The sequence below is a fragment of the Cucumis melo genome, chromosome 7 (assembly GCF_025177605.1).
Source record: "Cucumis melo cultivar AY chromosome 7, USDA_Cmelo_AY_1.0, whole genome shotgun sequence".
NCBI classification, from domain to species: Eukaryota; Viridiplantae; Streptophyta; class Magnoliopsida; order Cucurbitales; family Cucurbitaceae; genus Cucumis; species Cucumis melo.
The window spans coordinates 15,989,768-16,061,856 of record NC_066863.1 but is presented as its reverse complement, the minus strand read 5'-3'; the positions used below and the strand labels follow the sequence as shown (position 1 = coordinate 16,061,856).

Here is a 72,089-nt window from a genome sequence, read left to right as displayed (position 1 = left end):
ACTTCAGAATAGTTTACATTGATGATGTTTTGATATGTTCGGAAACTATTGATCAACATTTTAAACATTTAAATATGTTTATCAATATCATTAAAACAAATGGTCTTGTAGTATCTTTACCTAAGGTTAAATTATTTCAAACAAAGGTAAGGTTTCTTGGTTTTGACATTAATCAAGGAATTATTAAACCTATCCAAAGATCATTAGACTTTGTGGATAAGTTTCCTGATGAAATCCAAGATAAGACCCAACTACAAAGATTTCTTGGGTGTGTCAATTATATCGGAGACTTCATTAAAGACCTTCGAACAATTTGTCTGCCACTTTATGACAAGACTAAAAAAGAACCCAAAACCGTGAACGACTGAGCATTCTCAAGCAGTCCAGTCAATCAAATCCCTGACCAAAGGTATTCCATGTTTATCGCTTGTGGATGAAAAAGCCAAAATGATCGTCAAAACCAATGCATCTGAGAAAGGTTACGACAACATTCTCAAACAGGAAACTAACGGAAAGGAATCATTAGTTTGTTTCTATTCTGGTGTTTGTAATAGTGCACAACAAAACTATTCTACCGTAAAAAAGGAAATCCTAGCAATAGTACTCTCTGTTCAAAAATTCAAAGGAGATCTTATCAATAAAGATTTTCTTGTCAGAACAGATTCAAAAGCAAGTAAATTCATCATTGAAAAAGATGTAAAAAAATCTTGTTTCAAAACAAATCTTTACAAGGTGGCAAGCAATATTATCTTGCTTTGATTTCACAATTAAGCCTATAAAAGGCACCAATAACTCCCTTGCAGATTATCTCTCAAGAGAGCATCTCTCAAAACATAAGCTCTCAAAGTCCTCAAGTGTCTAAAAAAATGCTCCCGACCTCCGGCCGTCTTCGACTGTAGGAGAGGCCTCCGCCTCTTCTCCACCCAATCAGCCTAATCTGGCTGATCCTGAACCAGCTGGCTCCTCTAGAGCAAGCCCTTCCAAGGGCAAATGCCCTATATCTCAAGCATCTGCACTCACTCCAATGTGTGCAGACAATCACGCCATGGATCCGAGCTTTCAAACAGTATCCCGACGTTGTCAAGGTTCCTCGCAAAGGAATTTAACAATTGAATAACTCCAGATCCCTCAATAACTTTGTTGCGACAACTAGCATCGCAACATCAAACAGGCCAGCCTCTAAGCCTCAATCCTACGCTCGGACGGTCAAAGCAGCGGTGTTTATGCCTAGGCCACTGGTCACAGGATATCAAACAAAAACAATTATGGAAGATGTAGTCATCAAACCAGAATTCGACGGACCTCCCGTTCCAAAACTTTGTTCCCAAGTTTACCCTCATGGGTTCAATTTCTTCCTGGAAGATATCAAGAAAACAAAACAATTCTACGAGTTCATTTTGGTAGACACTATCTCTATCGAGATCACTCACATTCCGGACCGAAATAATCCGGAAAAAAATTGTCTATTCCAAATTAAAAGTTTTAGGGTGCTAACACCATCCCACTGGCCTCAAGGGGTGTTTGTTTCCAGAAAATTTTCAAAGCCGTTTAATCCACGATCGTACACATACCGAGATTACATGGAAGCTTGGTACAAAGTACTTTGGCATGAGTCCTACAATCATTCTTGGTTTATTACGTTTTGTAAGAAATCTTACAAAACTATTTTTCCAAATTGGTTTAAGAAATGGTGGAGCTATTTCGGCCTAACTCCAGAGATCTTCCCCATTGAGGTCCAAAGAGCCTACCACCACTTCTCAACAAGCATTTATTCGCATGCACTTTCACCGACGTATAGATTCACTCTTTATTTTCAAGTGCCCTGGATTTTTTTGTTGGAGTCACCAGCTTTCATCTAAAGCTAAGTTCAAAATCTTAGGTAAGATTTTGCGTGTCAAATGGTGGGATAAGTATGACTATTCCCATCTGAACGAAGAATAAATAGCGAAATTGTTTAAAATCAACGCTTATCTCTCTCGAGAAGAAGAAGATCAGTTCCTTCTCACAAAGAACTCAATTATGACCTCCATTGCTGGAGCAAAATCTAAAGTAGACCTCCAGACGATCATAGAAACAGTCGTCAACAATACTTCAGACGACAGCAAACAAGATAACCTTGAAGATATCACAAATCTCTCAGATTCATTCATCAATGATATTGATTTTGAAAAAGATCCCTATTACAATTTCGATATTTTTGATCCCTATTTGGATTCCCAACCGGGATGAAGAATATGTTGTTACTTTTGTATAAAGAGAAAAGTACATAAATAAATTGTCTTTTTCGGTTTGTATTTTAGTCATTATTAAGCATCTTTTTAGATTACGAAGAGATAAGGATAAGTGGAGTCTTATCCCACCCAAATCTTATCATAATCTTTTTCTTTTCATAAACAAAGATTTTAAATAGATAAGATGCCAGACATAGGTCCTGCCGACCTCTCTTTTGTCTTTCTTCTTTTGTAAATTATGGTTGACACGTGTTGTATCCTGGCGACCTCTCTTTTGTCTTTCTTCTTTTGTAAATTATGGTTGACATGTGTTGTAACCTATATGAATAAATGATATCTCAGTGGGAGATACATTTACCTATATAAGGGTGAAAATGTACCACACTAATTAGACCTTCAATTTTAATTTAATTTAATTTAGTTCACATATTTCTGTAAATATCACCATATCCCCCACATTAATAAAATTCAAAATTGGCACAGAGAATATGAAGTAGCATGTTGATATATGGTTGGGTCTATGTGCAAAATTAATGTTGAATAGTATAAGCTTTTCCAATGTAATGCAAGCTTTAGTAGGATAAGAACTACCCATGTATGTACCAAAGTGTATTGTAGACATTTATATGGCATATTAAAAGATTTGGAGACTGATTGCAACATAGATGACACGGTTGAACCTCATCGTACATGCGTGTTGTGTTAAAATGGTTAGAAAGAACATGTAGTTAGTTCCATGTTTAAAACTACATAAAATTATAGACCATGAATGGTAGGGAATTCATCCTTTGGATGACAAATTCAGGATTCAGGAGACGAAGAAACCTAAGATGGGAAAAGAGAGGAGTATGTGAGAGAGAGAGATGCACTAGACAGTAGAGGCAGAAAAACGAGAGGAAAGAAGGAAACATCACAGAGAAACTTATACAATGTGACAACCAGAACCTCTGTTAATCATTTGATACATTGTGAACATTCCTATTTAAATGTAAAAAAGAGCATAGTTTAACTCACAATGCTTTTATGTTCAACCTCGAAATCACATATTATCAAAAAAGAAAAAGAATAAAACAAAATTCAGTTTTCAATTTCTCTCCTGTATCCAATAATATAAATGTCTTGTGTGCATGGGTTGTCGAAGAAATTGACACAAAAAAGAAGAGAGATAATCTCTCTGAAGAAAGAACACTTTTATTAAGAACCAAGACACTTCGGAGAGAATACTCTTTTACTCTCTCAAGACTTTCACTTTCATTCAAAGTTTTCTCTAACTCTCTTTTTTTGCTTACTTTGTTTGCTTACTTGGTTCACAAATGAAGATACAACCCCTAATCCTTGGTGCTCAAGCAAAAGGGTCTCTCTAGAATTATTACTTTTCTTTTATTCTTATCTAAAAGAATTCTAGAATTCTTGACCGGAATGGAATCTAAGATATTTCTAAATTTTTTCTTTTAGATAATTGTTTACATCCTTTAACATAATTATAGGTAAATCTAATTTACATATTCATGTCATATTGAAGATACTTAAATATCCTTCTAAAATAGTTAGTGTTGTCTTCTACTTCAACACGAGTGTGCTCAAGAGAGATGAGACATAGAGGGCAGATAGAGAGACATGAAACACAATGGAAGTAGAATAGACATATATCATTGACATCAAAGTCTAATGAATCAGTTGAAGGAGCCAGAAACAATGTATCATACACAGTTACAGATTCGTAACCACCGACTTTATTTTCATGTATAAGTAGTCCACAAAACAAATGTCACAAAGAAATACCAATTATCAACTACAATGATGCTAAATCATGGTACATAATTTTTTTCTTAAATAAAAGAAGTACAAAAAAAAACTTTAACTTAGAAATTGAAACATGTAGCATATGAAATCATAAGATTTCCTCCTATCCTACAGCCATTTTAAACTCTCTGTGGCAATTCGAATTATGTAAATCCGCTTGGTGTGACAATCACAAATCAGTAGCATGAAATGATGAATGTGAGGGAAGTTCCACGAAGAAAAAAGGAAGCTTACCTCAGTCAAAAATTCTCTCACCGGTTGAGAAGAGCAAAAATACAATAGAGCTAAGAATGCAGAGCAAGCCTGGTATGGAGAAAACTGCTCTCCAGCTTTCTGGACTTGAGAGATCAGAATTGGTAGCCTTCGCAGCTTCAAGTAGTTTACCAGTTAAGTCGACCCCGATAATACCAGCTAACGTACCAGCAGTGTTGGAGACTCCCATAACGATACCAGCATATCGAGGAGCAATATCCATATGGTTAACAGCAAATCCTGCTCTCCCTAAAGCTAAGAAACCAAGAGCCACAGATGAGCAGAAGATAGCCCCACCAGAGGTTCTGAAGATAGGGATAGCCATCAGTGCCAGCGATGCTACAGCAAAGCCTATTGTATTCAAGAATTTCCGGGTTCTAGTAACAGATAAAATTCTTTTGGTGACCAAGTGATCAGCAGCTATACCACCGATATTCGAGAATAAGAACATGTTAAGGTAAGGCAACATCTTAGAAGAACCCATCTCCTGAAGGCTAAGTTGGAGACCAAGCTCAAAGTAAGTAGGCAGCCAGTTCATCAACACATATAGTGCATAATGGAAGGTAAAATTGTTTACAACGATTGCCCAAACTGGCAAGCTCAACAAGATTTTCTTCCACGGAATGTTTGAGGTTCGTGTTGAAGTTCCTCCATTCTCAACTTTTACCTTCTGGTTTCCTTTGATTGGCAACAAAGATTCACCAAAACCTGCTGCAGCAGCTTTGGGATGTTCAGAACGTGGAGGGTCGCTTGCATACTTGAGCCAAAGTACAGACCATGTGGCACCTAACAATGCCTCTGTAGCAAATACTGACTGAGGCCCTCGATACTTCACCAGGCTCGGAAGGATAAGCATTCCAGCAGCAGCACCTAGGTACATTCCAGAGGTTGTAAGAGAAACAGATCGAGATCTCTCATGAGGAGGAACCCACTGTGCTAAAACAGTGTGAATTGAAGGGAAGATGAAGCCTTGTGCCACACCAACAAGCAACCGAGCGATTACCAAGACCATCACCCGACTTGGATCAAGTGGGACTAATGCACAGGTCAGGGACCATAAAATAAACGAGATCAGAAGAACCCTTTTCCCTCCAATTTTTTGAGCAGCCCATCCTCCAGGAACCTGTGAACAGGCATATCCATAGTAAAAGGTTGAAAGAATAGTGCCTTTGCTTGACTGGTCTACCCCCGCAGCATCAGCTGCAAAGGTATAAGCAATTGAGAAGCCAACACGTTCCACATAACAAACAGAGGTGCAGATGAAGGTTAAAAGAACGATCCAATAACGTTTTGGAATTTTCATCATTGACATACTTCACCAACAAATCTATGCATGCTTTTAAGAACCTTCACTGTTGAAGATGGAGCAAAATCCCCAGTGGCTCACTTTTCAGAACCAAGTGGCTGTGGTGATATTGAAAAACGCTTCATTATCAACAGTATCTAGAATCCTAAAAAGAGCCTGAAGAAAGGAGACGAATATTTTAGGACATGAAACATTAAATAGAAACCATGTTCTCAGTGTGAACAAAATAATTACACTAAATCAACTTACACATTACTTTTGCACATGTGGAAAATTAACCAAGCAGCATGTTTCAAGCGTAAGAGAATCTCTTGAGAGATATAGAGAGATGAAAGGACACAGATATTAGAGCTTCACTGTATTTTTCCTCTAAGAAGAAGTTGTATAAATGATACCACCCAAAAGACGGAAATATAGCTGTTCTTCCTTGTTCTTCCTTTTATTAATATTGTTCATCTCTTACTTGATTCTAACCTAAATATGAATAAGAAAGTAACTCATTTCTTCTCTTCTTAGAAGAAGATAAATGGGCACAATTACAGCCTAATGAAGGACAGAGGAGTTCTTTTCTCATGTTTCATTTAAACATTCCCGATTAGTCGAAATATTCAGATCAACAAATGGATGCATTGGCAGATGCTATGATCTTATTCAACACCAGATCTAAGAATCCCCAAAATCATCACTTAAACCCTGTTTCTGATCAGTAAAGTCATGGAGTGACTACAAACGCATTCACATAAATCTACCAATGCGATCAGGATTTACGAAGAAATGAGAAGTTGAGTGAATTAGACGAAGTGCACATCGAGAATAGAATCGGGGACTGAACATACACTACAATGAAAGACAATTTATGCTCTATCGACCGAGATTGATGAAGCAGACCAGACGATTCCTTAACAAAGTGACACAAGCAGAAAGAAGAGATTTGAAGGCAGGAGAAACAAAAACATGAATTAAAAGAAAACCTCAAGGAGGAGGAACGATTTCAGAGCTTTTACCTCAAAAACAAGAAATGGGTAGGTCGAATTCCTGGAAAATGGCTCCGATTCAGCAGAGGAAGATCAGAATTCAGCAACAGAGACCCTGAAAAAGAAAACTGAAAAGAAAAAGGCCAACAGAAAATGTGCCTTCCAGCCTAGGCAAAACCAGCAAGTCAACTACTCAGGTACGGGGGTGGGTAAGTTTGGCCGTTGAATGCTTGAATTCAAAGCAAAATTGCAGTCGAGTGAAAGGATCAGTCGAATTCACGTGCTTAAATGCGAAGAAAATTGGGATTTTAGCAAAAATTGGACGTTTCTTGTAAAAATCAAACAAAAAAATGAATGATTTTCTCGAACTATTTCCAAAACCCCATGTGAAACCTCGACCCGGAATATCGCGCCACCACTTATACCTGTGAAACAAAACAAATGCTAGCACCACCACCGGCGCAGTGATGGGAGGTTGAGCCGGCGGCGAAGTCCGATAGGGGAGGAAGAGAACCGGCGGCAGTTTTTCGGTTTTTCTTTTTCTTTTTCTTTTTCTTGGTTTTTAGCATAGAGATGTGATTTGAGAAGGAAGGGTGGGGCAGGGCAGGATTTTAGGAATTTAGGCCTCTTCTCTTCTCCGTAATCTGTAATGGCTTCTCCGGTTATGGATTTATTATTTCTTTTTAATCCCAATCCCAACAATAAATCATCATTTATTATTTTTACACTTTCATCTTTCATCACAATTTGATTAATTATTTTAATTGTTCTTTGTTACCTTTTTAAAATTTGAATCAAAGGTGGCCTTTTCTTCCCATCTGTCCTTCCTTAAATTATGTGTGAGCGTCTCAAAATCACTCAATTTCGCTTCAAAATCACTTAATTTTGCTACATGATCTTCTCGATACTAATTGCATGATTTATGATAATAAATTAATATTACTTTAAATTAAGATACTCGGTGTACGATGCATGATACTTGTTCATTGATACTAGTTATAAGATACCTAATGTCCAACTTTGCTTGTTCCTGCATGCTTTGCTTACGTTGTGTAATTACTGCGACAATTCAAAAGTCATAATTAAAGAAAAATTCCTAACAATTGGCATAACTCTGTGTAATTAAAGTAATGAAAAGTCATTTTGTAAGCATGCAACACCAATTGTTTATTATTATCAAACACAAATTCATGGAATTTCCTGCCAAAAACATAAAAACCAATTTTAAGAACAAAGCTAAAACCTTTTCACAATCACTATATAGTAAGGAAATTTGGAGTAGTTGTTGCACTCAATCAAGTAAGTTACTTTGAAACACAATTTCTATTTTTCGGACAACGTATGTGAGACGTTTGAACCAAGTAGTGTACTATTAGGAGAAACCAAGTAGTGTACTAGTAGGAGTAACCAAGTAGTGCGTGAAACGTTTGGTAGAGTATCGTGAAAGGAGTAACCAAGTAGTGTACTATTAGGAGAAGTAGTGTGAAGCAAACAAAGAGAATTGTGTAATGGGTAGCAAATAACATGTATCGAGTATTGAGTAAAGTATAACAAGTATCAAGTATTGTGCATCGAACATTAAGTAGCATGTATTATCAGGTAGAAAATAGAGAGGATTTTTTAGAATTAATAATTTTTTGTATCTTATTTATTGTTATTTATTTATTGAAGGATGGAAAAAAAGCATATATTCATGCAATTGGGTGGTACTTGGGATGAGGAGAAGCAGTGTTATAATGGAGGCCGTTTGAAGGGTATCCAAGTTCCATGCGAATTGACATACATTGCACCTAGAGAACTTGTATATAAAGTCATTAAAGTTAATGCATCCAATGTTGTTTCGTGTGTAATAAGTTGGATTTTAATTCTCTTGTGGCAGTAACAAAATATGACAATGATGAACCAATTTCTTCTTGATGAGTATGCAAACAGTAGACCACAGTTATATGTGTAAGCCTTGAAAAGGTTTGATCAAAAAAGAACATCTAATAACAATGCAAATGTTAATGGTCAAGAGATTTTTCCATCAATAGTCTCTTTAGAAAATGACATAGAATATTCGTGGAAGAGATATCAATCTGATCATGATGACAACACAAGTTGAATGAGGTGTTCACTACAATCCTATAACCAATAAAAAATCCTCATTTAAGAATCGAATAATGGTTTCATTCAAATCAAATGTCATACCACCTTTCCTATTGTATTTTGCCTCCGCAAAACTTAGTGTACCAATGGGCTATTGGATATTATGTCCATGTCTAGAAACCACCCAAATATTATCCTCCTTAATAGAGCAAGATGAATGGGGTGAATTTTCCTTCACAATTTTGTTAGCTGCCCAATGTGAGAGAACAAGCTAATGGCTTAGCTTGAAAATCGATCACTGACCGGAATCAGGAATAACCTAATCATATTGCATAGAAGAACATGGAAAAAATTATGAAAGATTCTATGCTTGATGCACACTACAAGATACTTAATACTTAATGTTTGCTACAAGATACTCAATACTTGATGCACACTACTTTCTCCCCAATAAAGATCCTCACTACTCTTTACATGAGTTACGTGATGCAATCTACTTGATTTTACATGCATACTCTACATTAAGTACGCTACATGATAATTGACACTCAATGTAAATGGTTATGCTCGACAAAAATGAACTGAAAAAGTAAACCCTAATTTCTTTTTCTGAGACGAACAGGAAAATTATACGAAAACAAAAACGTAATGTGTATGATTCAAATGTCGTACGTCAATATGAAGACAATAGACGTATGATTCAAAAGTCATGTGTCGAGCATTGAGACAATATGCGTATGATTCGAATGTCATGTGTTGAACATCGGTATAGTCACATGCAGATGATGAAGCAAAATTTAAACTAATAAGTTTCTTACTTGTTGAAGAGATAATCAAATAGAAAATAAATTCAAACCGAAGAAGATGAAATGAAGATCACGAATCAGAACAAACGAAAAATTCTATCAAATAGAAAAATAGAGGGAGAGCTAGCGTTGTGAGGTAAGACAAAAAAATGAAAGTTGAGTTTTTTAAGTATACAAGTTTTAAAACATAATGACTATTAAGGAACGAGGATGAAGAAATAACTATCGAGGATTAAAGTAATGTGTTAGCGAGTATGTCCATTAAATGATATTAAGTGTTTAATTTAATAAGTTCGACAATTATCGCGCTTCAGAGTATCAAGGAGTGAGGATCACGAAAGCAACAAGTGGCCTTGGGACAAGCGGGATTGAATTTAAGGGAAAATGAGTAAATATTGTATGATGTCAACACAAGCAAAATACCTTTTTTCATTCCTTTTTAAAAAATGGGCCAGATTTCAGATTTCAGATTTAAGTTAAGCTCTTGATTATGGGTCGTCCTTACCAAAAAAAAAAAAAAAAGAAAGAAAGAAAGAAAAAAAGAAAAAACTTTACTCTATTCATGTTTGAATGCGTTGAGTTTAGTTGTAATTCACATGACTTTGTGTTAGGAGGTTCGATCCTTATTTTACTAAAAAATAATAATAACAGTGATGATTTGATTTAATTTTTGGAAAAAAGATGTTTAAATAAATACAATGATTTTGTCCTTTAAAATAATAATAATTTTTTGAAATTGTTTTGTATGAAAGAACTATAGAAAATATTTTCGAATATAGGAAAATTTTATTTTTTATCCGTGATAGACGTAAATAAACATCTAAGTATCTATCACTAAAATGATAGATGTTGATTGCGGTCTATCATAGATAGAAAGTAAAATTTTATCATATTTGTTAATAAGTTAGCTTATTTTGCTATTGTTTTGTCTACTTTAATTTTTTTTCTTAAAAAAATTTTGTTGCATTCAAACAACATAAAGTGAAATGTATATTATAAATATATCAATAAATCGAAAAATAGTCTTAAAAATGAATCTACTTGATAAAAATTTAAGTTAAAATCATGGATAAAATTAAAAAGGTGTCTTCAAATATGGCAAAATGAATAAAATGTTTACAAATATAGTAAATGTCACCTAGTAATCTAAGTAGTAGTTATTATTTTTAGTTGGTAGAAGATTTGATGTGAAAGTTTCAACTCTAAAAAAGAAACTATGTTTCACTAATCATAGAAATTCTGAATAGTTTAGAAACATAAATCTAGTGTAGAATCAACCAAACAAAATATTTAATTATCGATATTGAGAGTTCATTTTTACAACTATAAATAAAATATTGGAATTGAAGGATTTTTTTTGCAAGTCAAAACTTATAAAATATTGTTTGAGCTCTCTATCTAAATTATAAATATTGTCATTAGTATTCATATAAATGTTTTGCTAACATTTACAAAATATATATAGAAGATATCAATGGATATTTAATACTCGTGTTAACTAATATTATTTTTATTTGCAAACAACTTTACTGTCTCATGTGCTACTCTATTCATAGACCGTTAAGTGCAGAAAACGAGTAAAATGCTTAAACCCTTATCTAAAATCTTGAATATCCTCAATGATGGCACAATGAAGACCAAAAAATATCTACCCCATTAAAAGTATGTTGGAGAATTATTATATATATATATATATATATATATATATGAGTTGAATACACTAAGCAAATTCGTTACACCTCAACTAAAAACAATACACCTGATGTATACTATTTAGGCTCAAAGGTAAGCCAAATGAAGTAGCAAGACTTAGATATAGGAATAATCAAAGTTGACTAGAAAGAAACTCAAAACCTTTGCAGATTCAAATCATAGTCAACACACACTTCTGATAAGCGTTGTTCTGAAAACAATTATTCGTTTTACATAGGATGCAAGCAAATCACAATGCTTGTCCAAGCATGATACAATGACTAACTCTAGTAGGATTACAACCTCGAACTACTCGAATCTATTAGAACTCTTGGATACTTGTTCTCAACTTAACTTAAGAACAAAGCAAATAAAGAAAGAAAGAAATGAGAGAACTCTTTAATTTGGAATGAGATACCACAAATGAAGAACCAAGTTACCATTTATAGGGTAGCAACTCAGGGCCCGTTTGGTAACATTTATGTTCCCTGTTTCTTATTTCTTGTTTCTTGTTTCCTGTTTCTTCTTTTTTTAGAACAAGAAATAGGAACTGTTTGATAACTGTTTATGTTTCTTGTTTCTTTAAAAAAGGAAATAGAAACAGAAAGTGTGTTTGGTAAGTGTTTCTTGTTTCCTGTTTTTATTATTTCTTGTTTAATAGTTTGTTTGATTGCTCCTCTTCAAGTTTTATTTTTATTTTATTAATTTTATGTTATTCACATGTAATTCAATGAAACATTAAATTAAAATTTATGTCCTGCATTAAACTTAAAAATGAAAATTATCAAAAGTACTTTATATCATTTAATACAAAGAAGTCCCAATGCATAAATAAAAGGAAGAACATAAACATAAAATTGTATCTATCCTTCAAATGTAGTCCAAATTTGGTTTGCAATATTATCTCTCACTCGAGTCATTTCTCGTAGATGCTGTCGACTCACATCTAATTTTACTATATCACTCTGCAAATTGGTTGAAAAATTATGTGTATCTTCAACGATCATTAATTCATTGCTAAAGTCATTGAAAAGATCATATCTTGACGATCATTCAATCTAATATAATTGGGAACTGTGCAACATGCTATCGATATATATTTTTGTGTCTTGATCAGGTAAGGAGGCAAATGAAATCGAGTCTTCAGCATACCAAAACAACGTTCAATGACATTTCGCAGTGAAGAATGTCGATAATTGAACACTTCTTCTCTACCTCGAGGGCGATGTCTCCTTTCTCTAAAATCTCGTAAATGATATCTTTGACTTCGAAATGGTACTAAAAATTTTGGCATATTTGAATATCCTGAATCGACAAGATAGTATTGATCTGCATATAATAAAACAAATAAAAAATTATCATAAAGTCAAATATGAAATTAAAGTTCTGAAAAACAAATAATTATTTACCTCTATTAGGTATAGGAAATTTATTCTCGGGATTCTTGATACATTCTTGAAGTATGCGAGAATCATTGGCTGATCCTTCCCAACCAGACATGACAAACGTGAATAACATATCAAATGAACAAACACACATTATATTCCATGTTGTGTTAGTTTTTCTTCCACGAAATGGTATTTGTTCATTTTGGAGAATACTTGCAGCAACATGAGTGCCATCAATAGCACCAATACAATCTTAAAGGATAATAAAAATCATAAATATATTTCAAGACATTATATTTCTAAAAATAAATCAAAACATTAACGCATTACCTTAAAGAAAGGGTAATATTTTGAATTTGATACAATCTCCATTGGTACAGTGTCCATATTGGGTGGACGGATAATTTCTCCACCAAGCTTGGAAACTTTCCTTAAAACAAGGTTAAAAGCTAGAGAAATAGTATGACTCGAGTGTTGAAATCTTTCTGCTGCGATACAATTGCTTTCATTATGTAATATGATTAATAAGAATATAGCAACTTTTTCTTCTCTACCTCGAGGGCGATGTCTCCTTTCTCTAAAATCTCGTAAATGATATCTTTGACCTCGAAATGGTAATAAGAATATAGCAACTTTTTCTTGAATGGTAAGATACCTAGATGATTTCAGATTTGTCTTTGATTTTAAATATTCACAAAACCCTATGAATGTAATTCTTTTCATTCTAAAACAATCAAAACATCTACTATCGTTTCCATTTAACAACTCAATCACATAATCATATCCTCTCAATGCAGAGATCCTACATGGTTGTTTTGAAGATTGTATCCTGTGCAAGCTCATGTAGAATAAAGGAAAAAGGATGCAGATACCATCGTCATCGTCGTCAGAATCAAAACCGTCATCATAATGATTATCTTAAGTCAAGTTCATATCAATTCACTAGTATATCTCCAAATCAAACACAAAAAACAGAATCCATGTTCAAGTCAAAGTCATAAAGTCAATTGAAGTCCATATCAATTCAAAGTCAAACATACAGAATTCATGTTCAAGTCTAATATTAAAAAGTAAATGACATAATCCTAAAACATCCCTAAGTGACATCTAAAGACTATTTATGAAATCTCTCTTCCTTAAATCGGCATGCGCAAAAATAGTTTTCTCCAAGCAAGATCTCTGTGCAAGAGTTTCAGTATTTTGGAATAAGTCTCTCCATCAACATCCTCCATTGTATTTAAAATGTCTAAACATTCCATCAACTCTTCATGGAGATCATTTTTTTTGCTTGATGTTTGCTATCATCAACTTGACTAGATGTACAACCAAAATATCTTTTCTCAAGGATGTCATTCTTTCTCTTTGCATTCTCCACATATACATCTAAGAATGATGAGAAGAAGCCGTCAAATTCGTCTTTCTTTCTTCAAACTCGTTTTTTTTTTTTTTTTTTTTTTTTTTGCTTTTTCATTTATCATTCTTTTCAACACCAACGTTTGTGTGGCTTGCAACATCATTTTCATTTTCATCTTCAGAATCTAAAATAAGTCTTGCTGATGGACAAACATTTACACCTATTGTAGTAGTATCTCAAAAAATCCTTACGAGCTTTTCATAATGTGCGCAACCACCTTTTCTAAACTTTTTAGTTCTCTTATTCACCTATCGAAAATGAAAACTTTTTAGCTCTCTTATTCGCCTAAAGATGATTAAAAATGGAAAAAACTGCAACTATTATACCTTAAAAAGCTCATCCCATTGCTCCTTTTCAAGATTGATGGTACCTAATAATGGATGTCAACCATTTCCTGTCATATCACTTAATATCTTTTTGAAGTCTTTGTAAATTTGTCTTAATTTGTTAAACTTATTTTTCAATTGGTCATGAGAATAATTATTTCCTATACTAGCATTTAGTTGGCTTCTCATATAATTCCAACTAGTCTTTGTAAATGTTGTAGTTGGTCAATTGCCTTTTGCAACCTCTTCATCCATTAAGTCTACAAACAAAGCTTCACTCTTATTTGACCATGGTCCCTCACTTTTTAATTCATTAATCTCAACAATGTCATCGACACAAAGTTGTTCAGTTGATTTTTGTGACATCCTTTCTACATAATGGCAAATCCAAAAATTAGTAAAAGACAAAGATCAAAATAGAAGCTTGCTTTTCTTGTTAGTAGGTTCTAATAGTGGGCTAAAAAACAGAATATTCATAGTTTACACATCCTTTCTACATAATAAAAAATCTAGATCAAAATTGAGTATTAACCTTTGTGGCTATGGATTATAACAGAGAGTTGAGTTTAGTAGAATGAAAAAGTAGATCTTCATTAAGGCCAATTTACAACAATATTAAAAGCTTGGCAAAAGTAGAATGCACCAAAAATACCAACAACATCGCAATCAAAATCCTCCAAAAAGAAATAGAAATCATTTTCCAAACCAAAATCAAAAGAACGTTAAATACAAAAATTACTAGTGTATACACGTTCGTGAAAGATTAACTTGCTATTATTGGCCTATATCCGTGGAAACATAAATATTTCTACAATTAGAAGAGCACAACTGTGAGTCTTTGGTGGAGTGTACACATAGTTAACGAATATTGAGTAATGTGGTTGTTGAGTTTAGCCAATTAATCTTATATCGTTGTAACTTTTGACATGTACATTCATTAGGTCTCTTTTCTAGCTCGTAAAAAGTAATGAGGTTAATTTATCTTGGATATAATTTCAATGTTTAAATTTACTTAGGAAAGTAATATAATGTATGATGTTATAATATAAAGTTTCATTTTAATTAAACATTATAATATAAATTTTATTTTGGTTTTGATTCAAAATTAATTTATAAGAGAATAAAATATTTGAATAAGTTCAAATATTAATTGAATGTAAATTAGATTAATATTAAAATTTAATGTGTATATGATACACATTAAAACTATAAGTTAAGAGAGAAATTTATATATGAATATGATGCAAATATGAATTATATTTAATTTAATAATTAATTAATTAGAGAATTAATTAATATTTTAGTTTATTTTTATTTAATTAAATTTGATAAAATTGAATTAATTAAATTAAAACTAGGTGTTTTTTAGACAATTGATAGTTCACATATTAGTACATGATTGTTTAGATCCTATACCAATATCGTTTATATCTTGTACCAAGAAAAAAAAAGAGAAGATGAGAGATGAAAAAGAAGGAAGAAATTTTGGAAGAGAAAATGAAGAAATCACAAACAAGAAGTGAAAATATAAAGAATGAGAAGTAATAATTTGAAGAAATTAATAATATTGAAGGAACACGAGACATGGCAACGAAATTAAGATCCGATTTTTACCCTAGTTGCAATTAAACTAAAATTAGTGATTAGCATGCATTAAAATTATCCTAATTAAACTAAATTAGGGTTTAAGAAAAAACTTACCTTCTAATCCTCCCGATCCTCGCAATCTCCTCCGAAATCGAGGTAGTGTTGACCTGCTGTTCTCCAAACTTAAAATCGAGTTGTGGGACCCAGTCAATGAAGGAAATAAAGAGAGAGTGATAAAAAAATGGAAGTGGAATTTAGAGTTGAGATATTTCGAAGAGAGAAAATTTAGAAATAATTTTGTAAGACAAAATTATCGAAATGGAAAAAGTTTTCAAAATAAAAAAAAAATCCCTTTAAATAGACTAATTACATGTAAAATTGCATGCAATTATTTTATTAAATTTCAACACCTAATAATCTACTAACCATTAGTGGAACTTAGTAGGCCAAGTGTTTACATCATATGTAGCCACTTATACCATTAAGTACAAAATGTTAGATTTTTCAACTAACTAGTCCAAGGGCAATATGGTATTTTGATCAATTTAAGTCAAAGTCAAAATTTAACTTTTTCAAGTCAAAAGTCAACATTTTGACTTTTTACATTTGTGTTCATCTTGACTAATTCAAACCTCCCAAACATGAATCCACATTCATTTTTCTAAAATTCAACATTTTGACTTTTTAAAACTTTAACCATTTCCATAAATTTTGAGTTCTCGAATATGAACCGGGATTCATATTTTTAATTTTTAAATTACATTTAAACATAAAACTCTTTCTTAAAGTTATAACCGACGACTATATCACATATATGTGTCGGTTTCTCTCTCTTTACCTAATTCGAACAATTTAAATTATTCCAACATGTTGTTCTAAGTTAAGCATGTATGAGCTAGCAGGAAAATCTAATAAACTTATAGATCATGGACTCCAATAATTCGAGATTAACTAGCTAAACCCTGTTAGACTGAACTAATCAACATTCGTTAACTAACGGGTCATATCACTAAAGTTTCGTAACTGCACTCTCCTTACTATAGATATATTTCTATCCATCTGATATAACCATGATCAGAAAGTTAATCCTTCACAGGTTATTCATAATCTCGACTGGGTCAAAATGTCATTTTACTCCCAAGATTACATCTTGCTCCTTAAGTCCCACTAATCCACTATTGAACAATTGGTTTTAGGTCAAACCTATAAATGGAATCCCTCTCGGGTCAATGAGAGGGGTGGCGCCCTTTGTTCAAGACTTGGATTCACTCCTTAAGGGAACAACCTATCTACTAACCCTAAAATGGGTAGGAGTGAATTCCATCTTGCACCTTATGTCCCTAGTCATCCCCTAGTCTTACCCCTGAAATGAGAGGTTTGTTGGGCTAGCACCGTTGAGTTGTCCTCACCTATGCAAGTCTAAGGATAATACCGTTTAAATAAAAGTTTATAATTAGTTCAAGATTAAGATTAAGTTACCTAGATCATAAAAAATCGAAATAGTTAGTTTTGTACAGTTAACAGTATTATAACTTAAAAGTGACTATTTCATAGTTCCAGTATTATGTAAGCTCTTTACATAGGATACCCTCACTTTCATGTCTTTACATGAACGATTTAGGATCATCTCGTTTGTACTAACTACAAAGCGGACCACATCCATAGTGTTCCAGAATAAGGCGCACATCCTTATTCATACACTATAGACTGTTTGGGCTAATACTCGAACTTGATCCATGTTTACGTCTCTACATAAAGTTCAAGTCTACACTAGATAGCCCCAGGACCTTAGGTTATTGGATTCAAGATTATAGTATTCTATTTTCACTAATAAGTCATCAATAACTACTTTATTAAATAGAATGCAATTTAAACTACAAACTACGAGTTTTAGGATATAAATTCCAACAAATATAAAGAAGAGAAGAATAAATCACAAAGAAGAATAAGGAAAAGAACTAAAACAGCATCCGCAATAATCAAAATCCAATAAGAGCAAATATGGAATTTATGAAAAAGCAATTGGCTTCATGGGCTTTTCTTAAATCGTTATATAGATCGTAAATATTTAGCACTTTTGTTATATTGTAAATTTACTTTAAAATTATAGGCGATGTGAGATATATTCATTTAAATATAATTTAAATGAAATATTAATTAAGTATTATTTTAATTAATTAAGGGAAATTGCATCAGATAATAAATTGTTTTTAAAAAAACAGCCAATAGCACCATTTTTTTTTTTGCATATTACAAATACGACAAGTAATTAGATATATCAGACAGTTATCAGATGACTATCAAATGACTATCAGAGGGTTATCTACTTTTAAATTTGCTACTTTTGCTATAATCACATGAGCCCTATTATCATAAAATTTTATGTTATTTTTGCAAACGCCTTATTAATTAATTAAATTAAATTAATAATTCCCTTACATGGGAGTTAGTGAGTTATTTAAGGAACTTAGGATGCTCCCACTTTTACGCCTCATCCCAAAAGTCACTTCATGCGATCATAGATCAATCGTCGTTGTCACCCCAAGAATCACTTCATGCGATCATAGTTATTTAAACAATTTGTCGTCTTGATCCCCTATCGTATCATAGATCAATTGCATCATCTTTATAGTGGCCACTGTCAACTTGCATAGCATGTAAAAGCTAGACAAAGATAGTGAAAAATTGTTTTGAGATTTAGGGAGATAAAATAAAACATTTGAAACATTAGACAAAAATGTCGAGCGAGTGAGGTCTTTTACCAACATATCTATTAAGTCAATTTCATCCATAATGCGTTGTAATTCATTTCGCCAACCTATGCAATATAAATAGTTATGCATTTCAATAATAAAACATTGAATTCAAATTAAATCATCATAACACATTAGACAATTTACACAGTCCAAATCTTTATTAAACAAGCATTTATAAATAATATGGAAATCGTTCCTTTTCAAATCATTCATAATAACTCATATTGCGTAAGAATGCGTCTCGTATAGTGCCTCATATAAATCGTATTGTAGAGTCATTCTGCATGTTTTATTACATCTTTGTACCCTTCCTCAGCTCAAGCGTTTACCACACTATTTTGTTGGGTTGCAGCTGTGCACAGTGATCTCAATGCAACGACAATTCACCATCAATTCTATCACGCATAACGTGTCTTCCAATGCCAGATCACATACAAGTAAAGGACATCTCATACCAGATCACACAGTAAGTATGAGGAATCCTATTACATATCACACAGCAAAAATATGGTAAGGCATCCCACACCATAACACACAATAAGTGTAAGACTACTCATAGCATATGGTATTAAAGATCACCTCATCACCACATTTTAGTTCATTTTCGAATTCAACGCATAGCTCCTTTGCGTTGCCTAGCCAGAACGTGACATGGAGGGTAATTTACAAACTTTCCACTTGCCATCTTCTCTCGCATACAGTCTCATCGCATAACCCATCCTTGCCATGTGTAATCTTAATACGTAGTGCAAAATGCAATCAGAGTCTCACGCCCATGTATCCCTAACTCTCTCGCTATTTCCTCTTTTCATCATGCAGAAGGGGAGGATAGTAACTGCATTGAAAAACTACGACAGAGAAAGTTCTAGTACTCTTTGAAAATTTCTCTCTCGCTTTGTTCCCAACCTAATTAAATTTCCCACAAATCTTAACCCTCTTTTATATAGAGAATAAGAAAGACTTCAAGTGATGGTATTTTTCAATTTAATGTTTAGTACAATTTAGAGACGACAGCGAAAGTAAGGTTTCTTTTTCTCTATAGTTCCAATTTTAAATTTTAAAAGCATGATTAGCCATGATTTTTATATAGTAGGTTTTGTCTATATACATATATATTTGTCAATGTATTGATATTTATAATTCTCAAATTAAATTTGAGAAAAGGTTCTATAAAAGTTTCTACTATGTAAGTGCTTAATCCCTTCAAATGGTTGGTTATTCAAAGTTTGTGTAAATGAATTGATACAGGGGAGACTTCGTTGGTTTTTCACCATCCTTGGATCCTAAAAGAAAAAACCTTTAAGCCTATCACTCAAGGGACCTAGTTATTTGCAGTTGCGTGCGTGTGATTTAATGACTAATGATTGGGTGTGAGATGTAGAATTGAAAAGAACACACCCTAATTTCATCTCATTATCATGATATTGTAATCGAAAAATTCTCCCTTGATCTTTGATCGTTTTTGTTGATTCCAAGCTGTAGACCACCACAAGAGTCTTTTCTACTATCCTCTAACTTTAAAACACGATTGCGGGATCAAACTAGGGACCAAATTAGTAAGGGTGTTTTAGAGAAACTAAAAACATGAATGTTTTCCGAAAACTTCAAAATTCTCCACCGAAAGCTCAATCAGATTTGCAACATCATGACACCTAATTGCTTGAAGTTCGGTTGGAAAGGGTGGAAATTGTCATCACCTTGCAGAACAAAGAAATTCAATTTGAAATTGAATTTCAATTTTTTTAACTATTTGATTTCCAAAATTGAATTTTCTAATTATTTTATTATTTAGTATTAATTAATCTAATTCATTAATATTAATAAAATAATAATATTAAGTCAAATCATGATCAATTCAATTGATCTCATTCAAATCTCTATTCAATTTTTTTGATATTTAAATCTTATTTAAATATCACTTGTTTCTAAAAACATTCGTCAATTATATCAAATATTATTATAAAATTAATTCGAACCATTCAAATTTTCGATTACCATGTTTTAAAATTTATTACCACAATGAGCTAGTAGAGAAACCTAGTTGACCTATAGATCATGGACTCCAACGATCCGAGATTAACTAACTAATCTCTTTTAGATTGGCCTAATAAACCTTTGTTAACTAACGAGTCATTCCACTAAAGTCTCTAGTCGCATTCCTCTCACTATAGATATATTTTATGTCTACCTGATATAATCATGATTAGTAAGTTAACCCTTCACAGGTTGTTCGTAATTGCAGCTGAGTTAATTTACTATTTTACCCTTAAGATTTTTTCTTGTTCCTTAAGTACCACCGATTCTCTAATGGACAACTATTTTAAGGTTCAACATGTAAACTGAATTCTTATTAAGCCAATGAGAGGGTAGGGCCCTTATTCAAAACATGGATTCAGTGTACAAGAGAGCAACTTATCTATTGACTCTAAGGTGGTTAGGAGTGAATTTCGTCTTGCATCCTATGTCCTCAATTATCCAGCCGATCTTATGCCTGAAATGAGAGGCTTATTGGGTAAGTGTTGATGAGTTGCCCTCACCTATGTAGATCTAAGGATAATCTCGTGCGAACAGAAGTTTATAGTTAACTCAAGATTAAGATAGTTACCTAGGTCATCAAATTAAAACACGTAGTCAGTTTTAAGACATTAACGATGTTATAACGTAAAAATGACTATTTAATTGTCCGGTTTTATGCAAACTCTTTGCATAGGATGCCCCCACTTTCATGTCTCTACACAAACGATTCATGATCACATCGTTTGTACTAACTATAAAACAAGCCACATCTATAATGTTACTAGAATAAGGCACTCAACCTTATTCATATACTATAGACGATTTAGGCAATGAACTCAAACTTGATCCACATTAATGTCTCTACATAAAGTTCAAGTTTAACGATAGCCTCGAAATTTTAATTTATTGGATTTAAGATTATAGTATTCTTTTTCACTAATTATTCATCAATAACCACATTATTGAATATTCACGAACTACTAGTTTTAGGACATAAATTCTAATGACTAAGATGAGTAATGTGCTATGGAAAGAAGATATTGAACAATTCCTTGTTATTCCTATTTTTCATACTATGATCCCAAGTTCGTGGTATTGACAATACTCAGTTTTTTCCCACCAAAAGTGCCTATAAACTACTAGCTTTAGAAAATTAAAGGTCAATGTTTCGTCATCAGGTCAGGCAAGATCTTGGTGCTGGTAGAAAGTGGTGTGAGGTTCTCTTATACATACAAAGATAAAGTTTTTCCTTTGGCACTTTTTCCACCAAATTCTCCATACGAATTTAAAAATGTCTTGTAGAAAGATCCCAACTGATATTTGGTGCGCGTGTTGTGGAATGAATGTGGAATCCACAAATCATGTGTTATTTTTGTGTGACCGTGTAATCTAAATATGGAAATAGATCTTACTTACGTTTCTCACCTGTTTCAATTGTCATATGCCTCTCATTGATCTCCTTGTGGGTATGGCAGAATCTTTATCTTTAGATAACTTTGTGATTTTCAATGCTACTTGCTGGGCACTATAGGAGGATCGCAATCAGCTGAAAAACCATGGTTGTTGGTCTTTTATTGTGCTCTATAATAATTTTATGGATAATTGGTTTATTATTTAATTATTTAATAAAAGTTATTATTCTCATTATTATTTAGCATGTTATTGTATAATAATATCCATGAAAATGTTATTATATTCTAAATATCCCTAATAGATTATTATTGTGGGAACAATAATAAATTAAGATTAGTATGAGTTATAATTGATAATCATAGGATGATTATATATGTAGAGACATAAATTATAATCGCATTTTCTTATTAGAGAATAAGAACTAGACTAACCTCTTTTGAGATTATTACATGGACATGTGTCATAAATAATCTCAAATAACTGATTGTTTTGATCCTTAGACCTAAGATTATCATAGTGTCAAACATAAGAATTAATCTATTCTGATGAAATCAAACATTATCGTTAACTGGATAGTTATAAAGGTTGTACTTGAATATGTTATGAATTATGTAGTTGACAATGATTAATCAAGATAGAATTTATCCCTCTTGTTATGGAGAGATACCTCTGGGCCCCTTGATTAAGTGTGACTGTGGAAATGTATGGTCGTGCTATAAAATGAATTAATAAGGACATTAATGTCATTTATGATTTCAGTATACTTATTGATTGAGAAAGCAATTGAATTAGATAAGATGACTTTGTCTATGCCTTATATTCAACTATAGATATCACGTGATAAAAGGATTAAAGAAATAATTATATTAGCTTATGTTGGATCATCGCCTTAATTTAATATGGATAGCCATAATGTCTTGCTAGAGACCAATTATGACTTATGGGCCATAAAACGAGTATGGACCCATTCATATTAAACTAACCTAATGGGCCACATACGAAAAGAACTGGTTGAATTTGTCTTTAGGCTGGATAATTAATAAATATAATTGGAAAATTGAAATCCTATTAGGAGACGTAATTTATAAGTCCAATTGGAAAATTGAAACTTATTAAGAGACATAATTAATAAGCCCAATTGGAGAATTGGAAGCTTATTAGGAATCCTAAGCTTATTACGAAACCCCAAAAAGTCTATAATAAGACCTTAGGGGTTTTATTTTATATACAAGCAAAGACATAAAATTCGTTCTACACAAAGAGAGAATAGAGAGAGTCAAAATTCTGACTTTGTGAGGTTCTAGCAGACCCGAATTGAAGGAGTCGAATTCGTTGTTCGTGTGTGGATACTGTCAGAGAACGATTGTGATTTCACAGTATTTTGGTGATACGAATTTGGAGGATCTTAATGTGGACATTGCTTGTCATCTGAATAAGCGTATGGTGGCTCTTGGAGAGGTTATTCATGACGAAAATGGGAGGGTTGTTGTGGCTCAAGATTTGTATCTTTTGAGGAGTTTGGATGTGAAGGTCGATGAGGTGTGTGCCCTTCTCAATGGGTTAAGGCTTTTGAAGTGATTGAAAGGCAGAGAATGGTGAGTTTTTTGTCCCAAAAACTCATAGACAGTAGATATAATTCATTGATTGTTATTAATAAAGTGTGATTATTGTAATTTCAATAAGTGTTATTACTTATTTTATTAGTAATTTGTCTTAATAATCTAAATCCAATGAACTAACATCCTAAACTACCTTATGAATTTTGAATTGTATGTTAAGACATAATAGGATTAATGTTCAAAGTGCAGCTTAAAGAGTCTATACTATAAGGATAAGATCAGGTACCTCATCCTAGTAATACTATTGATACGACCCACTTTGTATTTGATACAAATACAATCATCCAATCTTCGTGTAGGTGACATGTAATGAGGATTTCCTATGTAATGAGTTTTCATAAGATTGGATCACAGACTAGTAACCATTAGATGTAACTTCATTAACTAGTTAGGTTTCTATTTCAATGGAATGACCTAGGAAACTTACTCTTAATCTTAAGTGTATTATGAACTTCTGTTCGTAAGAGATTGTTCCTTAATTTGTACTAGTGAGCATGGTCAGATTACTGACTCAACAAATCTACTATTTTGGAAACAAGATCGAGCGGAGAACTGAAAACATAATCACACAAGATGGGATTCACTACTTCACTACTTTAGGGTAAGTAGATGATTGTTCCCTTAAATGGTGTCTTCAAGACTTGAATAAAAGGTCCTACCCTTTCTATGGCACAGTAAGAGTTTCTATTTATTGGTTGAACCATAAGTAGGTTGTTCATTAAAGAAACATTGGTATTTAAGATCTAAGAAGTAACACAGAAGTAAAACAATAATTTGACCCAATTAGTGTTGTAGATACTTGTAAAAGACTAGCTTGTTGTTATTGGCTTATATCCATGGATACAGAAATATATTTACAGTGAGAAGAGTGCAACTATGAGTCTTTAGTGGAGTATATACATAGTTAACAGATATAAATTAATGTGGTTAATATGTTAAGCCAATCTCATATAGTTGAAGTTTTTTATATGTATGTCTATTAGGTTCCTACCCTAGCTTGTAAAGAGTATTTAGATTATTATATCTTAAATGTAATTTGAATGTTCAAATTTACCAAGAGAACTAATATAATGTATGATAACACATTATAATATAAAGTTTATGGACATTTTAAAAAATAGCAAAATTAATTATTAAATTTTATTTGTTTATTTTAATTTATTAAATTAAATTTGATAAACAAACTCGCACATTTACGTGGGAGTTATCTATAATATTTAAACATTTGTTTTAAACTTGAGAAAAATAGCTATTAATTATTATATAATAGAAAACTTAATTAATTAAAACACAATAAAATTGAAAAATATTTGTTGATGAGATGTACAAAAATATGGTGGCTTCAAACTCAAAGCATGGATGTGGTGGTTGTCTTTGCCTGACCAAAACTCTATCCCTTGTTGCATTGGTCGAGGTTTCAAAACCAAATTATTTTAAGGGATGTTTGGAGGAAGGGTTGGTTTATGAGGGACTATGTATAATGCTTGAGCTATGATAATGCTTGAGTTATGAAAAAGGTTGGGATATGATAAGATGTGTTTCGGGGAAGGGTTATAGGGTGGTTATGTATGCATGGGGTGTTTATGATAAAATGTGTTTGGGGAAAGGGTTATGTAGGTAGGGTTATGATAATTATTTTTTATTTTTTATTTATTCGTATTCTAAATCCAATACACAAATTTCGTATATTTAATTAACCAAATTGTTCTATTTTCATAAAACAATCTCCAGTAATTTCTTTAAATACGATGACCATTTCAAAACTCTTTTACGCAATCGTGTTGTGAGAATAAATTATTAATTTTAGTTTAAAATTTGTATTCTAACTCCAATACACAAATTTTATATATTTAATTTACCAAATCGTCCTAGTTTTCGTAAAACAATTTCTAGTAACTTATTTACATACGACGTCCATTTTCAACCTTTTGTAACACTATCGTTATGTACAAATAAATTATTAATTTTTTATTTTAATTGATATTCTAACTGCAGTACACAAATTTCATATATTTAACCATTGATTTCAACCGATTACTGGCAACAAAATTTCATTCAAATGAAATGATATATTTGAGCAAAATAGTTTCTTGATAGTTTGGCATAAACATATGGAGTCAAATACAGAGAACACAATGTAGAAGCAAAAGAAAAAAAAAAAGTAGTTGAATTGGACAAACAATCATAGGTTATCTTGTAGAATGACTATGTAGTAGTCCATCTACATATCCGCAAAAAGGTCTAAGAATGCTTTCATGATGACCAAGTTGCCTGCTATTATCTTTAGATAGCGCACCCTGTCCAATCTACTGAGCTCAGGGATATCTTGCAATTGTCTAATGACTTCTCGTCGGGTTGCGTCTTCCTCTTGCCTAGCTAACTTTGGCCAGTCTACAATGGCCCTAAGTAGGTCATTCACACATTTCATGGTGCCGCGGATGACGTCCACAGTCTCCACATTCTGCTCTTCAAGCTTCCTCTTCAATCCACTTGAACCCGACCTACAGTCGCTCGATCGATTAGGTTGTGCGCCCATCATGTCCTCAAACGACATGTTCAGTACCTGGCTTCGATTGAAATCCCTCGTACCCACCTGGCACATTGGACTCAACATGAGTGAATGTCTCTTCACGTGCTCCTATTGCATGATCTTTTCCAAACACATGTAGCAATTCATCGTAATACTAAAAAGGCTTGTTTATGAGGTTCTCCGCTACAGGATGCATCTGTGAAAAAAATTAAAAATAGTTGTCAGTTTTTTATTTCATTAGAGTTATGTAAAAAGTTCGCATTCACTTATTCTCGTACCCTGACCCAACTGTCTAGCACGTCATTCTTAGCAATTATTCACTTAGCACGTCGTTCCATCCAAACCCACTACATGCTGGGCCTCACATGTTAGTAATTGCCTGGATTGTTCTCTTCAAAACTTTATTCTACGTTTGATAATAGTGGTCGACTTGACATTGTATTCTGGCATCCTGTCCCACACCATTCTCACTAGCATGGCCAGGTAACTGGGTTTGAAAGTCCCGTTGTCTAACTGCCACCCTCCCGCTTCATCAAGTCGACCAGACATTCAACGAGGGTAGACTCCTCCTTCGTCCATGGATGTTTCAAAGTCCTTGACGAACTAACCATACTGATAAAAGAATAAAAGGAAAAAATTTGTTTTAAGTGAATTGTATGAAGAATAAACATATGGGAAAAATTACGAATTTTTTTCAATGGTTGGTTTTCATTAATTACGTTCATGCATATATACATTCTAAATTTGACAAGAGTTGCCATATTAAAAAAGTTTAAAGAATGTGATACTATTGGAACATAAATAGTACTATTGATTACGCAACTCCATTCACTGAACATCTTTTTAGCGAGGTCATCCCTCCATTAACTCCATTCGTTGGAGGCCCAAATGTAGTTTATGTCGTCAGTTACAGTCGTGGCAAAGTTCGAGTCACCCTCATCGACGTCCTTTAAAATATCAACGTTCGTCATCTCTCGATTAATGAGATTATGGAATAGACAACACACCAAAATTGTGTGACATTGGACTTGAACGGGGTAGTATGACTTTACACGAAGGATTGCCCATCGATCCTTTAATAGATCGAACGCTTCAATAACATTTCGTACGAAAAAATGTTTCATGTTAAAGAACTCTTTTGTTGTTGTTGATGCATTTCCAGCTTCATAACACTCTACAGGTGGTATCTTTGTCCTCTGTATAGAGCTAGAAATCCTTCCGCATTGGGGTACCCCACGTTACAAAGGTAGTAATAACCTAGTATGATCTCAACCTTGTTAAATTTTATAATTGAGGGAATTTCACATAAAATGGAGGAGTAGTTGAGGTAACCCTTTGGAACCTTCAATCCCTTGGGCCGTGAAATAGTTGCGAATCCTTTCCAGCCGACTAAGATGAATAAAAAATCTCCTTTCGTGTCGTATACATCGAGGACGTTCGTGGCAACTTCATCCTTCCATGTTCTATACCTAGGTCGATCAATTGCTGCCACATTCACCTTTACGTATGTCTTGTCAAATGCCCCTAGGCAATTCTGCAGATTTCAAAACTACAGATCATTAGTAGTCGTTTGAGATACATGAAGTATGGAGTGTTATATGATGAAGCAAACCTCAAAGCACCTTCAATGTGGATATGTGCATGAGTTTGTTACGGGATGTGGTTTCGTCAACAACTCGTCGTGGAGCCGTAGCACAGCCAAGAATACGAGGTTGAAATTGCAGAAAATTATCTCATCGGACCGCATGAATTTCCTTTAGATGACTCGATTATTCACGTCGTGTGCTAGAACGTGCAGAAATATGGCCACCATCTCCTCGACATCGATGACTTCCGTCGACACAGTTCCAAAAATAGTCTCAGTAGGTTGCATAGAACAACAAATGTTCTTCTTTCCATTCTAGTACTTTGATGACATACTAGGTCGGACTCATGGATCATGCGGAAGTATGCAAGCTGCCTAATTCTGTGCCTAATTTCGTAAGGTGTATAGGTTAGCCTCTTATTGTCCTTTAGTAGTTCGTCCAATGTCATCAGCAGCTGACGTTGGGACACTGTGAATACAATTAGTATTGTGGCAATGTTTTCCAACGACATTGCAAGGTAACACCTAAAAACTTGCTGAAGTACACGCCTCGCTAGTATGGTTCGAGAACAACAGTGCATTCTGAAAAATGAACCATGGAAGCATGTTTGCAAAAAAAAAAAATTCCTCTCTTATAACCCAGGGTAAAAGATATGGAGACACTTAGGTGAGCTATAATTAACAGTGGTCTAGAGTAGTTTGTATTGAGTTAATGTAGGGACCATGCGGAGTAGTGTATTTCGTTAATAAGAAAACAAACGACCAAATGGAAGTAAAAGTTAAGCGTTGTAAACAAGGTTTTGTAGTTATTAAATTTTCACCTGCACAAAAAACAATACAGTTATTAATTTCTTTAAACCGAGCTTTTAGCTATAAATTTTGCTATCTTATGCAAATGAATAAGAGTTAATTGACATTTTATTTATTTATTATAATGCGTAGTCTTCAAAATTCTTTCATGTATGTTTTATTTCAATAAAGCAAGTTGTAATTTGATAGTTTAATGTATCGTATAATTTACTTTCTTTTGTGAAAATTAATATTATCATATTTTTTGACAAAGCTTAGACTCGAAATAACTTGAAAGAAAAAGGATTGGAGATGAAAATTGTTTATAAGCATTGAATACTATTTTCGATGCAAATGTATAAATTAGTTACCAATTAGTTTGTTGAGTTTAATTTTTTTTTCACAAAGTAAATTGTTTGAAATAAAAGGGAGTAAATGAATACGTGTGATGAAATACGTAATAAATGAATACATTTGATAAAATACGTAAAATTAGAGAGGAAAGATGAGCTAAGGATGAAAATTAATGAGGAAATGGGTAGACTAGTGTACAAGAAAAACATGTGGAGTATAATATGATTTGGAAAACCTCAAAGCAAAGTCCAAATATGAGTTATTACATAATAAATGGTTCAGTGTTTTGTACTTTCCTACGAATTACAATGTACTACCAATACGAAAGTAAAATGAAAGGGGGCAAACATAATTACTACGAAGCACAAAACTCTAGTACCTCTTAGTAAAGTACGAACTCAATGATCCTTCAAAAAAAGTGAACAAGACAAATAGGTATGTTGTTGCTTTCGGTTGATAGAAGAAGAACAAAAAATGAAGACTATATACCATGTGTTTAGGAGAATCTACCCAATTTCGAATGGAAATGAAAAACCGTTGACAATAAGAAAGAGCATGAAAGTTAAAAAAAAAAAAAAAAAAAGTAAGCTTTTTGGTGCCTCAAAGAAAAGAAATCCTTTCAAAAAAATTGAATTGGATTCTATAGAAGTAGAAACATCAATAGACAAATGGGAAAACAGGGAATGCATGACATTATGGAGATCAAAATGAATGACAAGTAATGCAAAATATAACAGTATAACATGAATTAAAAATATACAACATACATTTCAGGCATGGATAGCAACAACATTCCATGGAGAAAGGGGATATTGAAAGTATACATCGCAACACATAACAAGGAATGGATTGCATTCACCCAAACACATAAGTCCAGTAACCTAACTACATAATGACATATCATGAAAGGAAAAAAAAGAAAAAAGCCAATAAACATATCTAATAAGATGGAAATGGAAAGTCTACGATGAGAAACAACAATGAAGCACAAGAAAACAGATGGAGGGACCATGTATATATAGGAGGGGATAAGAAAATTTAATGATGCATTGAAGACCCCAACAAAAAATGTTTTGCACAAGCAATGTGATAATGACATAAGACAACACAGAGCAGAGGGGAGAGGACTTATCAGAGAAACAAAAAAGAAGGTCAAATACATAATCCAGCAGTAGACAACAGAGGACAAAAGGAGACAACACAGAGTAGAGGGAGAACTTTTTGCAAAAGTAGTCTATCAAATTATACAATCTAGTATAAAGAAAGAAAAGCATGACAATTTGCAATACAAAAATCAGATTATACATTACTTGTACAGAGGCTCAAAACATGGGTTTTGTAGATTGTACAAAGAAACGAAAAAAATTATCAAAATGACCGCATTCCACAGAACACAGACAAATAATCGAAACATGCATATATAAATCAGTAGAAAATACCTCATAATCAGCAAAGGAAGAACATTACATAATAGAAACAAAAATAGAATCCAAAAATATATATGTAAATCAGTAGAAAAAGACCTCATCATCGGCAATGGAAGAGAATAAAAAAAATGTTACCTCCATCCCTACCTTGCTCGAAACCACCACTACCACTACAGATGTAGCATTCGACACTTATCAATAAATGGGAAGCTCGAGCGAAAAGGGTAAGTTTGAGCAATAAGGGAAATACAGAGCAACAAGGTGAGGTCCGAGCAGCAAGTCTAGAAGACAAGCCATGTAACAAACCATGAAGTCAATCAACGAAACCCAAAATGATGGAAAGGGAATTAGAGGCCTCAAATGGAGAAAATGAAGCTAGTCAACAAGACCCAAAACAACGGGGGGCGATGAAAACCGAAAGTGAAAATAGTGAAGACGAAAACAGTGAGAGACAAAGATGGTGAAAGACGAAAATGGTGATAGACGAAAATGGTGAGAGTTAAAAATGGAGAGATAACATTGATGAAGACAAAGACGGTGAAAGATGAAATTGATGGAGAAGAAAACGGTGAAGACCAAGCAAAATAACCGAAGTAAGGGAGGGTTGAGGAGGGATTACGTTGGGGGAAGGGAGAAAGGAAGGTACCGTTATAGGGGATTTGAAGAGAGATTGAGAGGAAAGAAATAGGGGGAAGACGGATTGAGAGGAAGAAAGAGAGAGAATGGGAAGGGTTATGATAACCCTTCTCCCAAAATTCCTTCCCCCAAACATGGATTGGGTTTACATAACCCAACTTCACAGTACCTAACTCATGGCCTAAACGACCCATTAGTTCCAAAATTTGATTTTGGGGCTTCTAAATATCATATTACCATATGGATGTTATTGTGTTGCACGTTAAGTGGAATTTTATCGGAAGAAGGGTTTCAAAACTAAGTCATTAAAAAATTTGGGACTTAAAACTTGAAAAAGTACTAAAAGAATTCTGGATCACACGCTTAAAGTTGTAGAAGAGGGCCAAAACAAGGTAATGATTCTACTCAGCTAGTTAAAGTCATTAAATCATGAGATAGCGGTCATAGCAATTAGTAAATGCAAGGTATTTTATATTTGCATTTTGCATTTTTTTTATTCCAAACTTTTCTATGAAGTTACAATAATTTGTGTTCAGGTGTAGATTATTTTAGATTGAGTTGCAATGATATTTTTTTGAGGCGTGAGCTATTTAATTTGAGAATGAAATAGTAAACACCATATTAAATGATTAAAAAATGATAAGTGTAAAATAATAAAAATTTGTTAAATAGTAAGTACAGTAGAAGATTGAGGATTTTGAAATAGTTTTAACTATAGCTAATTGGAAATTTTAAATAGTATTTACGGTAACAAAGAGATGGTCATTATAATTTTATATAACCCTTGCACCAAACATTCCCTAAGTATTTACTTAATCTTTCACTTTTCTTAATACGCTATCTTTCTCCTTCTACCTATACATGTTAGAAATTTGTTTTTTGATATTTTCAAATACAAAGTAATATACTACAATTGTAATTAAACCAACTTATTGATGGTTTAATTTTGAGATGATATGAATTTTGTTGCAAGCTAATAGTTACTAAAAGATTTAAGCTAATTGTTAATGACTGTATTTTTGTTCTTGTATTTTTTTTTTCAAATACAAGCATAAATTTTCTATAAAAAAAAATACTATTATTAAATTCCTAAATTTTAAAAGATAAGGAAAATATCTTATATATTTTGTTGACAAAATCTTCTGACTTTGGTTTTTAAATTTTTATGGATTTTTGTTCTAAATTATTGCAATATGTTTTGTTATAATGATGATTTGTATTTTCGATTTGCAATTTAGTGTATTTTTAAATTTTAAACTTTTACTGATCACACCTAATTTTAGGTATTTGTTATGATAATTTGAACTTTTTAATTTAAAATATAATTTTTTTTATTAGAAAAGGGTAATTTACATACGCAAAAATATTTATATAAATTTCATGAAGCAAGTAACTTTTTGGTTTTTCATAAATTTATGATTTGCGGTTTTGAATCTCCTATGGTCAGTATTGAATTCATGTGCATCTTTTTCATATTATTACTTCTCCTCCCTCGTATTCCCACTTTTTCCTGTTTGCAATTATTCATCTATTCTTCCAGAATTTCTTCCTTCTTCGTTATCTGTCGTGTTTTTTTCTTTTTCTTATTTTTTTTAGTATACCATCTTATACTAGATCCAAATGATTTTGGCTGTACACGATCTTGTACCATCATCTAAGGGGGCGTTTGGGGGGAAGGGTTGAGTTATGGAAGAGTTGGTGTTATGATAAACCTAGTTTTATCATAACCCTTGTTTGAGGGAAGAGTTATGTGGGAAGAGTTATGATAGTGTTATGAATAAGATGTGCTGGGAGGAAGGATTATGTGGGTAGGTTTATGGGGGGTTTTATGATAATATGTGTTTGGGGAAAAGGTTATGTGGGTAAGTTTAAGGAGATTTTATATATGTAGGGTTATGAAAATTTTTCTACTGCTTTTTAATTTTTTTTTCAATTTCACCTGTACATATACCAAAAAAAGTCTTATTTCATATTGTTTTATTACGAATGTGTGGAAAAGTTCTTATTACAGATTGTTTTTTTCCATGTCTAATGTTATTAAATTATGAAATACAATAGACCAGTTTCCAAATTATACGTCCATATTTACGTATTATACTTAATGATGAATTAAAAATCCAAAATACAGTTCACAAATAATACTAATTTTAGTCTAGGGGTCTTTTAAAAAATATAATAAAGCAGTAGAATAGTAAAACTATATAGAACTATTCCAATAACGTTTTTCGTCCTCCATTGTTTCCTTCAAAGGGGAGAGAATTCCTCAAATAGGTGTGAGTTCTTCAAATTTCCTTCAAAGTATTGTGCAATATTAAATTGTAGGGATACGAGGTAAAATTTAAATTCAAATTGACGAGTATAGGAGATGATCCAAAATGTACATTGACATTGAAGAAAGAACAAACTTAATAAAAATTAGAATTGATATGTTACGAAACGAAAGAATAAATAATATACAAAAACTTTAATATAAAATACTAACCATGTCACAAGATGCAAATTGGAGGAAAATAGAAAGAACAAACTTTCTTCATAATAGTTGGAAAAAAACGGCGACGCCGAACTTGATGATCGTGAGAAATTAACTTTTGGTTAGGTATCAAATTGAAAATATTTTGCACGATAATTTAAAATATAATTGCCATATAAGATATAATTTATACCATATTTAAATCATTCTAAATATCATAAATATTATATAAATATTACAATTGTTTTAATAGATATGCTTCTTGATAAGGAAAATATTGTTCAAGATTAATAAAATTTGGGTAGTAAGGTAAATTGACTCATTCTTTTGTGAAAAATGTTAACCCATTTATGAAATTTGGGTAGGACTTTATGAAATACATTAGAAGAAAAATTCTTGTTCAAAGCCCTTATTTTTACTATTTCCACTATTTCCTCTATAACAAAACTGCAAACTTTTTACGGCATGTGTAACAAGTCCATTAACACTATTTTTTTTCCTCATACTTATCATCTTCGATGACATCGTTTCTCTTCTTGTCATCTTATACAATGAAGATCGTTTATTAACTTTGTCAATATTGCTCTATCAATATCGTCTCATTCATTTTGGTTTCGGTGACTATTCTAAATATGTCTTATATTAGAACTCCTTAGTTGATTACAAAACTTCATTCATAATTATATATTTAGTTTGAATCCCTAAGACTATGCCAAATATAATGTTTGAATCGTTTAATTAGTATATACGATCGTTTACATTTTATTACACGATCATTTATAGTTATCAAACGGTCGTTTATTCTTTGTACAATCGTTTATAGTTATCAAACGATCATTTACTTTTAGCTTGTTGCACAATCGTCTATGATTCTTTTTTTTCCATTCTAATTATTATTTTTGCTTATTTTGGGATCGATATTATCTATATTTTCTTTTTGCCATATTACAATGTCTATTCCTATTGTTGTTTTTACGAAGTTCAATAGAATTACGATCGAGCACCTCGTTATATTTCTGTAGATGATCGTTTTTATAATTATGTTTTGAATTCTATAGAAACAAATACAACCATTCAGTCAAAAAGTTAAAACTACACATGGGATTCAACCCACACAAACACGATTTTTATTTACCAAAAGTATCTATTTGCCCAAAATTCTAAAACATACTGTTGTTTAAATAGTTTCATGTTTTTCATATTCAGACAATTCCTATCCACATTGTTACAAGGCATTCAACAAACTTCGCACAAAAAATCTCGCAATCTAATTAATCCTCATATTGCAATGTGCGCTTGGATTTTACAACTGGCCAAGGGTCGTACTTTAAATTTTCTATTTGATCATGTAATCTAATAGCAATTGCCAGTGAGGGGATGCATTTTGCAGGTATGCAAGAGCTGCAAGTTCTTGTTGAACATAGTTTGACATTGAGTCGAACACATAGATCTTGCATTTTTTCATGTCAGCTGCAATAGCCATCCATTATTCTTTTATGTTGATATAGCCAATGACATAATTCAGACATGCCCACCCTACTTTATATGGGATACAACCAAGAGCCGAATTAAAGTAGTAGTCTAAGTCTTGGCCTGACCATATAGCTACGTGGGCATCTGTGTTTGTCTATTGAACCTCTTCTTTCTCAGGTGTTAGTACCCGATCGTCAAAAAGCGGTTCAATAATTGTTGGTTCCTTATTGATGCCAGTCTTGACGAACAAGAAAAAATTTACGCATAAACATAACTATGCATTTTACTTTCTATTAAAAAAAATTGAAGAAGAATAACTAACCATAAATGAGGAATCTAGTACTGTAAAAGCATAGCGGCAGAGATACTTTCTTTCTAGCATCTTCTTCTGCACGTGGTATAATAACAAATCTATGGTCTACTAACAAAAAAAAATGGTTCCTTATGGTATCAAAGAGAATACCGGCGACATCATAGCACATAGCACATACAAGCAAATTGTATCAAAGAGCAAGCCATCGCGTACATTATATAAGTGATTGTTTACAACAATCTATTTAAAACTAAACAATCGTGTATAGCATTCTTTGATCGCTTGGTGAATTAAGCGATCGTGTATTCTATATAAACAATCGTTTACTTAAAATTTAATTTGCCACTAGATCTTGTAGTTGTATATATAAAATGAATTTTGGAAAGAGTACTTACGTCTCCTAAGATCCATGTGTTTTGTTCAAGTGTTGTGAAAAATATCTTTGTTCGGAATGAGAACACTACTGTCCTCTCTTCATTATTTGTTTTCTTAGATCTCTTCCAAGCTAACTATGCCTTCTACATTGTTGGATCCACTGGTCACATGGATCATACCTATCTACGTTTTGCAAGTTCACATCTGGGACAAGTATGACTTCATTACCTTGTATGGGTGGATTAACTTGTAGAACAGACGACAATTCATCTTCTATTTTACTTATCTTCCTTCTCATGATAGTTTTATTATCTTCCTTTGTTTCCTACAGTGCATAATGTTAATTAAGAAGACAAAAACAATTTATGGAAACAACTACAGAGTTTTTATCCATACCAATAGAGATTCTAAGATTTGTTCCATAGTTACTTGTTCAATTTCTTCTTCTATCTCAACCAAAGTAATTGCTTCATCAATTTGATGTATTTTCTACAATGCATAATAATGAAATAAGAAACAAACTGTTAATTCAAAGGACTATACAATTGTTGTGTATACATACCGGTTGACATTTTGAAAATACATCTGAAATTGATGGTGGAACTTCCTGACTCGCCCAAATTTCTTCCAATGGACCCAACGCAAGATCTTCATGAGTACTTGATGGTAGTACATCACATGACGTCTATGGTTGGCTGACATTTGGAAGAGACAACATCCTTTCTGGCAAGTCTTTTTCTTTCTAACATTGAGCATTGATATTATCTGAGATAGTCGTTATATTTAACAGTAGGTCTGCATCTCTTTCGTCTATGCTAATGTCACTGCCTGCATCCTCAACCTATTGTTCATGTGATGTTGTCTTTTGTTCCCTACATAAATATTGGAAAAATCAAGGAATACTAAAGAGAAACAATACAATGCACCTGGTAGATCTCTTCCAACCTAAGTATGTTTGTTGTTCAACGTACGTATATAAAGCAGTATATGATGAATGAAACGTTCACCGAACAATGCACCTGGTAAGCTGAACAATAGTGTGTTGCTCTTTAGTGGCGACCATCTCTTCTGTATTCTGATGGTATCTATTTTGGTCTAGATTGTCCTCATCAAAATCAACATGATGATCATTTTTCATGTGATGAATGTCATCATTCATTTCATTCTGATTCTAATTCTACTAAACAAAAAAAAAACAACAAAAAATTCACTTGCTTAATGATCGTGTATACAAGAGCAAACCATCGTTTACACTATCTAAACGATCGTGTAAATTCTCTAAATGATCATTTAAATGTGGTAAGCGATCGTTCAAATGTGTTAGGTGATTGCTTACTTCAATTACACGATCGTTTTAATGTTGTGAGCGATTGTTGAAATGTGTTAGGCGATCGCTTACTTCAATGACACAATCGTTTATTTAAACAACGATCAAAGGAAATCCTTTCTGAAATCAAAGTTTACCTAAACCAATATCTGGAGCATGTGCTTCATTTCAGACAGCTCCAATGATTGCTTTCTTAGTTAGTCATCCATCCTACACACTATGGAAGTTAGTGTGCATACGTCTTTACGAACTTCCTTGATTTCTTTGTCTAGTCTTTTGTAGGATTTTGAATGACTTCGTTCGCCTTTGTCACTGGATCTGTAACGTTTCTTCGTTGGTTTTAGGTTGGTTTCTGGTTTGGCAACCACTAGTTGTCTTTCTTCTCTTTGTTGTGATGGTTGCACAGTAGAAGTAACCCCACCAACATTTTCAGTGGACTGAAGCAGTGGAGATGAGGTTGATCTCAAGTTATTGAAGTCATCGTTAGAAGCATCACGATCGTGCACAACATCAGCAAGTGTCCCTATGACTGCTTTTAATAACTGGCATGGGTTCCTTGTCCTCAATATCCATGTTATCATCCCCTCAAATTCGACTCTCCTTGAAAGCTTTCTCTTGGGGTGATAGCTTCAACATAGGTTGAACAAATAGTTTGCAATGTTGTATTCAAATAATTGTTAATACGTTGAACATCAATGTAAGCTAGGTTAAATGACTGGTATACGATCGTTGAGAGTGATATGATACACGAAATGGTACCCAATGTAAACGATCTTACATTGTGCTACACATCGTCTACCAAAACAACTCCTTAAACTGAATCCCTTTTAAATCTAGACGACTGCTGACAAATTGTACTTACATTATTGTTCTCGAATATGTTTTTCTGCAGCATTTTGTACGATGGAGCTTGTGTACAACTCCATCTTAAAACTCTAGGGATTGATCCCTTGCTTATTTTTGTGGCTAGGTAATCACTAGCAGTTGATAGTTTTCATAAGCCCACACCTAAAACAGTCGAACAAATAGGTTAATCTTCGAGATTTAGGGTGTATTTAAAATAAATAAAACTCACCTGAAAAGCAAGCACGTAGCCTTTTATGTTGTAGTATGTCACTGCTTTGGTTGTTCTTGCCCTCTTTAACTTGTATGCTTCTTTTTTCCCTTGTAGGACCATTTTCAGACTGTTGAGCAAACGAGTGTAGAAGAAAGTTGACCAATCAAAGTTCTTAAAAACTTCTTCATCATCTACTCTTCCCAGAATGTCCACATCGAACTGCATTTTTTTATCCTTCCTTAACATCACAGTTTCGATGAAGAGGGCTAAGACAACCTTCACAGAATCATCATCTTCTATAAACGAAAAATTCTTGAAAACCTCTTCAACATCCAAGCACGTTGTTATCTTCTTGGGTTGGGAATCGAATAGCAGGCTTTGTAGGTGCTTATTGTCTAAAGCTTTATCCAATGTTACATTGGTTGGCCACAAACCTGTTATTATGTTGAATTTGTTTCAGGTGAAACAAACATTTTTTTCCCAAAACAGAGAAGTAGATACCACTCGTGTTTGGTTCTTCAGGAATTTTCCTTAGCAAGAAATGATCTATCAACTGGTCATTGAAAACCATGTTAACATTCAACAAAGGACCAAACATTGTTTTATGGAACATCTTCAGCTGTTCCTCGGTTAGTTTCTCTTTAATGAGATTGTCAATCTTATGGACTTGGCATGAGACAGTGGCAGGGAAGTATTTGTAACGACCCAACTTTTCCGGACTAAGCTGAGGTCACTACTAAATACCAAAACTCGACAATTCAACATAAAATTTAAAACGGACCAGATACGATTCATTAAAACAGTATAAACCTTACAAAAGACAGTTTCGGGCCCTATTTTAAATAATTCAAAAAGTCACAAAATAAAATGTCAAGTCACCAGTCCAAAAATCACAATCAAAATATTCTGACAAAATACATAGCGGAAGCGAAAGAAAAACAGACGCGTCCATATGGCCTTCACGCATCCTTCCTGCCTCTCGTCGGTCTGCTCCTCGCTGTACCCCTACCTGAAAAGTTAAAGAAGAGAAAGGGTGAGTATAAACATACCCACTAAGGGACCCACTACTGGGCCCGTTAGGGAACAACAGTTAACTTCCTATTCGGGGGTACCCTACATAACAGTCTAGTGGTTCCGTAGAACGCACATATCAGTCTAGTGCTCCCGAAGGATGCACATATCAGTCTAGTGCTCCCGAAGGATGCACATATCAGTCTAGTGCTCCCGAAGGATGCACATATCAGTCTAGTGCTCCCGAAGGATACACATATCAGTCTAGTGCTCCCGAAGGATACACATATCAGTCTAGTGCTCCCGAAGGATGCACATATCAGTCTAGTGCTCCCGAAGGATGCACATATCAGTCTAGTGCTCCCGAAGGATGCACCTATCAGTCTAGTGCTCCCGAAGGATGCACGTATCCGTAAGGCACACTACCCCATAGATGAAGCTAACCGTTACCCCTCAGCCCTTACCAAACTGTCTACATCAGTCACATCTCAACGGCATTCATATTACAGTCCCGCCATAGGCTTTGTCAGTCAGATAGTATAGGATTAACATCCACACCCTCAGTTACTTTACGCATTACCGATTCGCACACCAATAGGGAATCCCTAGGTCCAATCGACTAACCAACCAAAACCGGACTCACTGTCCTTCCCCGTCCAAACTCCATGAACCACATCCAGACCAGTGTTTAATACATACTAAACCGTAACTTTAAGGTCCATCAACATATAATTTCAATCCACAAACAGCAGTCACAGAATATTTTCATCAGACAGAATATAATATCAGTACTTAACAGTCAACACGCATACAGATATTCAGTACAGTCACTAACGTGTAATCCCCTGTGGATTACTACGGTTTTAGCCTGGACTCGGAGTCTAGTAGTAGGAAAACCCTTACCTGAAACTCGGTTATGCCCCTAGATCGAAACCACGCTCAACAGATCCACCTAACGAAACACGAGGTTCTAGTTGATGACTTTAGTAGCAGTTGTTTTAAAAAGGTCAGAAGCGCTAACCGTTGACTTACCCAAGGAAAGGAAGCTATCTCCAACCAGGCCTACCGCGAGACCCGAGAACCCAAGTGTCAAATCTGAACTACCTTCAAGGGAGACAAGTAGGGCCATAACTTATTCCAATATTCAAGCTCTAATCAGATGTAGCAACATTAGAGAATTCATCGAAAACAATCCTTACCGAAGACTCACCGTGACCCGGAGCGGAGGAAGGAAGGCTTAGGTGGCTTGGTGAAACAAGGAGCTCGGCTCGGCTTGAAGGCGCTCGGCTCGGCTCGGCTCGGCTCCACCTCGGCTCGGCTCGGCTTGGTCTCGGCTCGGCTCGGCTTGTGGCTCGGCTCGGCTTGGCCTCGGCTCGGCTCAACTCGGCTCGCGGCTCGGCTCACTCGGCTCGCGGCTCGGCTCACTCGGCTCGCGGCTCGGTTCGCGGCTCGGCTCGCGGCTCGGCTCGCGGCTCGCTCGGCTTAGGGCTCGGCTCGGACAAGGATGGCGGCTCGGCTCGAACAAGTATCGCGGCTCGGCTTGGACAGGGATTGCGGCTCGGCTTGGCAGCGATCTCGGCTCGGCTTGGCAGCGATCTCGGCTCGGCTTGGACAGCCGGCTTGGAGCCGATTTAATCTTCACACTCCCGGCGGCGGAACGCGGCGGCGGTTTGCGGACGACACACGAGCGGATGGCGGAGACGGCGCTCCCCTCTGTTTCTGCCGGCGTCTGAATCAAGAGATGAGAACGGAGAGGCCGCGGCGGAATCCACTTCGACGCTCGTGGACGGAGGCGGAGAGGAAGAGATGGTGGCGGTGCGTCGGAAGGAGAAGAGATGAAAGAAGAAGGAGACACGGGTGGCGGCGCCGAAACGGACACGAAGATGGAGGGAGAGAGATGGCTGCGGCGCCGGCAGACGAAACGAAGAAGAGACGGAAGGAGCTCGGGCGGTGGCGCGGCGTCGGGGAGAGGAAACGGAAGGGAGAAGGAAAAATCGAGGGGGGGGGGGGGGGTAGCGGCGCGGGCTTAGGGTTTTTCTTTTTAAAAAAGTTTAATATATATATATATATATATATATATATATAATTCTAAATAAATTTATAATATTAATTAAATTAAATTAAATAATAATAAAAATATATTAAATAATAATAATAATAATAATAATAAAGTAATAAATATAATATATTAATAATATTAATATTAAATAAATAATAATTTATTTTATTGTTTTATAAATAACAATATTTCTATAATATTAATTTATAATAATATTTATAATATTAATATTATAACAATTAAAATAAATATTAATAATAATAATAAAATCAATATTATATCATTAATATATCAATTTGCACTTTAAATAAAACGAGAAAAATTTTACCTTAAAAAAATTTTGGAGCGTTACATATTTGTCGTCAGGTACAGCCATCCTATAAGAATGATCAAAGTATATTTTCATTATGTACACGATCCCTTAAAAAAATAAACAATATACACGATGACTTAATCGACTTAACAAATTGTTTAATTCAAACAGATGACTTAATCGACAAATAATGATAAATGGAAACATTTTTAACGCTTAACAATAGAACGCATAATGAAATCATAACCAAACATGAGTGTAACAATAGAACGATTGGAAGTGGACACGATTGAAATGATAAAGTATATGACTTATAGCATAGTTCAAAAACAACAAATGGAACTTACTAAAACAAACATGTTGACGATGAAGAAGGAAACTATTTGAGAAGAAAGGAGTAAGGGAATCAGAAATGGAGTATCAGGACGATCATGAGAATAAATGCTTGAGAGGAGAGAGAACACTGTGTTTGAAATGAAGTACATCAATCGACGGGCAGTACGTATATGGTGGGGTTTTTGCCAAAGGGGTAAGAATGTAAATTCGCTTAAGTTTAAAAATGTTGAACCGCCTTCGTTGACATAAACGCCGCATTTTTGAACGATCGTTTAGATATCACTGAAATTATTTATTCATGAATCATTTGGTATACGATCGGTTAGATTGGGCTTAGACGATTTGGTACACGATTTGTTTACGCGATCCTTTCGTACAAGATTGTTTAAAATATGCTACATGATTTTGTTAATTTGTTTGATACACGATCGTCTAGATTTGTCTACACAATTGATTATTATTTTTAACGATGGGTTAATTTTGTACACGATCATTTATAGTTTATACATGATTATTTACATTTGTTTACGCGATCGTTTACTTTGGAAGACTCTTTAGTACAATTTTGTTTAGATTAGGCTACACGACTTTGTGTAATTATTTTGGTACACTGATCGTTGAGATAGATTTGTCATTTTGATTGGTTAAATTTTTTTACTAATGGGTTAGTTTTTTTAGACGATCGTTTACAGTTCGTTTAATTTTTTCACGATCGTTTATTAAAATGAAGAGTTTTAGAAGGGACAAGTACGAAACATATCATAATTTATGTACATACGAAAACATAAGGGATCTATACTTTGAAATACGAAGACCAGGCAACAACATAAGAGAAAAAGAAGCAAGCCAGCGAAGAGGCGTAAACTATCTGGAGATGTCTTGTAAGAGGACACTGCAAAAGGTTTTCCTCTCATGGTCAGTCATCTCTACAAAACCCCGCATGTCGTCCATACGAGACAGCATATGCCTCTGGCACAACGCCCTTTCAATCCCACTTAAGTCGAGCATCTCACAAAATAGGCGTAAGAATTCTTGTCGAACGTGGGTGTCATTGACAAGGGCATGTGCAGGCCACTCGGTAATCGTTCTAAGTTGGTCGTTTGTAGTCTCGAGGGCCATATGTATGATGTCGAGTTCACCCTCTCGCTGGCTTCCCTTCTTTCTCTTCGATTTGTTGGATCCGCCCTACCGTTTGACGAACGAGTAGGTCGTGATGTGCGTACATTATCCTAGAACATGTCAAACTCTGGCTATACATGGATGGGAAGTCATCGTTCCCAAACGGCATGTTAAACCTCTCATACCCGATAGGCTCGTTAGACCCAACGTCGGCAAACCAGCGACCTGTCGCCCTATCGTATCTGAACACATATGCAAGTTCGTTGTAATAAGAAAAGGGTTTGTTAAGGAGTCTCTTCACTGCAGGATACGACTAGGAAAAAGAAAACAGGACTACTTAAAACTACTGATATGATAATTGTGAACTAAATGTACAATGCGCAAGTAGTGTGATGTTTAGATCATTTTCCTTACCCTAACCCAGGAATCGAACACTTCCTTTTCTGCAATGATGCATTTTTGTTCATCGTTCTAGCCGAAGCCACTGCACGTTGGCCCCCGCATTTCTTCGATGGCCTGAAAGGTCCGCTTAAAAGTATTCATTCTGCAATTGATTACATTAGTTGTACGGACACGACATCTAGGCAATTTATTGGCCATCATGCGTACCAATCAGGCCAGGTAACCTGGCCGGAACGTACCATTGTCGGACTTCTATCCCCCGTTGGGCACCAGCTCCATTAAACACTCTACGAGAGTGTCTTCCTCCTCAGGCGTCATACATGTTTTGGGGCACGGGACGAGATTGCGATACTGAGAAGCACAAATAACAACATATATTATGACCTATAATTATTGTTGTAAATCATGCACCATACATTAGATATGAAAAATGACAAAGTACATGTCATTTAAACCGACATACAATCGCAGGGGTTCTAATTTAAGCATTACACAATTACCATTCGGTGAACACCGCTTCAGCCAATTCGTCGTACCACTGAGCCACTTGATGTATTAAATGTATTCTCTAGTGTTGGTCATGGTGTACGCAGAATCCCCCTCGTTAAAGTCGTCAATGTCATCGCAATTGGGCATTTCCTTGTTTATCAAATTGTCCAGCAGGCAACATGCTAGGATGGTGCGACATTGCACTTGAAGGGGATAGTATGACTTCGTATGAAGTATTGTCCAACGACCCTTTAGAAGATCGAACACGCGCTCAATCACATTCCTCGTAGAATAGTGCTTCATGTTGAAGTATTCCTTTGCATTGGTTGGGGCATTTCCAGCACCACACCACTCTTGCAAGTGGTACCTTTGGCCTCTGTACGAGGTAAGAAATCTCTCAGTGTTTGGATAACCCGCATCGCACAGATAATAATATCCTAAACACAAAAACACGTGGATTATGCGCGTTGGATATGCACTTTCAAAATGGCTCATTCGTAAAATCAAAATCGTAAATACCCTTTGGCACTTGCAGTCCATTGGGTCGTGCAAAGGCATCCCGCGAAATCCGCGACTCTGGTGCAGATCCTTCCCAACTGGCGAGGACATATATGAAATCCCCTTTAATGTCGCAAATGTCGAGTACATTAGTCACAATTTCCTCCTTATGTGTTCTAAACATAGGGCGATCTGCTGCATGGATGTTAACCTTGATGTACGTCTTGTCCAACGCCTCAAGACAATCTACAAGTTTAAAGGAATGCATCTACATTAGTTTTATGTATTGATGCGTGAAATACAATATACTTCTACTACACGCACTTCGAAACACTTTCAATGTTGATCAATGCAGTTGTTTGTTATTGACACATGTTTCTTTATCAACTCGTCGTGGAGATGTAGCATAACCAACAAGACGAGGTTGAAATGTCGGGATACTGTCTCACCTAACCGTACAAACTCTCGTTGAATTACGTGGTTCTTCACATCATGGGCAAGAATGTGCAAGAACATCGCAACCATTTCCTCAACATCAATAACCTCTATCAAAGAAAGACCAGTTACAATTCTAAGCATATGGCATAGAATAGCGAATGTTCGCCTGTCCATGCGCGTGCTTTGTCAACACACAAGATTAGACTCTTGTATCATCCGAAATTACGCAAGCTGCCTAATTCTATGCCTAGTATCAGACGGGGGTATGTAGGATACGCTTATTGTTGTTCATTAGTGCATCCAACATTTGGAGCATCTGACATTGAGCCAGTGTGAATGCATATAGAACTTCAATAAGGGTTTGCTGATCCATATGAAAGTACCGAAAATTTTCTAAAAAATATACATTGTCAAAAGATCCACATTTAAGAAAAATTTCCAATTTGCACATAAACGAAAATTTTAAAATCAAACATCTGAAAATTTTTTGATTGAGGGATAGTCATTAGTTTTCATTTTAACAGCATAAGTTATTTGAAACCTTGTTTTAAAAGGGTGTAGCGATTAAACTGTTTAAAAATGCAACTGTATAATGACTACTTCACCATGTTTTTAACAACCGAAGTTTGATTTTCGTCATAACTTAGTTAAATGGGTATTATAATGTGAGGAAAATGTGTAGTAAACTACGTCTTAAATGTACTATATTTAATTACTTGGAAAACGTAGTGGCATATTTTAAAAACAACAATTTCAAAAATTGTTATGCGAAAAATATGTATAATCCTCATTTCTATTACGTTTCAATGAACGAAATTCACATTTTATAGCTATGATTGGTATGATAAGGTAGTAGAAAAGAAAAAAAAAACTTACTGAACAATTTGACATTGGGGTTGTAAGATTCGAAAGAAACTGCATTCCACGTCCATATAAAAAACGAACACAAATTTCTAACTTGGTAAGCGTAGAAAAAAATACAAAAGAATATGCCTTTTATTAAATAGATGAAATGTCCATACCAAAATTAGTTACAAAACCGTTAGTTTGTAAGCTACAAATAGTGTGAAATTGCATACTTTACAATATGAAATTTAAATCTACAACAGAGGCGAATCCTTAATACCTCTTACAAGGGTGGGTTGACCGCAAACGTTTTGCATACAAAACGTAAATAAGTTACGATACGACAAACGCCGAAAACATGTCAAGTAATTTAAATGCAGAATATGTGAAGAGAAATAAATCTAAAATGGAAGGATTACATACCTTGTACGTAGAAGCAAGGTCACGAAATGAAGATTCAATGATGATTGTTAAAAAAACAGTTTTTATGTGTAAAAATCATTTTTCAGAATATGTTAAGCAGCCTTAGAGTTAATAAATCGGTTCGATAAGTTGAACCAGATTCCATAGTTGTGGAAACATCAACGAGGAGGTAGGAAAAACATAGAACAAAGCATATGAGTAGGCAAATGAAATGACAAAGAATGCACGCAAGACATGAAATAAAGTGAATATCAATAACTTACGTGAGTATGGAAAGAACTTATGTGAGAATATACCAAAACATACATGAATACCAAATAAGGAAATATGGAATGTAGGTGAGAAACCAACACACAAACATATGTGAAAAAAGAAGGCAGAAACATACATACAAACAAAAGATTTGTAAAAGGAATTCCATAAGACAGAACAAGACAGAAGAAAGGTAACACGAATTAACAATGATGCCAATATGGAAAAAAAATTACATACTGAACAGAAAGTAGCAAAAGACAGAACAAGACAATAATAGAAATCACAAAAATGCGTGGTAAAATAAAAGAGGAAAGGTGAATATATAGGGGTGTCTAAGGGAAGTTAATATGCCATGAATGACCATACAAAAAAAAGTATGGGAATCTCTGTAAAGGACAGTGTAAAAGCATACAAAAGTGACAACTTTGGTCAAACCCTAACTATTGGCAGTACCCTATTTTCCACAGAATGGGTAGATTGTCATATAAATTGAAGGGATAAAAAAATTTGCAAAGGGTAGGTTTGGGCAGCCAATATTTCTCTACATAACAAGAGTCAGTCAAGACATGAACAAAACAAAGAAGAAAGTACATAATGGCAGTAAATGGAAATAACAATCAGAGGCAGAATAGACCAAAAGGTATGATCTTCACAGAGCCGAAACAAACAAGAATTGAAGGAAATTCTTTTACAAACAACCATTGCAAACAATTTTTTTTACAAGAATTAAAGCAAAAGTTTTTACAAGCAAAATACATGAGAACAAACATATAGGAATTTTTTTTAATTCAACCGAAAGGATGAAATATCACAACCAAACTTGTAAGAAATGAAATAAATAATGCAAATTCATTAAGTATTATTAAACAAATTCAGTTCGCAACAACAGTACTCATCATCGGTTGTCCAAAAAATAAATAAATAAAGAAAATACAACACTAGTGTTACCTCTCTATCATGCTCCACCCGCACCGATTGCCACAAAATGGTGTGGCGTGTAGCATCGGTCTGAAATCAGTAAAGGGAAATACGAATCAGCAAGGCTAACACAGCGGCAAATCGGCAAGTGGAGCGACAAGGGGACTTCGAATCGACTAAACCTGAACATGCATGTCCAAGGAGAAGTCGGATCCAAGACGTCCAATCCAAGTGAGCATTTCCAAGGCAACAAATGGTCCCCACCGATAAACGAAACCCATAAATTGAAACGTTTTGGAGGCAAGACCTTTCGACCAAGCCTTCAACGATTGGTTCGATATTTGGACAGTGAGGGAGATGATGAGGAGAGAGTGAGAGATGGAAACGACATGGTCGAAAGGAGGTTTTCTGGATGGAAGGGGGTTGATTTTATTATCCAACATAGGGACTTATGTATCCGGCTATTACAGAAGTCACTTCAAGTTGGACTTGAAGGAAATAAGGATAACAAGAAGAACCAAGGCGATGTATGAAGAAGGAACAAGAAATCGGTGATGGAAGAGAAAAGATGAATGGACATGCAAGACGGATTGAAGAGATACGTGAAGACAGATTGAATAGATACGTGAAGACGAATTGAAGAGATTCGTGAAGAGGGGTTGAAGAAGAAATGTGAGGGAGACAAATCGGTAGAGCACCAAAAGAGAGAGTGGAAGATCAGACAGATCAAAATATCGAAACAGGGAAAGAAAAAGAAGAAAGAAAGAAGGAAGAAGAAGAAACGAGGGATCTGTGATGTATATGACACAGGCCCATAGTGAAAAATTAAAAAATTTCTCCGTCAACCACGCCGTCAACAACGTGCACGAAATATATTTGGTACACGATCGATTAGATTTTGCTATCCGAAGGTACATGATCGTTTAGATTTGGATGAAATTTGGTTACATGATCGTCCAGCTTGATTACAATTAAATTTGGTTACACGATCGAATAAGATTTGAGACGATTGTTTTTTCAAAAGATGGCACACGATTGTTTATATTTTAGATAAAATGGTACAAGATCGTGTACATTTGTTTAAACGATCTTTTTTTACCATCATGTACATTTGGTAGGTGATCGTAAAAACAAAATTCACACCATCGTGTACATTGGTATACGCGATCATTTATTTTTCAAGATTTTATAGTACACAATCGTTGACATTTGGCTACACGATTTAATTAAAAAAATTTCATACACGATCGTTGACAAGGATAATCGTTGACAAGGATAAACAATATTTTTTAATCACAATCGTGTATAACGATATTTGTAATCACGATTATTGACAAGGATAATTCTTTTGATACACGATCATTTAGATTTGCAACCAATATGGTCTATTTTCTAGAACGATCGTCTACAGTTGCCTACTCCAATCTTTATACACAATCGTTTAAAGGTTTTTTTTTCAAGATTCTTTATACACGATTGTTTAAATTTGGGACAATATTTTCTTCTTCCAATTTGGCACATGGTCGTTTAGAGGAAAAAAAACGAGAGATCTGTGATGGAAAGATGTCGCAGCAAAAAAAAATGTCATAAGGGAAATCGAAGATAAACAAAGAGAAGAAGAAAAAAAGAAGAAGAAACGAGGAAGTTGTGATGGAAGGAAAATCGAAGATCCAACATGTGTTGAAGGGATGAGTGAAGACGTGTTGAATGGAGAAGTGAACACAGGAGAAAGAGATTGAAGGGTACAACCGAGTTTATGGAAACCCTAAAACTAAGGTTTCCATAATTCTTCCCTCAAAATGGGGTTAGGTTTAACTTAACCTAACCCCATAGTGACAACCCTTCCCCCAAACGCCCCCTAAATGATCTGGTGATTGTGTACCAATATCTAAACGATCTTTTAAACCATACTATATAATCGATCGATTAATTGCGGGGTATTTTTGTTATTTTACGTTGTAAGCTTGTGTGCTTTTTTGGTATAAGTATTTAAACGTTTTGTTCTATTTTTAAAAAATTTGTTGGTTGCTATGTTGAAAAATTAACATTTTTAATTTACTATTTATCTTGTTAGCTCATGTTTCTATAGTCAATAGTGTTCAATACTTAGTGGGCTAAATACACGGGGTATTCTCTCTTCCAACTCTAACTCCTAGTCTAAATACACTAAGATTCGCAATTGATGATTCAAAAGTGAGGAGTTTAAAGTCAAATTTGATGATGGTGAAAAGTATAGTTTAGTGAATAAGATATGGATGTATTAATTATTAATTAAAAAGAAAAACAAATTGAATGGGCGGATTGAATTAAAAGAGAAAAAGAAAAAGAAAAGGCTGGGGCAAATCTGAGAGTTTGAAAAAGTAGAAGGTCAAATTTGAAAAGAGAAAAGAGAGGATTAATCGAAAAGCATGATTTCACTTATGTATTTGTCTGCACGATTGACCCATTGGCTTCATCGCCCCCCTGAAAGCAGGGGGCTCAGATCAACAGCCTCAGCCTCTGCCTCTGAAGAACAACCAAAAAGCCGTCATGGACTTCCACCGGAATCCTTCCATCAACAATCGCCATTCCTCTTCCCCTTCCTCCTCCTCCGCCTCCTCCACCACCGCCCTTCATAATCCCACTGCCACCGCTTCCGCCTCCGCCTCCGCCGACACCGACCCTATGCACTCCTGGTGGGAGTCCGTTTCCAAAGCCCGTTCTCGCATCCACGCTCTTTCCTCTATCCTTCCCCCTCATTCCGACTCTTTTTTCCTCTCCTCCGTCGCCGATTCCGACCGCCCTGCTCTCTCTCTTTTGTCTTCTCATGATGCTTACTCCGTCATCTCCTCTGCTCTCTCCTCCTCCCACTCTGGATCTGGTTCTGACCCTCTTTGCCACTGGCTTTACGATACTTTTCTCTCTTCCGATCCCCATCTCCGCCTTGTTGTTCTTTCTTTCCTTCCTCTTCTTTCCTCCTTGTATCTTTCTCGTGTCCATTCTACTTCCTCCGATTCCCCTTCTCTCCCTTCTCTCGCCGGCTTTGAGGCTGTGCTTCTTGCGCTCTATTCCTCTGAGGTTAAGTCTCGGGCAGGAAAGCCTGTTGTTGTCTCCATTCCTGATCTTTCGCAGCCTTCTCTCTACCATTCTCCTCTGAATAAGCCCAATTCTGGTGCTCAAGCTCAAGCCAGGCCGTCTGTTGGGGTTCTTTCCCCTTCGCTTGAACCACAGAACGCGGTGAAGTCGACAAAAAGAGCTTGCATTGTTGGTGTTGCTCTTGATTGCTATTACAAACAGATCTCGCAGATGCCGAGCTGGTCAAAGCTTGCATTCTGCAGATCTGCTGCGTCGTGGGCTGGGCAAGATTGTTGCTGCACGAGAGAGTTCGATAAAGAGGATGGTTTGGATGTTGGTGGGTTTTCGGAGAAAAGGGCATTAGAGTATACGGATGAGATAGAAGATGCTTCGGAAGAAATGGGTAGACTACAAATTGAGAAATGTGGGAACAATTCCAATGATTCAGAACCTAAGGGGTCAAGAATTCCTCTACCGTGGGAGCTTTTGCAGCCAATTCTTAGAATTTTAGGACATTGTTTATTGGCTCCTTTGAATTCGCAAGATGTTAAGGATGAAGCTTCCGTTGCTGTCAGGTGTTTATATGCGAGGGCATCTCATGATTTGGTACCGCAAGTAATATTGGCAACTCGTAGTCTTATTCAACTTGACAACAGAACTCGTGCAGCTGCAAAGGCTGCAGCAGCAAATTCTTCTTCTAATGCTAATACACCCAGCAAAGATAAGAAACCAGAAATCCTATTGGTCTCAAAATGAACGATTTCAATGTCATTCGGTTTGCAGGTAACAGATGTTGTATAGTGAATCTGAAGCGGTTGAACATTACTTTTGTTTAGGATAATACTGAATGGATGTCTGTATTCTTATATGATGGTTAAATCTCTTACCAAGTCACAAGCCTTTTGAGTTGTACTTTTATAGGATTTTATAGTACTTGTGTTTTGTGGCTGAGTAGACCACTTTGGTTAGAATTTCATGTGCTTGCTTATACATGGAGGGTAATTTTTTTTTTTTCTTTTTCTACTTTTGATTTTCTGTTACAGTTGGTGTGTATCGTCAAAGTTTTAAATAACTCGAGTTTTATACTTGTCGTGTGCTTCATTTTGATAGTGATTTTTCGGATTTATGTCATATACAATTCTTTTGTGTTTTGTCTATTTAATCCATGCCAATGTTTAGTAAGTTTGGTAGCATGAGCTGAATTTCGTTTATTGACTTTAGTTTGGAAATTTTAATTGTATATTAAACAGAAAATCTCCTTTATTGGCAATGTTTGAACATGTTTATGGCCCTACTGATTATTTTGTTGTGTTCCTTCAATATTATCCTTTGATTTGGTGGTCAATTTTGCATTCAATGTTCAATTGGTGGCTTGATGCCCTTGCTACGAAGAGAGATGGCATGCTAAGCAGTACAGTTGTCAGGTCTTATGTTTTCCAGGGATCTTTTTTCTTACCATTTATTGTCTGGTGACTTGCCTTTTACGTGATGTTTCTAATAGTTGCAACGTTGCCTTCTCAGAGGGATAATTATCATTCGTAGTTGAGTTCCCATTGTAAATCTTTCGGTTATCTCCTCTCCATTCCCTTTCCCTATTTTTGTTTCTCTTAAACCATCTTCTCCTCTCAAACTGGAATCTACTCTAGACCCACTGTGTTTTCTACTTTAAAGATTCAAACCTCCATCTACCTAAGAGCAACTCCATTCTGTCATCTTTAGATAGAACTTTGGCTTGTCTATTTGTTAGACTCCTGTTTTTCATCTTTACTCTCTACCCTAGACCACTAGGCTTTTCTTTCTAAGAATGCACCGAGTTTTGTCTGGTCATTTGCCTCCTGTTTTTCTATTTCTTTTTCTTAAATCATTGCATCCTTCTTGATGATGTTGAGGTTGGGATGATGATACTTTTGAACTTCAGTCAGATCATGGTATGTTTCTTGTTGAAATGTAGGCTGTGGGTGATAGGAACACTCGCACAGAAAAACACTAGCATAACTTTTACATGATAGATTGTTTGCAAACAATTGTAGGATTTCGGATTTTGAAGATGTTTTCTCTGGTGCCAAAACATTCTACAATACTGAGGGGAAAAAACCCCCATCTCTAGCAGGCAGGGTTTAGCATTTCAGTGCCCTATATCTAAAACGGAGCTCCGATAGTTCATTGTGGCTGATTGCACATAATTTGGCTTCCTTTGCCACCAGGGCCATTTTCCGATCATCCTCTGGCAAGGCTGCCACTCTTCTGACTGTCGGAGCCAGAGCAGCTCCGACTCGTTCACCATTACACATTGCTTCGAAACAACCTTTCTCTCAGTTCACTTTAAGGATTCCGATTGAAATGAACTTCTTCATGGAATCTATGCTTCTATTCCATTCTGCAACTTCTTCCTCATTAATGACTTCGAAGCTTTGTGTTTCTCGCCATAGTTATGGTTGGCTTTCAGAAGTGTCTGGCTTGCAAAGTTTGATATATGATGATGATTGGAAAAGATTTTGACCACCTGAGCAACATATTCTATTCAACCCGACTTGTCGATCTTATACTTCGAATTTTGTTTCCTCAGGAAGCATATATTCCCCAAATAAATATAAAGTAACAATTTTGCTGTGACTGCCGTATGTTACTTGCGGTTAGTGACTTCATAAACATTCTACATTACTGATGAATTCTGTATCTCAAGTTATGATATGTCCAAATCCTGTCTTTACTGCCTGATCTGGATATGTTATTAACATTGGCGTTTTGATAGACAACCACCTTACTTAAACAGGATCTATTATATTGGCTGTACAACCGGGTTCTTAAGTTATGACATTGTGATAGATATGGTTGCAGGTTCTGTCAGTATTAATTTGAACCCACTCGCTTCTTATTCGAGCAGACCAGGGTTTGGTGGCTGTGAAACTATGGTTCATATTATTTGTTCTATTTCATGGAGGATTATATATTAATTGATACTGTGAAATCCGTGCTCTGTTTGTGTTGAGGATATAGGATTTATTGAGGATATACTCTGCTCTGTTCTTTTTCTCCCAAACGGGAATATAATGTGTTGGTTATTCCAATTTGATTTTAAAGATATACCCCATCAAAGATTGAGGGTATCTTCTAAATTTGAGTACTAACAATATAAATTTGGAAATTTGGAAATACTTTAATTTCTGACAAGGCTAGGTATTTGTTGAAATCTTTTACCACTAGATAATTTAATGGTGCATGCAATCTTTTTAAAACCATACTTTTTGGTGAATAACACACATATTAGTTAATCTATGCTTGTTTTTGGTAGGGTAATGAATTGTTTCTTTTTAATTTATCTCTTCCTTGAGGAGGTACGTAAATCTGGGAGTTTAGTAACTACGTTTATCTTGTTGTGTCAAGTTAGTTTACAAACTTCAAAGAAGTCAAAGAACGTGTTACCTTTCATCTGACCATTAGTAGGGTTCAATAAAGATGTATTTGAAACTTTGTAAGATTAAGAAATAGAAATAAAAACTAAACAAATACATTTATTAGAGATTATGCATTACCTTAATTAAATAGGGCAGAAAGGGAAGATTTGAAGGATCTAAAGCACATATATATAGGAACGTCATCCAATGATTAATCCTCGTTTTCAAGTTTTGCTCCAAAAAAAAAAAAAAAAAAAAAAAAGAGAGAGAGGAGGGCACAAGACAAGGAAGCCTCTACGCACCGTTAGCAACAGTCAAAAAGTTTAGCAAATTCCTATGCTCCATTTTGTGAGCAGATTACCTCACATACATCTTTGTCTCTTGTCTCTAGCCTCTTTTGCAAATAAGTTTTTAAAGCTTAAATATACTTTTTAAAGCCACAAAATATGAAGTTTATTAACAGCACTGTGTTATGAAAGAAAGGAAAACAAATCAAAATATTTGTCTCATCATTACGTACAATTACAATCAGACATTGTTTCAGATGTCTATTACCTATTCTATTCAAGCTGGATTGGAAACAATGTCAAACAACAAACCTTGTACCGTTTCTGGAATATCCATTTTTCAATATAAAACGAGTGAATCATTTCCTTGTTTTCATCTTTAAGATGAATATAAAAGTTCAGATTGGATAGCTGTCAGAGGAACTTAAAACAAAGATGGTTTTGATCTCATCGACATTGCTTAGTAGAAATCTGTTGCCATTGAACATTTGCTCAGAGTTGGACTTTTGAGCATGGAGTTTTCTTTGTTCTTCTTTGCTGCAATACTATTGTGTGGCTCTGTTGTGGCTCAAATTGATACCCTTGTTGGGTTTAATGGAGATGAGAGAGATGCGCTATATGCCTTGAAGGCAACTTTTAATGACACTTTCCTTAACAGAAATTGGACTGGAACTCACTGCCACAACAATCAACCTCCTCTTTGGTATGGCCTTCAATGCGTCGATGGCCGAGTCACGGCGATATCGTTGGATGGTTTGGGATTGGTGGGGAAAATTAAATTCAGTGCATTCAACAAGTTCACTGAATTGTCGGCTTTAAGCTTGAAGAATAATTCATTGTCAGGAAATGTATTCAGTTTCACTTCCAACCAGAAGATGAAGACTATAGATCTATCATCCAATGCATTCGATGGGTCGATTCCGGTTTCTCTTGTGAGTTTAAGTTCATTGGAGTCATTGCAGCTTCAAAACAACAGGCTTACTGGTTCCATACCTGAACTCAACCAGTCTTCCTTAGCGTTATTCAATGTCTCAAACAACAACCTCAGTGGTTTCATTCCAAGAACAAAGGTTCTTCAATCGTTCGGTGCTGGATCCTACGGTGGTAATCCTGGACTCTGCGGTCCACCCACCGATGCTGTCTGCAACTCATTCATAAAAGGGTCAAAAAATGCAGCAGAACCTCCTGATACTAATAAAGCCACTAACGATAATTCTTCTTCCAAGGCTCATGTCATTTTGTTGCTAATTCTTGTTATTGTACTTTTTTTTGTTGCTAATCTATTGCTGCTCCTTCTCTACTTCAAGAAACATAGAGAGCTAAAGGAGCTCATAAAGAAACTAGGCAGTAATGAAACAAAAGAGAAGAAAAATGAAAGCATGATTGATATCTCAATTCAAAACCAACAACCTGCAGCAGCAGCAGCAGCAGATGAAGGAGGGAAGCTCATCTTCACGGAGGAGGGAGAAAATTTCCAACTTGGAGATCTTCTAAAAGCTTCAGCTGAGGGACTAGGTAAGGGGATATTTGGAAATAGTTATAAGGCTATGCTTGAAGGCAGGCCGCCTATCGTTGTCAAGCGGCTCAGAGATCTGAAACCGTTAACCCTTGATGAATTCATGAAGCAAGTACAACTCATTGCTAAGCTAAGGCACCCAAACCTGCTTAAACTTGTTGCCTATTTCTACACCAAAGAAGAGAAGCTTTTGCTCTACAAATATGCAGAAAAAGGAAACTTGTTTGATAGAATTCATGGTATGCTCCAGCTCTCTAGACTCTCATTCTCTCTCTCATACAAACTGCAATAGATAAGTTAAATCATGTAGTTAAAAAACTGTTAAATAACCTATGAACTCAAAAACTTTAAAGCTCAATACAATAAACTTAATTATATTAAGACTTACAACACTCCCTCTCACACTAGGGCTTCCGAATCTGCACAAGTCCCATCAAATGAAAATCAATACTAAGTGGCAAAGATTTGAACACTTAACCTACCTTCTATTCTATAAAGCCATATAAAATCACTACTCAATCCAAATGCTTGAGCGGATAGATTGGATTTTTCTTAACTTCAAAGAATGATATTTACAGGAGGCAGAGGTGTGGGGAGAGTTCCGTTCAGGTGGAGTTCAAGATTGATTGTTGCTCTAGGTGTGGCAAGAGCTTTAGAATTTCTCCATCTCAATAGCAAGCCAAGTACCATGAGTGTCCCACACGGAAACTTAAAATCTTCAAATGTATTACTTGGAGAGAATGATGAGGTTCTTGTTTCAGATTATGGGTTTGCTTCACTTGTTGCCCTTCCCATAGCAGCACAATGCATGGTTTCATACAGATCACCTGAATATCAACAAATGAAAAGAGTATCAAGAAAATCAGATGTTTGGAGCTTTGGTTGCCTTCTTATTGAACTTTTGACAGGAAAAATCTCATCTCATTCAGCACCAGAAGAATCTCATGGAGTTGATTTATGTGCTTGGGTTAATAGAGCAGTTAGAGAAGAATGGACAGCAGAAATATTTGACTCAGAAATAGCTTCGCAAAGGTCTGCTATTCCAGGAATGTTGAATCTATTGCAAATTGCAATACATTGTTCAAATATTTCACCTGACAAAAGACCAGAGATGAGTGAAGTTGTTAAAGAGATCGAAAACATCAAACTCATAGAAAATGGAGAAGAATATAGCTCTTCGTTTGATAGATCCTTAACAGATGATTCAATGTCCACGGTTGGCTCTGGGATTGCAATGGATGAGAGATGAAAGATGCCAACTACTTCAGTTTAATCCAAGTTTTTAAGAACTTGTCTTAGCATATTGTTATTGAGATTCTTCTCTATCCTATAATTTTCTTCTTTATGTAATATGAATAAGGCAACCAAGTATTTGTTATTTCTTAGATTGTGTGGATTGGAAATGCATATATGGTTTTGCTGTTGAATTTTGATGTTCATTCATTGAATTAGAGTATGTTGATTCACAGGAATAATTTGACTATGTTTCATTTTTCTTTGAACAAATTGCTAAAACCAACTTGGTAAGAATCAAGTCATCTAATTTATAAAAGTATTAATATTAGAGTCTCAAATTTTGCATAATGGCAAAGATCATAATTATTTTATGGATTGAAGGTTCAATTCTTATGATTTAGGAGCCCTATTTATACGACTATAATAAGTTTTGAGAGTTTAATTTTAACATTTCTACAAGTTTGAGAGTTCGAATTTTACAATTAAAAGTTCCATGGTGTAATTGTAACTATCACTACACTTCAAGAGAAGTTTTTGTAATTTTGTCATTTTTCACTTTAAGGAGCTTGATGCATAGAGTTGAGTTAAATTGGTAATTGTTGTCTAGAGGGTTCAATTGTCTATGTTTAGAGTAAAGTGTTGAGTTAAGTTGAGTTTGAATGTACATGTTTAAGGTGCTAAGTTGAGATGAGTTGAATCATAGAGTCAATGTCAAGGGTGAAGAATTGAGTTAGGCTAAGGGTGTAGAATTGAGTTAGTTGAAGTGTCTGGTGTAGTTTTTTCTAAACAAAATTGACAAATGAAGGTTTGTTAACATCTCCATGCACGTCGTTATCCATCTGATCGGGCGAGACGAGGTGAATAAAATAATTATATAATATTTATTTACTTATTAGATATGTTAATGATTTTTTTTATCATTATCGACGTTGTCTACTTTCTGCCCAATGTTTTAAAATAATTTTCAGCTGCTTAAGAATTTTTTATCATTTTGTGACCGTTCAACATTCCCTATATAAGGAACCCTTCTTGATTCATTTTCATATCCTCATAGAAAAAGTATATTGAGTTCATATCTCTTTCCCCCTCTCTCTTGTCCCCATCTCTATTCATACTTATTTTCTTTACTTTCAAATGTTTTCCGAGAAATAGTGCGAAGGGTGTTGGTATTCTGATCTCGAACTAGGTGGAGCTCTAATGATGCAATTTCGAGCAATAGGTTTAAGCATCAAATATCGATGTTTTGTCCACCGATTTCAACCATCCATTCAGATTTGAAGGAGCACATTTCAATAAAGAAAGTTGTTGAAGCTCTTACGAAGGAGAAGCCAGCAGTCTAAGAAAATCAAAAACACCGCCGACTAGAAGGAGAAAGATTTTGTGTGTAAAAATTTTATATTAAATGGTTTGACTAATGATCTTTATGATTATTGCAACACAATGTCCACAACAAAAAAAAGTATGGAATGCCCTACAGAAAAATATGACACCGAAGAGGTGGGTTCGAAAAAATATTCTATTAATCGTTATATGAAGTTCCAGATGTCGAATGACAGATTTGTAGAAGTCCAATCCCATGAGAAGATCATTCATGAGATTATAAGCGAAGATATAAATCTATATGAGCAATTCCAAGTTTCTGCGCTTACTAATAAGGTATCTCCAAGTTGGAAGGATTTCAAGAATACTCTAAGGCACAAAATCAATGAGTTTTCTTTGGAAATCTAATTACGCACCCGAAGACCGAAGACGAGACACACAAGCAAGACTAGAAGAGGAGATAAGCTTCGTACAAAGAAAGACTTTTACTATTGTTCTAAAACCTAAGCTAAAGGCAAAAAGGAACAAGATAAAAGCTCAGATTCGAAAATCCAACAACTAGAAAAAGAAGAATCATAATCCCTATGCAGCAGGAATGATACAACTTCCTTGCTATAATTGTAGATACAACTTCCTTGCTATAATTGTAATAAGCTTGGTCACATAGCTAGAAATTATAGGAACAAGAATCATCTTGTTGGTCAGATGCATTTGACTGAGAAGGTTGTGCCATGAACACATAAATAAATGTGATCAAGGGTTTTAAAGAGTGGTGGCTAGATACTAGCGGTACACACCATGTCTATCATGACCTCAATTTATTTAAAACTTATAATGAAACTAAGTATAGAAAAATATTATTAGGGGATCACCACTCAATGAAGGTCGCTGAATGGGCGGAAGTACAGCTAAAATTTACCTCTAGAAGGACTGTACCCCAAAGGAAGTTTTGCACACTCCTAAAATTAAGGAAGAATCTAGTCTCGGGCTATCTTCTCAACAAGGTTTCTTTACTCATATCATAGGAGCAGACTTATTTACTCTTACTAAAAATAATGTATTTGTGGGAAAAAGGTACACTACACGATAGATGGAACGTTGAAACTCAACCTTGAAACCAATAAAAATTAGTCTTCTGCTTATAATGGTGTGTTCTTTTAATGTTTGGCATGCTATATTTTTTTTATGTTAATAAACAGATAATTAGTAACATGAGTAGGTTAGACAAGATTCCTAATTTATCTTTGAATGAGTTAATGTTTTAGTTAGGCTAAAATAAACAAAACTTTAAATAATATCTGTAATTAAGAAATTTGAGTCTATAAATTTAATTCATCCAGACTTATGTGAATTTGATGGTTGTTGAATAAGAAATTTTGGAACCAATTACAAATTGTCACATCATTTACTAAAATAATTGTATTTGGGATTAACTAAAAATTGACATGCGTCCTAAATTAAATTTAAAGACAAATTAGACAATTCTAATGATGTCACATGTCTTTATTATGACAATTGGATCAAATTAATTATTTTGGTTCAATTAAATATTATTTACTTGCACTAAAATTCAATTAACCCAAAAATAAGCTTAATTTAGCCCAAAATTAAATATGACTCGTGATTGAACCCATGGTGGTCCATGGACCAACTAGGCCCAAGTCCATAAAAGCCCATCAAGAAACTCTATAAATAGAGGAGTTTTCTTCACTTGTGGGGAGGGAAATTTTTTACTCCAGAAGGTCTAGATAATTCTCCCAACTCCTGAAGTCGACCACTCGAAGGTTGAAGCTCCTTTAAAGATACAAGCTTTCTTCCAAGACTCCAACTTCAAGAACATCACGTGTTTCGCTTCCTCAAATCAAGCGTAAGCATCCAGCCGAGAGAGATCAGAGGATCAAATTATAGAGATCGAACCACATCGCATCAAATCAACATAAATACAACATCAATACAAGTTCAACTCCACGAATAAATTTTTTCGGAAGTCTCGTGTGAACAATTTAGCACACCCGATGGGACCTCTCTATCTCTCATCTCTCTCTCGTCATCCAGATCTAAAAGAAAATCAATGGCATTAACGAAGGTTGTATCCAAGTCTTCTGCTGCAAGCGACACTTACACAGGACCCATCACCCGCAGTCGTTCTAAGGGAATCACCCAGAAGCAAGATCAAGGTTCTGACATCGCACAGGACATTCTTAAGCAATTGATGGAGTCTTCTAAAGCTGGGATTGTCATCAAGGAAAATCCTTTGTATGAAAATTCTGATTCTGCCTCTAACAAGTCAAAGAAGGAAGCACACCCTGACATGATGTTTATCATAATGGCTGATATAATGGTCAAGGCTGCCATGGCGGAGATGGAGAGAAAAATTAACCTCTTGATGAAGGTTATGGAGGAACGAGGCTACAAAATCGCAGTTTTAAGAAACTAGATGCGGACTCATGAAACTGTTGAGTCAAGCAAAACTCCTTTGTCAAAGCTGACAATAAAGGAAAAACTGTGTTGCGGGAAAATCAAATGCAACAGTCCATCTCTATCGCCTCCGTGTCAGTCCAACAGCTGCAAGATATGATCACAAGTTCCATAAAAGCTCAGTATAGAGGACTACAACAAACGTCTCAAGCCATACACCAAGAGAATCAATGACTTACGAATGCCTGTTGAGTACTAACCTCCAAAGTTCCAACAATTCGACAGAAAGGGCGATCCAAAGCAACACATTGCTCACTTTGTTGAAACATGCGAAAATGCAGGGTCAAAAGGTGACCAACTAGGCAGGCAGTTCGTTCGAAGCTTAAAAGAAAATGCTTTCGAGTGGTATACTGATATAGAGCTCGAAGTAATTGACAGCTGGGAACAGCTGGAAACAGAGTTTCTCAACCGCTTCTATAGCACTAGACGTGTCGTCAACATGATGGAGTTGACGAACACCAAACAGCGGAAGGGAGAGCCAGTCATCAATTACATAAACTGATGGAGAGCTCTAAGTCTGGATTGTAAAGACAAGCTCACTGAACTATCTACAATGGAGATGTGCACCCAAGGTATGCACTGAGAACTTCTCAATATTTTATAGGGAATAAAACCTCACACGTTTAAATAATTGGTAACTCACGCCCATGATATGGAATTGAGTATCGCCAACAGAGGAGCAAAAGATTTCTTAGTTCAAAGAACGAGGAGTGATAAGAATGAAATCAATGACACTAAAAAGATTGTAAATAGTGTCCTAAGCGAGTCTGTGGTTGTTCAAGAGACTTCATTAAAAATTTTCTCTAAAAGAAAATAAGCAAAACATGAAAGGAATCATGATAAGTGACACCCAACTCTTAGAGAAAGACAAAAAAAAGTTTATCCCTTTCCTGACTCTGATGTTGCAGACATGTTGGAGCAATTGATAGAGAAACAACTTATTCAGTTGCCATAATGTAAATGACCAGAGCAACCAATAAAAGTAGATGATCCTAACTACTGCAAGTATCATCAGGTCATAAGTCACCCTGTTGAAAAGTGCTTTGTGTTGAAGGAGCTAATTCTAAAGATTGAGCTGGATATCAATGAAGTAGCTCAAATGAATCATGTTGCAATCAAGATGACTTCAAGAGTTCTGCCATAAATGTTGCTTTATAATCAAAGGGAAAGTTTGATCCAATTTGGGACTTTCAAACCTATACTTGTTCGTGAAGGGAAAAAAACAACAATCAGGCATGCAGCAGCGGAAGAAAAGACCATACTTTACTCTATATGCATCTAAACGATTTAGGAATTAACATGCAACTACTACACGATAGACCTAAACGAAGAGTATAAAAGGTAAACGATGAGCTTACCTTTGTAGTTCACAACTTCTTCTTCGTTCCAAAAGACTTTTCTGCCTGAAGATCACGAGCAACGGACAACCACTAAGTTGACCTACTAATCTCAGGACGAAGAACCGAGTTGTGGGACTCGTTTTTGTGAAGAAAATCATTTAGAGAGAAGAGAGGAGGTAGGTGAATCATTTAGGTAATTTATGAGAAAACATCAGCCTCTTCTCATTCTGTAATGAGAAGTTTATATATATAATTTACATACAAATTGCAAGTAAATTATTTCATATAATCTCAACACTTAATTAGTCCATTAATTATTTAATGGAATTAGTGGCTTCTAATTCACAATAAACTGCTACATTTTCCACTAACTTTTAGTTAATTAAGAAATTAGTCAAATAGGCAATTTGGTCATTGGACCAATTAAGTCAAAGTCAAACTTTGACTTTTCTAAGTCAAAAGTCAACTTTTTGACTTTTTGCTATTTTACCCGTCTTGACTAATTCCAACCTCCCGAGTATGAATCCGCATTGATTTTTCTATAATTCAAATTATATTTGAATATAAATCCGGTCAAAGTTTTGTTTTTCAAAGTCAAAAGTCAACATGTTGACTTTTACAACTTTGACTGTTTCAAAACTTTCCAAGCTTTTAAATATGAATCTACATTCATATTTATTTAAATCATATTCAAACACAAAGCTTAAAGTTTATATCTACCGACTTATATCTTATATACTTGTCGGTTTCTCTCTCTTTTCCTAATTCGAACAATTCGAATTATTCCAACATATTGTTCTTAGTTGAATCCATATGAGCTAGTAGGGGAACCTAATGGACCTATAGATCACGGGCTCCAACGATTCGAGATTAACTGACTAAACTCTTTTAGACCAAGCTTAATCAACATTCGTAAACTAATGAGTCATTCCACTAAAGACTCATAGTTGTACTCCACTCACTATAGATATATTTCTGTCCACTTGATATAACCATGATGAGTAAGTCGATCCTTCACAGGTTGTTCCTAATCTTGGCTGTGTCAAAATACCGTTTTACCCCCGAGATTACATCTTGTTCCTTAAGACCCACTAATCCACTATTGAACAATTGGTTTAAGGTCTAACCTATAAACCTGAATCCTTCTCGGGCCAATGAGAAAGTGGGGCCCCTTGTTCAAAACTTGGATTCAGTTCTTAAGGGAACAACCTATCTACTTTCCCAGAAGTGGGTAGGAGTGAATTCCATCTTGCACCCTGTGTCCTAGCTATCCACTCTGTCTTATCCCTGAAATGGGAGGCTTATTGGACCAGCGATGATGAGCTGCCCTCACCTATGTAGATCTAAGGATACTACTGAATGGACAGAAGTTCATAGTTAGCTCAGGATTAAGATCAATTTACCTAGGTCATCATAATTGAAATAGTCAGTTTATAGTTTACGGTGTTATAACTAAAAGTGACTATTTCGTGGTTCCAATCTTATGCAAACCATTTACATAGAATGTCCCCACTCCCATGTCTTTACATTAATGATTCAGGATTACATTGTTTGTACTAATTACGGAGCGGGCCACATCCATAGTGTTTTTCCATAATAAGGCGCCCAACCTTATTCATACACTATAGACTATTTGGGCTATTAACTCGAACTTAATTCATGTTTATGTCTCTACATAAAGTTCAAGTATATTGACAAACTCAGTAAAATAGCCTCGGAATCTTAATTTACTGGTTTTAAGATTATAGCATTCAATAATAAATTTTACTGAATCAAATAACAAAGTACGAGTTTTAGGACATAAATTCCAACAGTTCGATTCCAACAAAAGATCATGACGATGAACTCTCAAAACAAAGAAGAGCCTATTAAGGATGATAACAAAGAATGGATAGTCGTGGCTCATCAAAAAGGGAGACAAACAAATTCCATTCAAACAAAGTCGAACTTCCATCAAAAGCATTCAAAAGGAAGCATCTCTCATAAAAATAAGGGAAAAAGAAACAAGAAGATGTCGAAGCCTAGGCCTATCAAAGGAAAAGACGAGGACTTCCTCCGACCTCCACGGTCGATAACTTTGACAAAATTCTTTCCAAGAAGCTTCCTTGAGGATAATCCAAAAGAAATATTATAAGTCACTGCATGTCATGTTGTCGCGTAGTAGAAGTCGAAAACTATGCATCTTCGAAAGAAGTCAACAATTCAAATGAAATTAAGCAAAGGACTTCGGTCTTCGATTGTATCAAGCCTTCAACTACTTGATCTTCAATCTTTCAAAGATTGAGTAAGGCCATGAAAGAAGAAGAAAATCAAAGTCCAACGTCTACTTCCACTCGAACTTCAGCTTTCAAAATGCTAAGTATCTCCACATCGAAGAAAGATCGACCTTCAACATCTTCTTTTGATTGTCTAAAGATGACAAACGATCAACAACAAAGAGAGATGAAAATTTTGAAGACAAAGCTATTTCATGAAGAAAACAATAATGACGGTAAGATTCACGATCGTGTCCCATCACGCATGAAGAGAAAGCTATCTTTGACATAAGTATAGAAGGCTCCTTGACAGTGAAGCCAGGACTTATTATACTTACCAATTATACAAACGAAGAGAGTGAAAAAATCCTTGATGAAAATATGAGCTACTAAACATGTAAAGCTCCTTATTGCAAGAGTCTAAACTGCATAGTGCTTCTAGCCCACAAGAGCTTAAAAGGTGAATGGCCAAAAAAAAGTTGAACTACGTTATGACTTGATCCCTATGTTATAAAAAGAGTACGTAGACAGCTTAAAGTTCACTTTAAGTTCTGTCGCACGAAAAAAATCTTCATTGTGATGATGTAAGCGCATAGTAAAGGATGCGTAAACAGTACAAAATGAAATTCATGAGCAACCACACCAGAATAAGAACATTCTCATTACCATTCAACAAATTCATGCATTTACAAGAATACAAATAAAGAAAAAAAATAGGGGCAAAGGGGGCAAAGTTAAAGCTTCCACTTGAAGTTCTTAAATTCTTTGCGTGCAACGTCCAGGCTCTATGAACCATAGCTAGGGCATTGGTGGCTTCTTTGGTGACAATAGAGATGCTTAATTGTCTACCTTCTTAAGGTGCGGCTTCGCCTCTTCTCCAAAATGTTGACCAGCGAACTCTACTCCTCTCTAATATGTTGCAGACGAGGATCTTCCCATGTGTTGTGACCGAGAGGATCTTCATCTTTATCTTCTAACATGTGTTACAATCGATAGGATCTACATCTTCATCTTCTCACATGTGTTGCAGCCGAGAATGTTGTCGTCTCAAATATGGGACCACCGAGAAGGTCGTCTTCTCAAATATGTTGTCATCAAGAAGGTCGTCGTCTCAAATATGTTACCGCCAAGAAGGTCGTCATCTCAAATATGTTGCCGTCGAGAAGGTCGTCGTCTCAAATATGTTACAGCTGAGAAGGTCGTCGTTTCAAATATGCTGCAGTCGAGAAGGTCGTCGTCTCAAATATGTTGTAGTCGAGAAAATTGTCGTCTCAAATATGTTGCAGTCGAGAATGTCGTCGTCTCATATATGTTGCAGCCAAGAATGTCGTCGTCTCAAATATGTTGCAATTGAGAAGGTCATTGTCTCAAATATGTTGCAATCGAGAATATCGTCGTCTCAAATATGTTGCAGCCAAGAATATCGTCGTCTCAAGTATACTACAGTCGAGAAGGACGTCGTCTCAAATATGTTGCAGTCGAGAAGAGCACCGTCTTAAATACGTTGTAGCCAAGAAGAGCATCGTCTTCATTTTCTCACATGTGTTGCAGTCGAGGCGATCAACATCTTCATCTTTATGCGGCGCAAGCAATCATCATCTTCAATGCAACGCAGGCGACCATCATCTTTAGTGCGGCGTGCGCGATCATCATCTTCAATGTAGCACGGTGTAAACGATCATTATCTTCAATGCGGCACAGACGATCATCCTCTTCAATGCGACACACACGATGATCATCTTCAATAATGCAGCGTAGACGATCATCATCTTCATCTTTAATGCGGTGTAGTAGAAACGATCATCATCTTCATGGATCATCATCTCTATCTTCAATACGAGCACAGCAGAAACAATAATCATTTTCATCTTAAATGTGATCGTCATCCTCATTTTCAATGCGACATAGTAGAGTTGCATCGTCTATCATGAACAAATCCTATCACTAACGAAGTAATAGGGCATCATGATAGAGTCGTATCGTCTATCATGAACAAACTTCAAGAAACAGCAAAGCGTCATAATAGAGTTGCATCGTCTATCATGAACAAACCCCAAGAAGCAGCAGGGTGTCATGATAGAGTTGCATCGTTTATCATGACCAAAGCCCAAGAAGCAGTAGGACGTCATGATAGAGTTGCATCGTCTATCATTAACAAATCTCATACGTCAACGAAGCAGTAGGACATTATGATAGAGTTGCATCGTCTACCATGAACAAACCCCAAGAAGCAGTATGATGTCATGATAGAGTTACATCGTCTACCATCAATAAATCCCATACACCGACGAAGTAGTAGGGCGTCATGATAGAATTGCATCGTCTATCATAAACAAACTCCAAGAAGGAGCAGGGCGTCATGATAGAGTTGCATCGTCTATCATGAACAAACCCCAAGAAGGAATAAGGCGTCATGATAGAGTTGCATCGTCTATCATGAACAAACCTCAGAAGCTGACAGTCAAAGAAGCAGAACGTCGAGGAGACTGTAACCTCATATATACTTGCATGGGACCTTCAAAGGCTTGCAAAAAAAAAAGTCTTAACTTTTGATAGAGTTTCAAGTTGGTGCAACAAATTATCAGCTACTAAACCTGAAAATAAAAAAAAAATTAAGTTAAAAGTTAAGAAAAAAAAAAGAGAAAAGAAGAAAAGGGAAAAAAGGAAAAAAAAAAAAAAGAGAAGAGAAGTTTTTTTTTTTTCCTCATACCTTTGTTCTACTTAATGAGGAAAGAATTATCAACGTATGGGTCTATTTATAAGGCTAACAAGTCCAATTCTTAGGAGGATTTGGAATGATTAAATAATAAAATAAAATTAAAATTGAATTATCTTATGTTATTTTATTTTGGAATAAAATCTCGGATTTCACTTTTGAGATATTTAAACATATTTTAATATTTATTTTTTTAAAATAAAATTAATATTCAATTATCTTGTATTATTTTATTTTGGAATAAAAACTCAGATTTCACTTTTGAGATATTCAAATATTTTTTAATTTTTTTAATTTTTTAAATAAATTTAAAATTCAATTATCTTATGTTATTTTGGAATAAAATCTCGAATTTCACTTTTTGAGATAATTAAGAATGTTTAAATATTTCAAAATTTAGATTTTACCCCCAAATTAAAATTAAAATTTAGATTTTACGTCTATTTTTATCTCAAATTTAAATTGGAGTCATAAATCTAACTTTATCCTAAGATTGAGGTCTCGTATTTATCTCAAAATTAGATTTGGTCATTTTATCCCAAAATTAAAATCGGTCATTCCAAATTCTTGTGTATCCTCAGGACAAATTAGGGTATGGTAGAAACCTCATCTTTGTCTCAAATTAAAATATGGTTCCAAATTTTGTACAAAAAAAAACAATAAAATTTAATTTTTATCCTCAAATCAAAGTAAGTTGAGGATAAAACCTTAAACTTTTCTGAAATTAAGGATTGACCATATTCCAACCCTTATTTCAAATTTAAATCAAACTCATGTACTAAATCCATAGTTTGATTAATTTGATATGTCAAATTGAGCAAAAAAAAATGTTCGTATTTGGATTTCAAATTTATCTTTTTGAGATTCACCCACCCATACACGTGCATAAATCTCAGAAGGGGCATTTGTTGAATAAGAAATTTTGAAACCAATCACAAATTGTCACGTCATTTATTAAAATAATTGTAGTTGGGATTAACTAAAATTTAATATGCGTCCTAAATTAAATTTAAAGACAAATTAGACAATTCTATTGATGTCGCATGTCTTTATTATGACAATTGGATAAAATTAATTATTTTTTGTTCAATTAAATATTATTTACTTGGACTAAAATTCAATTGAGCCAAAAAAATAAGCTTAATTTAGCCCAAAGTTAAATATGACTCAAATCCATGTGATTGAGCCCATGGGTCTAGTCCATTGACCAACTAGGCCTAAGTCCATAAAAGCCCACCAGGGAACTCTATAAATAGATGAGTTGTCTTCACTTGTGGGGAGGGAAATTTTTTACTCCGAAAATGTGTAAAGAGAATTCTCCCAAAAGCTAGAAGACTCCCAACTCCTGAAGATTGAAGCTCCTTTGAAGATACACCCAACTCCTGAAGATTGAAGCTCCTTTGAAGATACAGGCTTTCTCCCAAGACTTCAACTTCAAGAACATCACGTGTTCCGCTTCATCAAATCAAGTGTAAGCATCCAACCGAGAGAAAATCAAAGGATCAAATTCTAGAGATCGAACCACATCGCATTAAATCAACATAAATACCACATCAACAAAGTTCAACTCCACGAATCAAATTTCTTCAAAAATCTTGTGTGAACAATGGTTTTTTGAGTAGGAATAGTAAAAGATGTTTTGTTACTTATATTGATGATTTTTCTAATTAAACTTTTATGTATTTGCTAAAAAATAAATGTTATATTTTTTATAGGTTTAAAATGTTTGTAACTAAAACAAAAAATTATTTTAAACAAAAAATTAAAAGATTCCATGGTGATAGGGGAACTGAATATGGTTAAGATATCTTTAATAACTTTTATAACACACATGGAATAATATACGAAAAGACCCCTATTCTCTTGAAATGGACGACAAAGCCGAAAAGAAAGATAAAACTCTATCTGAATTAGTAGTTGCTATTTTGCTTAATTTAGGAGCTGCACCATCTTGGTGGACTAAAATTTTCCGAACTGTGTATCATGTTCTTAATAGAATACCAAAGTCTAAAAATACAACCTCACCTTATGAAGTCTTTAAGAATTAGAAACCAAACTACATATTTCAAAACTTGGGGGTGTCTAGTCTATGTAAGAATTCTAGATCCTTAAATGAAGAAGGCACACTAGTAGAGCCTATGAATGTGTCATTATAGGTTATGTAATAAATAGTAAAGCTTATAGGTTGTATGACTTAGTAAATCGGGTGATAATATAATCATATGATCGATGTTGACTTCTTTGAGGATAGAATTCCCTTTAAATCAATAGTGGGAGCTCGAGCTCTACTAGTCTAACTAATGAGGGGTCAACCTCTAATAGTCTACTTTTAGTTAAGGAAGCAATTCCAGAGCCTAGAAGAAGCAAGAAAATTCATAAACTTAAAGATTTTGGAAATGACTTTCAAATCTACAATGTAGAAGAACATTCTAAAGATCTAAAAGAAGCTCTATCATCTGTAGATGTCGATTTATGGCAAGAAGGAATTAACAAAGAGATGAATTCTCTTGAGTTAAATAGAACTTGGCACTTGTTAGACCTACCCTTTGGCTACAAAGCGATAGGATTCAAATGGGTTCTAAGGAAGAAGCTCAAACTAGATGGGACAATAGATAAATACAAAGTCAGACTAGTAGTTGAAGGATTCAGACAAAGAGAAAACATAGACTTCTTTGACACCTTCTCTCTAGTGACTAGAATCACCTTAATTCAAGTGTTAATCTTGATTGCAGCCCTAAACAATCTTTTGATACATCAAAGGATCTAAAGATCATTTTGTTCCTTAATGAACTTGAATAAGAGATTTACATAGAACAACTTGAATGCTTCACAGCTCATGGTCAAGAGAACAAAGTATGAAAATTAGATAAATCACTTTACGGTCTTAAACAAACTCCTAAGGAATGACACAAAAAATTAAACTGGCAACTTAATTATTCCATCAGGATTTAAAGTTAATGAAAGTGGCATATGCATCTACTATAAATTGAAAATAATATTTGCACTATTATATGATTATATATAAATGATATGTTAATTTTTAGATCAAATTTTTATGTCCTAAATGATGTCAAATCTATGTTGAGTTTAAATTTTGACATAAAAGACTTAGAAGAAGCTAATGTAATCTTAGGCATAAAGATAACAAGGCTAAAGAGGGAATTTCTTTAGATCAATCCCATTATATATAAAATATTTAAAGAAATATAATTACTTTGATTGTAAACAAGCAAGTACTTTTTATGATCCTAGTGTAAAATTGCTCAAGAACACTAGAGACTGTGTTAACCAATCTCAGTATGTGACCATTATTGGCAATCTTAGGTATGTTACTAACTTCACTAGGTTAGCTATAGCTTATGTTGTAGGATTACTATGTAGGTTTATTACAACGACAAGAGATGACAAATATGTTGTAAGCACAGTAAAATTAGACAGGTTTTTACTACTGGTTGTCACACTGTCACGTCCTGCTCCAAATGTCACTCTACGTGACCAAGTGGGAATGTGACTGCCTAGACATTCTACGCAAATCTCTTTGTGAGATAACATGCAGAACACCTAGTAAGCGAAATTAACACAACCAACCAGTAAATGTGAAATGAGAACTTCAATTGAAATAGCAAAAATTCATTGATTTTCAATAACAATGTATATTTAACACTTAGTACAAGGTTCCTTCAAAAGAGACTAGATACAAACTCAAAACACAATTTGACTCTTCTCGCCTAGCTTCTATATGCTATGCGAGTTGACAGTGTCCACTACCAAAATGTGGGTTTCACGTAGGGCACAATAGGTGATGAAGGCTTTAAGTTCAATGGTGGATGTCCTTCACTACCTAGGGGGATTAAAACAAAACATTTTAAAGGTTAGACGAAAATGTCTAGTGAGTGGGGTCTTTTATCAACACCTTAATAAAATGAATCATGCGATACAAATTAAATGAATTTCAATGGTAAATCATTGAGTCTAAAACCAAGCATTTTAAATGCATTAGGCAATTTGAAACAATTTAAATTTCATCGTCAAACGTTTATAAATTGTATGGAAATCATTTCTTGTAAATCATGCACAAATGTTCATATCGCATAGAACCCATTTCATTAAACTTATCATGTCATCAAAGCAAAAAATCATTTTGTATAGTTAATTACATCTTTGTACTCTTCCTCAGCTCAAGTATTTACCACACTCTTTTGTCGAGTTGCAGCTATGTGGAGTAGTCTCAACGCATTCAGCAAGTTTCTATTAATTTCATCACGCATAATATGTCTTCCAATGCCAGATCACACAGCAAGCAAATGGAATCCCATACCAAATCACACAGTAAAAGTAGAGCATCTTATCCCAGATCACACAACAAGAATAAGGCATCCCACACCAGAATACACAGAAAGTGTGAGGAAATCACGTTTCATCGCATAGGGTACATAAGATCATCTCATTTATCTTTTCAATTCATGTAAAGTCTCATTCATTTATAAATCTCCTACATTATCTCATCATTTCACTTCATGTGAAATTTCATTCATTTATAAATTACATGCATTTGGAAAGCACAAGAGAAATCATATAATTCAGAGTTTCAATGAAAATACGTTTAAGGATTTAAACACATTAGAAATCCTTTTGTTTTTTAAAACATTTTAAGAAGAACCACTCACAATTAATGAGCTTCCTTGCATAACTCTTTAGCCGAGAATTTTCCTGCAACTCCTTACTGGATTCAAGCTCGTAAAGAATCTCTAAAAATCTTGAAACTCTCTTAACTCTTTCTTAAGTAAGCTCAAGGTAAAAGCAGCTTCAGAATGGCTGGACCTCACCTATTTAAAAGTCTCTCCAGTGAAGTTTCCAGTGTCAGAATGATTACTTCTACCTGTAGTGAGAATTAGTCCAATGTCAAAATGTCACGTGTCACTGCCACTTCCTTATCTTGAATTTAGATTGGACGGCAATGTTAAATCAATCGACAACTTTCTCACACGAGGATGATGCCACTACTTCCTAGTGAAGTAAGCTCAAAATGCATAACAGTTCCTCACATGTCTTTCATCGCATAGGCTACTCTTCTCGCGCAAAATCTTATTGCGTAAGGTAGAACGTGATCGGGGCCTGATAAACACCCCCTTCCAGACTACCGTCTCTTAGCCCAAGAGACAATGTGAAGCCCACAAGTACCACTCTTTTATCAACAGTACTTGCTAACCATTTCTAGAACTAGAACTTAACCTTTAAAACAAACACCATTGAACACACAAAACCTTATGCATGGAGATAAATTTGAAAACAAAGTAGTGCATCCCATACTATAATCAGTTATGTTTAACAAGTCTAATATGGACAATATACATATACAAACCATATTACAAACAACC

General features: G+C 34.8%; 3 protein-coding genes and 1 long non-coding RNA gene across 12 annotated transcripts in view; 1 reads left to right on the top strand and 3 right to left on the bottom strand.

The window, feature by feature from the left end:
• Nucleotides 1-7,215, bottom strand: part of LOC103495770 (probable anion transporter 5) — an 11,370-nt gene extending 4,155 nt beyond the window's left edge. For 2 of the 5 annotated variants that reach the window (XM_008457430.3, XM_051087512.1), the window contains exons 1-2: nucleotides 6,597-7,215; nucleotides 4,269-5,748 (exon numbers count right to left, since the gene is read on the bottom strand). In XM_008457430.3, coding sequence (XP_008455652.1) covers nucleotides 4,270-5,598 — 1,329 coding nt within the window. In that variant the 5' untranslated portion in view covers nucleotides 5,599-5,748; nucleotides 6,597-7,215 and the 3' untranslated portion in view covers nucleotide 4,269. Of the gene's footprint in view, nucleotides 1-2,094; nucleotides 2,550-3,039; nucleotides 3,057-3,946; nucleotides 5,749-5,841 lie in introns of those variants that run through there. The other 3 variants (XM_008457432.3, XM_017046306.2, XM_051087511.1) reach the window with 3 other exon arrangements.
• Nucleotides 7,216-25,705: 18,490 nt separating this feature from the next.
• On the bottom strand, nucleotides 25,706-31,199 carry LOC127150249 (uncharacterized). Of its 4 annotated transcripts, none has more exons than XR_007822429.1 (4): nucleotides 30,504-31,199; nucleotides 27,814-28,607; nucleotides 26,480-27,735; nucleotides 25,706-26,397 (listed from the first exon to the last, which is right to left on the bottom strand). It is a non-coding gene; the product is annotated as an uncharacterized LOC127150249 (long non-coding RNA). The 4 variants fall into 4 exon arrangements; XR_007822431.1 differs by having other exon boundaries at nucleotides 25,706-26,813; nucleotides 27,025-27,735; nucleotides 30,504-31,189; XR_007822430.1 differs by having other exon boundaries at nucleotides 25,706-27,735; nucleotides 30,492-31,186.
• Nucleotides 31,200-43,802: 12,603 nt separating this feature from the next.
• Nucleotides 43,803-44,846, bottom strand: LOC127150388 (protein ALP1-like). Its single transcript, XM_051088094.1, has 3 exons — nucleotides 44,684-44,846; nucleotides 44,256-44,480; nucleotides 43,803-44,173 (listed from the first exon to the last, which is right to left on the bottom strand). Exons 1-3 carry the CDS (start codon nucleotides 44,844-44,846, stop codon nucleotides 43,803-43,805), a joined length of 759 nt encoding a protein of 252 aa, XP_050944051.1.
• A 4,661-nt stretch (nucleotides 44,847-49,507) lies between these two features.
• LOC103495768 (probable inactive receptor kinase At2g26730) lies at nucleotides 49,508-56,773 on the top strand. 2 transcript variants are annotated; one of them, XM_008457428.3, is made up of 3 exons: nucleotides 50,591-50,951; nucleotides 54,509-55,605; nucleotides 55,945-56,773. In XM_008457428.3, the coding sequence occupies exons 1-3, from the start codon at nucleotides 50,869-50,871 to the stop codon at nucleotides 56,613-56,615; spliced, it is 1,851 nt and encodes a 616-aa protein (XP_008455650.3). In that variant the 5' UTR covers nucleotides 50,591-50,868; the 3' UTR covers nucleotides 56,616-56,773. The 2 variants fall into 2 exon arrangements, with proteins under 2 accessions (XP_008455651.2, XP_008455650.3); XM_008457429.3 differs by lacking the exons at nucleotides 54,509-55,605; nucleotides 55,945-56,773 and adding an exon at nucleotides 53,007-53,236 and having other exon boundaries at nucleotides 49,508-50,951.
• The last annotated feature ends 15,316 nt before the right edge of the window (nucleotides 56,774-72,089 follow it).

Excerpts from the sequence above, each read along its gene's own strand:
- LOC127150388 (XM_051088094.1), bottom strand. The coding sequence starts at position 44,846 with ATGGACAGGCGAACATTCGCTATTCTATGCCATATGCTTAGAATTGTA. Across the intron at positions 44,481-44,683 it reads ACGAGAGTTTGTACGGTTAG|ATTGTCTTGAGGCGTTGGAC; the intron begins GTGAGACAGTAT and ends TTAAACTTGTAG. Across the intron at positions 44,174-44,255 it reads TGGACTGCAAGTGCCAAAGG|GATATTATTATCTGTGCGAT; the intron begins GTATTTACGATT and ends TTTTGTGTTTAG.
- LOC103495768 (XM_008457428.3), top strand. The coding sequence starts at position 50,869 with ATGCTAATACACCCAGCAAAGATAAGAAACCAGAAATCCTATTGGTCT. Across the intron at positions 50,952-54,508 it reads CAATGTCATTCGGTTTGCAG|AAATTGGACTGGAACTCACT; the intron begins GTAACAGATGTT and ends TTTCCTTAACAG. Across the intron at positions 55,606-55,944 it reads CTTGTTTGATAGAATTCATG|GAGGCAGAGGTGTGGGGAGA; the intron begins GTATGCTCCAGC and ends TGATATTTACAG.